This window comes from Gossypium raimondii, chromosome 8, assembly GCF_025698545.1.
Source record: "Gossypium raimondii isolate GPD5lz chromosome 8, ASM2569854v1, whole genome shotgun sequence".
Classification (NCBI taxonomy): domain Eukaryota; kingdom Viridiplantae; phylum Streptophyta; class Magnoliopsida; order Malvales; family Malvaceae; genus Gossypium; species Gossypium raimondii.
The window spans coordinates 5,638,515-5,696,142 of NC_068572.1; the positions used below are offsets into that span (position 1 = coordinate 5,638,515).

The following is a 57,628-nucleotide window of genomic DNA, read 5'->3' on the forward strand; positions in this document are numbered from 1 at the left end:
AGATCCGAATCACTTCTCAAGGCGCTATCCGAAACTACATAAACTATGCCATTGCTCTTCTTCAGGTTTCCCTCCTTTCCCTTTTCGACTTTCTTTTTGGTCTCATTTCTTTGTTCATTGCTCATTTCGTGCTTCTGGGGTTCTCTTTTTTGCTTTTTGACGTTCAACATTGGATTTATTCGTCTGTTTTGTTGTTGGGGTTTTGCTTCTTCTTCTTCTTCTTTCCCTTTAATGTGTTTTTCATTTAGGGATTTCGATTTTTTGTGTGTGCATGTACTGAGTTTGGGCGTTTTAATTTTTCTCTGGTATCCTATGGGTTTGATTTTTAGGAAAAAAAAAGTAATGCAAATTTGGGTCTATTTGATTTCTAGGATTCTTTGTTTGCATGTTCTCTAGTAGTCAGTGGGTTTTATCAGATTGTAAAATAAGGTTATTCGACGTAATTTTTATCCATGTTCTTTTCTATTATCTAACATTTGGGATTTTTCTTAATCTTTTACTGTAATCACTTTGTGTTAATGTCGAGATGATTTATATCTTCTATTAGTTTAAACTATTAATGAGCTGGTATAGTTTATTAGGAAAAACAAGCGAAGGAGATTGTCTTAAAAGCAATGGGACAAGCAATCAGTAAGACGGTAGCCATTGCCGAGATTATAAAGGTTGATGTCCTTTTCTTTATCATCTCTGCATCGTATTTTTCCGACTTTTCCTTATTAGATCTATTTGTGCTGTAAAACAGAAAAGGGTTCCCCAACTGCATCAAGATACCGCCATTAGTTCGCTGAGCATAACTGATGTGTGGGACCCTATTGAAGAAGGGCTTGTTCCGTAAGTCTCCATATTTCTCTATTCCCATTTACGACGTTTTGGTTTTGCTTCTTATTAATCCGAGCATTTAGTTTATTGTCTTGTGCAGTGTGGAGATGACTCGCCACGTCTCGATGATTTCTATCACCTTGTCAACCGGAGAGCTAAATAAAAACTCTGCCGGGTAAGCTAATTTGTTGATTGGGTATCCGGTTATCACATTATCAGGGAAATGAAACTGTGGACATATTTTTTAAAATAATGCTTAGCCGGGATTAGTTATTTGCTAAATGCCGGTACTTAAATGTTTTCTTTTGGAACCTACTTCTTAAATGTTTAGAACCCCATGATGTGTAAAAACTAATATTACTTGAAATCGAGTGTGAACACTGGATATGTATTTGTTCAATTTTCTTAAAAGTTTCTTTCACGTATTTGGAAGATCCATAGAGGGTCATACCGCTGTACTCATTTTGGAGTATGTGGTGGATACGAGTATTAGACTTTGGGTAATTCAATAAAATCGTTATTATATTGTTTGCTTAATTGAGAGAACCCTTTGATGGTATGACTTGATAAATGTGACTTCAGGTATCAACCTCCACATTTTGTTGAAGAATCTAAGCCGCAATATCATTATCATCAGCAGCAATCACAGAAACAAGCCCGGATCCCGTATAATTCTGTTAATGAAGGTAATGTTCAGAAAAAGTTGTTATGGAGCTGTTTTTTTATGAACATTTTTCTTTTAAATCTCAACATGTCTCACATTTCATTTTTAGATTCATATGGTCGAGCAAGGGGTCGTGGTAGAGGGAGAGGGCGGAGTTGGGGTAGGGGTGGATATGGAAATTATCAAGGTATAGTAAATAGATTCTGATTCTTTGAATGTTATTCTGGTAATTATTGATATTTTTGTCGAACTTTTACTTTAATGTGGTAGAAAAGTGCTTTTTATTAAACATACCTTATAATTCACTAATATTTTTTTTATAGATAATGGTGGATACTCCAACTGGGGCAGAGGTGGTGGGCGAGGAAGAGGTTGGGGCTATTGTGGTAAGTATGCTTCATTGATTCTACTCCAACTTTTGATTTTGATTGAAGTACTCGTGTCTAATACATATTCGAACATGTTTGCGGAGATATGACTTTCCAATGACCCTTCAAGTACATGGAAAAACTTCGAAAAATTGAACATATCCGTGTTGGATACCTTTTAATTTGATTCAGCAGGTTTTGCTAATTATTTTTAGTTATCGAATTCCCAAAAAGATTACTCAAATTAGTTGGAAAAGAATTCAAATAACAAACAATCTCAAATTCACTAACATTTAACCAAAGTTATTTCACTCTTTTTATTCCAACAGGTAGTGGCTATGAAAGAGGCAGACGCGGAGGGGGCAGAGGCTATAACCGTGGCCGTGGAAGGATGCATGGTGGCCGCTCAAGGGGTGGTGGTGGTGGCTACTAAAGCATAATCAGCGACCTGAAGCACTTGGTTAGTTTTCTTCTTTTTAGACCATGAGTTAAAATACTTGCCTTGGCCAATGTTTTGGAATAGCATGAGGTGTGGCTTAAACCTCCATCTTTGTTAGGCAGTGGTTTTTTTTGTCTTGGTGTCTGCATTATATGGATGAGAGGCTTTTTCATTTTTGGGTCATTTCGGATTTAGGCAAGGGCAAGTGGGGATGGGTGGGTTATGATTTGCGCTGTAATTAAAAGTTACGGTTTCGGTTGTGAAAACCCTAATCATGTTTATGTATATATTGATTTTTTTCTTTGAAATGGTTTCTTACCTCCCTGATATGCTATGAATGGATTAACTTCAAGTCTTAAACTAAAATGGCAAATATTAAGTATTAGAAATTTTCTTTTTTGGTTGCAGTGTAACTGATAAGTAAACCTGTCCAAGAATCCAGCCTGAGTTGGACAATCAATTTTTATTTTATTTGAAATTCAGGCTAGCTTAAATTATGATACATTTTAATATTATAATGAAAACCCAGAATTAGGTTTGTATGAAGGAAAAAAATGAATCCATTCCCAAGTTGGGTGATAACATTGGATTTTCCCTCCTGATAAAAGAAAGTCCATAAAATTATGAATGGTAAACATGCCGAATCTTCAGTATAGCTATACTGCTCAAAAGCATTAATTGGATTCCTATTTTGCATTGGTTGTTTGGATCCGGTTGAATCGATGAAAGATATTAGATCAGTTGATTTTAGCGAATCGTTGGTTTGACTATTTTGAGCATGGATTCGATTATGAAAATCTTGAATATTATTTTGAATTTTAGCTTAAAGTTAAAAATGGGTGAATGTACCTTAGAGGTCTTTCTATCATAGGGACATGATAAATATAATATAAGATTATTTTTAGCAATAAAAGTTCCAAATATAAAATTATTTGAGAGATTACTTTAAAAGTACATTTCATTAAATTATTTTTATTATAGTGTTTTTAAATATCAGTTTAGTTCATTTATTATTAATTAGAAGATATTGAATTGGAAATTGAAAAAAAATTCATTGGACTCAAAAACATAAACCCTAAATTTAACATGGTATTACTATAATTAATATGTTAATTTTTTATAAATATTATTTGAACACACTCATTTTGATTTTATTATATGGGTTAGTATTTATACATTCTTTTTATTTCACAAATAATTTTAAAAATTGTCACGTTTCTTTTTTTAATATATTATTATACTCCTATAAAACATTTATCAGCCATTCCTTATTAGTATATTATTTATAATAAATATGATGACAGATGGTTTTACCTATTTCTTATTAATGTATTAAATTAGGATAATTGTTTTATGTAATGTTGGTGGAATAAAAAAATCAAAAAAAAAATAGAACGCATGACAATATCTTAAATTTGTTTGTGAATTTTTTATTCCACTAACAATATATAGAATAATACTCAAGTTAAAATATTATATTATAATAAGTTTAAATTTAGGTTATATTCTACTATCAATCCTTGTACTTTATGAAAGTTATGGATGTAATCCTTATGCCATAATCGATCATTTTAGTTTTGTATTGCCAAATGATAAATATTAAATTCTGTTATTTCCAAAATTTAACTCGACAAGCATATTATTATATGTGTAATGCCGTATCAACTTGTTATTTACATATATTACTCACTAAAATCTAGTTAATAGATTAAATATTGTTATTTCCGTAATGATTGAAATATCAAAATTAAAAATATATGGACTTAAAATGATCTAGTTAGAGAATATGCATTAAATCTAAAACTATATGCATAGTATATAACTAATAATTGAATTTAACCAAACAGATTTAGTTATTCTTGTTTGGGTCAAGACTAAAATTTAAAATTTTGAAAAATATAAATTGATCAAATTAAAGTATAGAAACTAAATTCAAAACTTTTGCAAATATTACCTTGGAATCTTATATTGCCAAAGAAAAATATGATATTAAGATTATTGATTTAAAGATAATGTTCAAATCCAAACATAAAAGTCTTAGGTAAAATTTTCGCACCACAACATAAATATGATATTACTTGAATCAAATGCACTCTAGTAATCTAAAATTACAAAATTATTATTTAAATAATAAATTTTCATTTAGTTTTAATGAAAATATTTAATATTTATATACTATATATTTCAAGCTTTTAAAAGAGCCATTGATATTAATAAGAATAAAATTGTGGCCTTAAATTTTCATTTTTTTTAATAATCTTATTATAAGTTTTAATTATATCTGCCCCTTTTTTTGACACAATGCCTAGAACTACTCATAACCCATCCCTAACTCATAAATAGGAGGATAATACCCTTTAGCGCATTCAAACCTACATCTTCCTGCATTGATAATAATGTCCATATCAATCGAACTAAGACTTAAGCTAAAATTTTCACTTAAACAAACAATTAAAATTAACAGACTTACAATAACCTAATATTATTTTTTCTCAAAAAAAAGAGCTCACATTTAGAAGTTTTTAAATGTTAGTGCCTAAAATTTTAATCACAAAATAATTGATTTATAATAATAAATATTTTAATTTTAACTAAAAGAACAATAAATTTTGGGTTACATAAACGGTATTTTAAAGCACAATTAATTTTAGAATCATCTTATTATAAGTTATTTTATTGCCGTAGATATATCTTAATATAAGTTACAAGTTTTTATTGTCACCTTTATTATTATTTTTCTATTTTATTTAGATTTTGTATAGCATAGGTTTAATGTAGCGTGAATTATTATATTTTAATTTTGATTTTTCATGTATTCTATTTTTGGTACAAGTCTCGCACCAGTGGCAGGAGCAAATCACTGCCACACATGCACACACCACTAACATGTAATTTTTGCGACTCAATCCAATGATATTTTGTGAACGTTAAATTTGCTCACGTCTATAATGAGAAAACTAGAAAGATTGGTGAGATGAAGCACATGCTCATATTCATAACATGAGTGAGAGGAAGTTTATTGTTGATTTTTAACTCTCATATTTTCATCTTTTGTTTCTCTTGCTTATTTATTGAGGTCTAAAAAATTTATGCTATCATGGTGGGATTTTATTTTCTTAATTGCTACATGAGCTTTGATTGGGAGGTGTTTCTAATGTTTTTAATATAACCTTTATAATTTTTTATAGAATAATATTACTTTTGAAATTTTAAAATAGGTAGAAAAAGAATTTTTTGGTGAATTATAATAATACAATTAGTGCAACTCGAACCTAGACCATACAGGATAATGAACACCCTTAATCATCGGTACAAATTAGAAAAAATATATAAAAATAAAGATTTTCAATACATATTTAAATTATGATAATTTTTCTCGCTATTTTTTTTATCCCTATATCCAAGTTACTTATATGTATTTTAATGTATTTATTCCTTTGAGATATTTTATTAGAATTCATTTAATCATCATTTGTTATTTTACAATTAAAATTTGAGAAAATATCCGTATCTTGTTAGTGGAGTTTTTGATTTTACAATTTGGGTCAAGAGGTTGACAAGTGTCCTATAGGTATACTTAAATATTAAAAAAATAAATATTAAAAAAAAAGAGAGACACATGACAATTTTTTAAGGCTACTTGTGAAATAAAAAAAACACATTATCGGTGTACCAAATACTATCCCTTAAAAATTATCAAGATTTGTTATAAAATTTCAAATGTCAATTAAAGATTGATTTTACCGAGTTCTTTTTTTTTTTCAAGGTATCTATCGGAGCGAGCCCAGTAATCAATCTTCTGCATTCTATAGACCCATTAAGGGAGTAAATGTTGACCACGAGTTTTAAAGTTGCTCTATATTTCTTGATGTTTCAGAATAATCAAATAAGAAAGATTTTTTTATATTATCTATTTCTTTGCTTAATTACTAATAATTTAATTTTCATATTTTTTAAAAAATTATGATTTATCTAATCATCATAGTTAGTTTTCAATAAAAAATTTATTGGGTTTCATGTTTTATATATCTTTACCTAATTTGAAATATGATCTCTTTTTTCATTTTGAGTTACACTAAATATTAATCATTATCAAATGTTTATCAAAATTTTTATAGAATTTGAATCATGAGAGCTTGATCTATCTAGCTCATGTGTTAATTTCTTCAATTAGTTGATGTTTAGCAAGTTGCCATTAAAGCATAATTGATGAAATTAAGCTTGAAATTGAAGAGATTGTTAGATAGTGAACTTAGATTATCTCAAGAATTAAGTTAGAAATGAAATTAAGCTTGTTAGAAGATTTTATGACATGAGGAACTAAATTGCATAAATTGAAAAGCATCATAAAATTATGCTATAGATGAAAAATAAAGGTCCTTAATGAAAAAAATATAAAATCAAATTTTGATCTGATGTTAGATATCGAAAAATATGAGTATTTAGAATATGGGGACTAAAATAAATAAAATGCAAAATATGTTGATTATGTGTTTTAATGTGAATTAGATGTAAACTGATATTGTATTTATAATTGAATTATCGAACGTAGCTAAAGACAACATTGGGCCATCTCAAGAGAAAGGAAAGACAAGAGTCGCAGACAAGTGACGAAAATACGATTTGTACTTTTATGATTTGAGTTCAATATATATGCATTATTGTTGCAAGCTAGCTACTGCAATAAGCTTATTACTTGTCTCATGACTCAGTTTGTATATGATGATACAAAATGTCGAGAATTGAATTGAGTTAAGCATAACATAAATGAGCATGATATGAACTATGATATGTGATCATGAACATATATGTATTGATTCATTGGTTACCTATTAATTGTCTCGGGCAAAATTTGGTATAGTTGGCATGCTATAGGATTAGTGTACGGGGGTTTTACTTATGTTTATACCGATGAGGCGTGGAACGTAATTTATTCTTCGGATGTTCCAGGCATTGGGTGTCGGATTGGTGTGATTGTTGGATGATCCATGTATCCGTCTTGAGTCTGTGTTCGGTTTATAGGAGTTATAAAACTTGAACTTGCTAAATGACATTTGTTACGAAATGATAATGTAAAATGATATGTTGTGTATATATATGAAATGTGGCAAATGATAGCATGTAAAAGATTATGCGAATCAATTAAAATGAGCCCTGAGGGCCGATATAGATATAAACAAATCCAAACATTCGAGAAAGAATGAGATAATGAAACTAATAAGTGGTATGTTATGAAATGAAAGTGAATGTGACTTGTTGTAGAAAGCATGGTATGATATGTTCATATGAATTTGTCAAAATAAGATAGTGCATAAATTTGATATATGGGACATGAATGGTGAATTGAAATGGTTTGAAATTAGATCATGCATTAATTTTATTCTTAACATGTTAATGTTATTGTTTTATTGTCTTGAAGAATGAAAGTATCATTGAGCTTTTATCGCTCAGTGTATGGTTTGTTTATTTCGTAGATCTCGAGGTTCTGAGTAAATTAGCATCCAAACCGCAACTCTCGACTCAGTAATATTTGTGTAGTTTCTCTATGTTTTCAATATAAGGTGTGTATCTAAAGTTGAGTCAATTTTGTATCGTGAATGGTCATTTTGGTACTTTAGATAATAAATGTTAAATTGAATATAAATAAATGAATTGTTTAAGGTATATTTGTAAGTGGTATAAGGCTTAAATGAATTTAGTTATGCAAATGACTATATTCGTTAGGTTGTTTTGAATTAATGCTCAAGAGATGTTGTAATTCCAATAGGTGATGTTGCGACTACAATCCCTTGTCGTCGCGACGAAAGCTCGCCAGTAGGTGATATCGCCACCACAGTCTCCTCGACGTCATGACGTGAGTTCGATAGTTTTGTAATGTTGCAACATCCCTTGTTCCATGGTCGCGACGACAATCACTATTTCTCAAAGTCACAACATCCCCTGTTAAAGTCACGTTAGTGAGTTTTTGCCTTTGATGTCGCTATGTGATTCCCCCCCAATGTTGCGACATCCACCAAGTAAACTTGAAAATTTTACATTTTAGTCATTTGTTAACCTCGATTTGTCGTAAGAGCTTTCGCAAGCTCATTTTGAACATGGATTTGATTAAATATCATATCGTAATTAAGAATGGATCACAATGGCTTGCATAAGTTATTGATTTGATGTGCAGATGAAATCGTAGTTGCTTTGACAACGAATGTAGCATCTCGCATCTTGCATCTCTAATTCTAATATCTTTTATTATTATTATTATTATTATTATTCACATTCTTCTTTCGTACCTTTTATTTAAATTTCATATTTGAAATATCAATTCATATCATTTTAGTTTTAGGGGTAAAAATATGTATTTAGCCGTACCAAATTCTTATAAAGGAAATTTAAGTAACTTATCAAAAGAAAAAAATCATTTTATATAAAAATATTAGGTTTCTATTCCCACTAAATATTTCATTTTCTTTTCCTTAGAGAAACTATTCAACCTACACTTTAGTAATAAGTACACTCACAATTGACCACACACCTCATTAATAAATCTTAAAATAAATACATAATTAGCTATCAATACATAAATTTATACACAAATATAAATTCTTTTGAAAAAGAGAAGCATTATTTTTATTTGTCAGAGCGTATGTAAGATTTTTTAAAAACATTCTTAAAAGATTTGCACTAGTTTTAAGTTTAATAGGTATATAGATATGCTCAAAACATGTTTGTGAATTTTTATTCTTCATTAACAATCAACACAATAATAATTCTATAAAGAAATGATTAACTATCTTATTAATTATTTACAACGCTTTTTTTTTATAACTATGATTAATTTTGATGATATGTAATAAGTCTACCCAAAATTTTCAATTACTTATATTTTTTTTATTTTATCAACTTTTGATAGTAAATGAATTAAATATTTGCTTTCACCTTTTATTAAATTCGTAAGTAAATCTCAAAATATAATTAGACTACATCAAATACTATATTATATACCATATAATTATTTTAATTTTAATCTAAAACTTATACAACTAAATTCTACTACTGTGATATTTATATTTTAATTTTTATACTTTTTATTTTTAATTCGACACAATGATAACAATTAAATATGTCCGATTAAACTATGTTATTAGTCCCGAATTATGCAGTCTTAATTAATTTCAAAATTTTAACCTTAATGTAAATGAAAATCATTAAATCTATTAATTCATTTTTTGTAAATGCGATTATAATTTAATACATTCTAAAATTTTAAATTCTAAGAGTACAGAGACTAAAATAATCAAATTAAAATACAAATACAAATCCACAACTTAAGTAAAGTACAAGGCCTAAGAGCAAAATTTGACCAAATTATAAATTATTATAACTTTCACGTCCATTTATTAATTATATCAATTTTAATTATAGAAGATTAAAAAGTATGCGGGCAATATTACTAGTTTAATATATCTTAAACAATAAAACGAATTTTGGGCCGGAAGAAGACATAGACAATAAAATATTATATACATAATATGAAATATATTATCAGAAAAGTTTAAAAAAACCCGAAGGCTTGATTATAGGATAACTTGAAAATACTTTAATCAAGATTAATTTTCCAAAGATGCTTAATCATATTTCCACACATCAACAAACTTACTACTATCAAAAGGATCCAGAAACACAAACTTATATTCTAAATACAGTCTTCTGATATGGTTATACATAACCCACATGTGATTTCCAAAAAAAAAAAAAAGAACAAGGAAATCTAACTAGAAAGAGCATTAGACATTACTTGTGATTGCAATAATTCTGATCTGGGAGTTGCCGATGGAATGTAGAGCGCACATACAATTCATGAACATTTGAAGCCGTGACAAACAGACAGTACAATGATGAGGATCAAAGCGACCAAGATTCCGAGAACTATAAGCTTTACCTTCATGTTCTGTAACCACATCTTTCTCCTCATCTGGGTTCCCTGCTGCCGGAAATCTTGTGCCTACAATTCAAAAGAAGCACCAGTAGGAGAATCATGTAAGAAATTTTCGGGTTTTCGAATTGAATTATTCAGCTACCCCTTGAATATTTGAGAACAATAAATGCTTTTAAAATGAAAGAAATTCACAATTGGAATGATCACATATGTTCAAGGATCCCCACATTTAACTTGAAGGTTTTGCTTTCATGTTTTTACCAATTAGTCAGATAACAAACCCCAATAATAGACCCCATATTGTTTCGACTTATCATTTTTCTTGAGTTACGGTACCTGACAGATTTCTGGATTACGAGTCTGGCATATAACCTTCCATTAACCCTTTAAAAATACATGAAAAAACTTCAAAACAATTTGAACAAAAACCAAATCTAACACTTGCACCCAAGTTTGAGTAACAAGTCTATATATAATCTTAAACCCCAGTGAAGATTCAGAAAACAATGGAGTTAACTAATGATGCTAACTATTTTAATAATTTTAAAATATACGCTGATAATATGTAAGAGGTTAGCACTTAGCATGGTTTTAAAGTGAGTCACCTAGCAAACCCAAATAATGGCCCGGTTATGGCCTATCCATAATGCAATTTTAGAGAACATTGCACAATTCTTTAAAGTAGAACAATATGAATATCCATTAGCTGACCTGAGAGCGAAGATTTTCTGTTCTATCCACCAGAAGCTCAATTCTCTCACCACGGTCCAGAACCTGAAAAAAATTGGTTAACTAAAAACACGAAAACGGATCACAAATGCTTTATCATCCATGACCCAAATTTTTGTAAAGCCAGACTCTTCTCACTTAAAACCATTGTTCAAATAACCAAACCAGATGTTCAAACTAGTTGAATTGAGAATCGGTAGGCCGTTTGTCCAGCATATATCATTAAACCAGGAGTTTTTTGAACTGGCTGATAAATGGTTGAACCAATAACAACCAAACCCCAGAAAAACTGTAAGGACTAGTATTAAGCTTTGCTTACTAAAATTCTTTATAAAAACTTTAGTGAATTTAATGATATTAGAACATTTAGCCTTTTGGATTTATAATAAAATTTACATCCTTTGGCCAAACACATATTTTATTAAATAATTACTATATTTAACCCTTTTTTATTAATACTCCTTATTTAGTACAACCCTGAATTTATGTCACTAATTCAATCTCCTGTTGGATTTTTTAAACATTGCTTAAAACCATCACATAGCAGTCCATATTATCATGTACAAAAAGCCAACTATTAAAGATAAACTTGAGTCGATAATTACCTTCTCAATGTTTTCCATCATAACTCCTTTAACTTCTGAAACTTGAGCTTTCACTTTGGCAATCTTACTGATCTCCTCAGGATGATCAATGCAATACTGCATATGCTCCTTTAATTTTGGCCTATATTAATGATGTAATAAAAGCATAGCTATCAATCTACTTGACACCAAAGAAGACATTCCTTAAACTATGTTACTCTAACTCTTTATTTTTATTGGAATATCCTTGTCTCGCACATATATGACATGGAGATGTGACCCTACTAAGATATTCCAAATACATGGAAAAACTTAGAAAAATTGATCATGGCTGTATTGGAAACTCACATCCGAGTCTAAATAACATAGTTCTTTACGGTCAAAGAAAAGAAAATACCCAAACTCCTTGCTCAGGCTGTTTGCAGGGGCAGCTGCAGCTTTTCCTCCACCATATCTCTTGGTGAAATCCTCTTTAATTCTCTCAAGAAATGCCATAGGAACCTGTCTGCCAACGGATTCAATAGCAACCACACAATAAGCTGCAAAGAGGAAGGAATGAAGTTATAACTCAAACAAGTAAATAGGTAACCTTATATTCATGAGGGAGGATGCAACAAAACACAAGTAGGGAAATAACAGGAAAATATATCGTGTAAATAGCAAAAGTACCCTTTGAAACGAATACCTAGGCTTTCTGTCTTTCAACACATAATTAAAACACTAATGGAGCAAACTGCTCATTCTTCTTCTACAACCTATGAAGTAAGAACACTTCTGCTAGGGGAGCATGAAAGTATCAATTATGTGTTTGACACGTTAAAATACATGTTGGATGCATGATGACACATCCAAAAAAGTAATAAAATCGGATTGGTCAAAACATGTTCATGAAACAGATGGACAAACCCGGACATGATGAAGGTTTTCCTTTTAACAATAAGCATTTTGATTCGAATAGGTTTTTTAAGATTCAAAATTTTAAATTAAATATTGAAAAACTACTGGCATGTTCATGTCTAATTAAAAAAATCAGTTTTATATTATTATACAAAATTATTTTTATTGTCTTGTCCTACCTAACCCAGCCCATCCTAATATTTTAAAATTTCACTTATCACCACTTTCGTATTATATTGTACCTACATTCCATGTCCATGTTCATGCTTCTCAGTCTACAACTATAAGGGATGTAATGAAAGGGAATTAATTATTTGCTAATGTAAACCAGTAATCAAACTGCATAGCAAGTTAAAAATCCTCCAATATATATAGTACAAGCAAACAGAGCCTTCAAACTAAAATTTGGAAAGCACACAATCAGCCAATCATACACTTGACGGAAATGAAAATTGCAAAAAATTTGAATCATACTCAGTTATCACAAGAAGCAAGCAAGGTAAAAACTAAAATTATTCATATTTTCTTCCGAATATGAAATTATGATTAAATTATCGCATGCATCTATACATAATTGTTCATATAAAAGTAGAATCAAGGCAGTTCAATTGCTAATAAAAGCTTTTATGTTTCTCATTTCCAATTCTCCAAAAACGCTACAATTTGCTCTTTTATCAAAATGCCATCCACTTCTTTTTGCTTCAATATGTGGCTAAGAAAGCGGTAATCATCACAATATTTCTATGCGAGTTTAATTCATTTGAATCGGCTAAACACTCAATCTTTTAGACAAACTCAGTTTTCAGAAGTTTCAATTACAAGTTAAATCATCTCTTCTCCTGGACTAAAAATAATCCAACTGATCCTATCTCTTTTTCCTCTCTTACGTATTAAATTACGCTAAACACAAATAATTTTGAATAACCTAAAACAAATAACACAAAACAAAGCTAAGAAAAATCGACCAACAACAACGAGAACAAAAACAAGCTTCGCCATCAGATCAAAGCAGCAAAATAAGGCAGACCACGGACAGATCGATAAACAAAATAGTAAAAAAAAGAGAGAGAGAGAGAGAGAGGAGAGATTACTGAAGCCGTTATCGACGAGATAGTTAAAGGTATGGCCATCGCAGTTGTAAGTGAACTTGTTGTTTGAAGAAGGAAGTTTCTGGAGACACTGAGAAGCTATGCCGGTGAAGTTTCCGGTGAACTCCGTATAGTCGGCTAAGACCACGGTGCCTCGTGCCACGAAGGCGTAGATCAACGATTGTTGCCCCATGAAATCACAACCCCTTCTTCACTAACTCCCAAACCCTAGCAGAAAGAGAGAGATATGGAATCGGAGGAAAGGGAGAGAGGAAGTATCGGAGGTTTTTGGAAAAGGAAAAAGAAATGGAAAGGAAGGAGACTTTCCTTTGTCTTTTTCGCTTAGATGAGAAGCTAAGGTAACCGGTCGATCTTTAATTCAGTGTAGATCCGATCCGGTTCGATTTTTAAATTTAAAACTTCCATATCTATCTGTACGATATATGTAACTATCTAAATGGAAAATCTCATAGGAATATAAATGTTGACACGTGGCTTCAACTTCTGAGCCAGTGCTTCTCATATTTGTTCCGCTTTGATAACGTATTTATATGTAAGCCGAATTCGAATTTTGCTTCCAGGACCCATCAGTGTTAAGTTTGCCACAAGTCAGTCCTCCCAAGTTCCACCAACAATGGAAGAGACTCGTGCGGAAGAGTATATCCAATTCCAACATCTCTTAATAACTTGACAATCTTTAAGCAAATGTCGTATATCCTTGCGTGAAATGGCGCATGGAAGGCATTAGTCCTCTACCAAAAGATTTTTATGTCTAAGGAAGGATTTGGTGGGTAAGAGTGAGCGTTTGATCGAATCGAACGAAAAAAAGTTTGAGTTGACGAGTCTCGTTTTATCATCCTAATTCGATTTAAATTTTTTTTGAATTGAGTCGAGTAAAATGAAATTCGAGTCGAGTTAAATTGAATGGAATTGTTCGAGTTAAATTTTAAAAAATTAAACATGTCAAATTAAAATCGTATTGCAATATAATTAATTCTATATTAGAACACATAAATTTGATATTTTTAAGAACTCTTTCAAACCAAAATAAGAGGGAAAAAAGACATGTTAGTATGATAAACTCGAATAATTAATTTATTTATTTAGGTCCTAAAACTATTATTTCATATTTTTAAATTTTTTATATTCTTTATATTTTTAATATTTTTAAAATTTATAATTTTTAAAAAATATAAAATTTAGAATTTTATAAATATTTTGAATTTTAAAAAATAATTTTAGTTTTTTTGTAATTTTTGCTGAGAGCGACTAATTTGCTTATTTTCAAAATTGACATGGTCCATAGGTGTATTTACACTAATATGTTATTTGAGTTATTCAAATTATAACTTAAATTATTCGAATTGTAAAATTTAACTTGATTTGAACTCGAAACTCGAACTACTTATTCGAGTGTGCTCAAAATAGAAGCAAAAAAGACGTAGAAGAAATAGGGTGCAATGAAATCAAAGGAGAAAATTTAAGTAAAAAATTCACAAATACATGTCATCTTGAAAGTATAATACAACTCAACAAACATGTGGTGTGGTGGTTGTTTACCTCATCTCTTCAAATTTAATGTTTTTTAAACTAAACTAAATCGATTGGTTAAATCGAGAATCGAATTGGGGTATCAATCTGGAGAGAAGAGTTGGATAGATTGATCTTTAAATCGATTGAACCTATTTTCCGTCATTAATATATATTTTTTATAATTTATTTAATTGAATAGAACAAATATATTAAATTAACCGATGGTCTAAACAATTTGATTACGGGTCCAATTTTGAAAATTTTGATTTTCTTTAAGGAAAAACTTATTGGGCCTAAACTTTTTTTTTAATCTATGATCTTTTAGACTTCATGCTCCGAACTGAAGGCCCAAAGTCATTATTGTTTTTTCATTTTAGTAATAAAATAGTCAAATTACTGACATGGCGTAAATTTACTGGTAATTCTCCCTCGTTCTAGTATTACACCCATAGATCTGAGCGTACCGAATCACACACCAACAGTTCAACACTGGGTAACTGAAAAGAAAACCCTAGGGACCTCACTGTAATTCGTATATAAACCCTCTTTCTTCTCCGCTTAGCGGTTCCTTCCAGAGAGAAAGAGAGAGAAGGGGAGCTCCAAAAAGGCGAAAGCAATGGTGTCCGGATCTGGAGTGTGCGCTAAGAAGGTGGTGGTGGATGCCCGCCACCACATGTTGGGGCGGTTGGCTTCGATCGTGGCCAAGGAGCTGCTCAACGGCCAGAAAGTGGTGGTTGTGAGATGCGAGGAGATCTGCATGTCGGGAGGACTCGTTCGACAGAAGATGAAGTACATGAGATTCCTCCGCAAACGGATGAACACTAAACCTTCTCATGGTCCCATCCATTTCCGAGCTCCCGCCAAGATCTTTTGGCGCACTGTTCGCGGGTCAGTTGGCTGATTTTGAAACATCTAGAGCTAAATTCAATTGGTTTTTGTAAAGATTTCAATCTTACTCTTTGTTTCTATAAATATTTGAAGCTGAATTCAACTACAATTTTCTAAATAATTCCTGGATAATGACAACATTTGCAGAATGATACCTCATAAGACTTGTTCTATTTTGAACTGGTTTTGAAACATCTAGGGCTAAATTGAACTGGCTTTTGTAAATATTCCTATCTTTTCTTTTTTCTATATAGAATTGAAGTTGAATCTAACTGCAATTCTGTAAAGATTTCATCGATGACAACATTTGCAGAATGATGCCTCATAAGACTAATGTCTTATTTTTAACTGATGTTGAAACAACTAGAGCTAAATTGAAATGGTTTTTGTTTCTGTAAAGAATTGATGCTGAATCCAACTGCAATTTCGTAATGACCTTTGCAGAATGATACCTCATAAGACTAAGCGTGGAGCGGCTGCCCTTGCTCGTTTGAAAGCTTATGAGGGAATTCCTTCCCCATATGATAAGATTAAGAGGATGGTCATCCCTGATGCTCTTAAGTAAGTTTCTCAATTGTCTTTCTTTTTTTTATTTGCAATATATAAGTCTGATTTTTCTTGTAATTCTTTCCTGATATGTTTCAAAAATGAAATTAGGGTTTTGAGGCTTCAGAAGGGACACAAGTACTGCTTGTTGGGCCGCTTGTCATCTGAGGTTGGATGGAACCATTATGACACAATCAGGGTGAGTTTTATATTGTCATTCTGTGCGTTGCAATTGGCTATTCTTCAATCCATCCATACCATTGTTTTTTTTTGAGAGAAGCATTATTTAACTTAATGTATGGCTTAAGTTTGTGTTGGTTAACTTTGTATTTGCTTGGTTTTAATTGCATGTTTAGTTGTTGAGATAACATTCAATCCAGGGATGTGTTTCTTTTTCCTCTTAGAGCTTTTAGGAAAGATTTGCATGTAAAAAATCCATCTTATTTGGATGGTCGTATATATATTTGGATGATTGTTTCCTCATTTCCTTGTTTGATGTCTCCGACATGGACATCGGACCTATGTACTTTAGTAAGAATGTAGAGTTGGAGTAACATTCAATCCAGGGATTTGTTTTCTTTTTCTCTTAGAGCTTTTCGGAGAAGATGCGAATGTCAGAAATTCATCTTATTCAGATGATCATATCCTCATTTCCATGTTTGAATGTCTCCGACATGGACATCGGATGAATGTACTTTAGGAAGAATGTAGAGTTGGAGTAACATAGATCAGTAGTAGAGTAGGATGTGTCCTGTTTAAAGCTTTTACTGTACTGATCTCTAATTAAAATTGTACTTGCATCAAGGAAAAATATCAGGAATTCTACTTCTTTACCTTTTAAGGGATCCCAATGGGATTTTGACTTTATGTCTTGCATTTCTAATTGTAAATATATGTTATTTATGTCAAGTGCCCTTATTTATGTATTATTATGGCTTATCCTTTGAAATTTTTCTTAGAAGCCATTCTTTTGAACTTGAGGATGTGAAATTAATAGATAAATTACAGTACTAAAAATATTGTTTCTAACTAAACTGTGGACATCAGGAGCTGGAGAAGAAGAGGAAGGAAAGGGCTCAGGTTGCATATGAGAGGAAGAAGCAGCTGAACAAGCTTAGGGTAAAAGCCGAGAAGACTGCAGAAGAGAAACTCGGCTCTCAACTCGACATCCTTGCCCCAGTTAAGTACTGAATTTCTAGTGGCTAGCTAGTTTCATACAATTTTGTTAAAGGTTATTGGTTTCACTATTTAGTTCCTTTTGAGATGTGGAGGTTAAAATTTTTGTTGAATCTTGGGTTGTCCCTTTTTTTTAATGAACTTTTTGGTGTAGGATCATTCAAATATAATTCATATATGCCTTTTATAATTGGTGGATGCATTAAGACTATTGGCATTGCTACTGTTATGGAAGCTTCATATGTTTGATAATTGATGAATCAATTATTGGAGCAAGGGGTTGCTTTGAACAAATATTTCATCACAGGTGCAATCTAAAAATTATTGCATCAATAAGCTCAAGCTCGAGTAATAAAAGATATTTGGTTTACATTCTCCAGACTTCAAAATCAATGTCTGCGACATTTATTTTGCTCTAAATATTTTCGGAAATCTGCCATTTCTATCTTGAAAATAAAACACAATAAAATAAAAAACTGGATTGCAATTTGCAGCTTTTTTTTTTTAATTACCTCGTCGACATTATATGAGTATGGAAGAACTTGGTATCAATAAATATAGTCGGTTTTGTTATTTTTTAATAAAAATATAGTTGCATAAACTTTGTTTATGATTTTTAAATAAATTTTAAATTTTATATTAGCTTAATTGATTTTTATAATTTATTATTAATCCTTTTGACCTTGTTAATTTTAAAATATTCTCGTTTACTTTTAATAACAGGGTAAGTCAAATTGAATAAATGCGTAAATTTGTTATTGTACTTTGTATATAAACATCAAATTTTAACGGATGGTTTGTTTTGCTCACTCATCTAACATATAAAGATTAATTTGCCCAATTTTTCATTAAAGAAACTAAATTGTGATCCAAAGTTAGTACAGAGATTTTGTGATACTTGTACTTTTGCTAGAACTTTCAAACATAAATCACAAATAGGCATAAACAGTCCTATTTAAGCCAAAACAAAGTAAACTGAAGGCTGTTAATTAAAGCGAGATCATTTTGAGCTAGGTTTCCTTTAAAAACTAGTTCCTCTAACTACATGGGCTTGTTCAGGATTCTTAAACTTTGACTTTTGTTGATACAATGCTTAATAAGAGAATAGTATAGAGAGAGGAGAATAGTAGTTTAGAGGTTAGTTCACCCAGTCAGGTGATTGCAGTTGTAAACCAATTAAAAATCCGACAAAGGCAAGTGCACCTATCAATTAATAGTATAGCTACTGTGAGTAAAGATATCGTTTCCATGAGGACTAAAAGTACTAGTAATTACTGTCTTTCTATTATTTAACCGATAAATTGGAGTGATTGATTAAAAAAATTAACTAAATTAATTAACTAAAGAACACAACAAAGAACAAATCAGGAAAATAAACGATTAACAACCAAGAAGCAAAAAAATACCCAGGAAAGAATCCACCTAAACTTCATCTGTCATTATCAATCTACTATCTTCAAGACTAAGAGCAACTGACTCTAGGTTGATTAATTAAAATTTCTTTCTAATTAAAACTCCTATAATCATATTAACTCGATCTATGGATTCCCCTATTAGATTTTATTTTAATCCGGTAGATCTATGTCGCACTATTTCTAGGATTGCATGCAACTCCACTCAATTATGCTAGATCTACTCTTAAACAGGGTCCATCAAACATGGATTAATAGTCTAGAAATATTAAACAAAGAATTAAGCATACATAATTGAGAACAAGATCTAAGTATTTATTGCATAAAAATATAAATCAAATAACAGAGTCCATCTTACGATTCATCTCTTTAGGTTGTTGGAAAATTAGTTCATGATAGCAAATAAAAACATCTGAAAGACAATATAACCACAAGAAACAAAGAAATTCATAATAAACTTCAAAGAAATCAAAAGGAGATCTTTAATCTTGATGGAAATCTGTTTTAGAGTCGACTTCAATAGTGTTTTTCGAATTGTTTTCTTGAGTATTCTATGACGATTTACTCCTCTCTTCTTATCTTTATCATATATAGGTCTTAGAATGCCCGAAAACCCCTAAAAATCACGTTGGTGTTTTTCGAATTGTTTTCTTGAGTATTCTATGACGGCTTACTCCTCTCTTCTTATCGTTGTCATATATAGGTCTTAGAATGCCCGAAAACCCCTAAAAATTACATTTTTCTGTTGTTTGGAGCACGGTTCGTGAAATCGACACGGTCTAGCACATGGCTGTGTGGAAGCCCGTGTGGCTTACATAGCAGCGTGGAAGCCTGTGTAGCTCACACGGTCGTGTGTACAGCTCATGTGGCTCTTGAAATTTGCTCTGATTTTTTGATTTTCGCTCGTTTTTCTCTCCTTTTGCTCCCAAATGCTCTCCTAAATATAAAAATATGAATTTAAATGATTAGCAGCATAAAATTCATCATTTTAATTCGAATAATCATCCAAAAACGCATTAAGAGCGAGATTAAAATATATTACTTTTAGCACTTATCATCAGGACAGAGAGTTGGAGGTTATTGAGAATGATAGTAAAAAGAGTTTGGACGTATTTACAGGCAAACTTAGTGTCCTTCCAGGGTCCCCCCTCTTCATCGTTCCTGGAAGTATTTATAGGCAGGGGTCCCATATAGGATGGTGTTAACGTGTTGGACTTGCCATCTAGCCATTATTGTGAAGCTTGTGGGAAGGATGTCTTCAATGGGCCGAAGATGTCTGTGACAAGACAAATCATATTATTCATTCCCACTCTGATGGGATAAAGAAATTGGGCCTACGTGATGTTTGGTGGCCTAACGACTTCATGTTCCCAATGAATATTAAACTATTTGTTGTCCAAATAGTCAAACTCGAAAGGGTGAGCTCATAGGAGATCACCCGGCTTGCTGGTGGCAGGCTTACTGTTCAGGCGTCTTCTAGGCTTGCCACGTGTTTTGTCACAAATTAGGGTATAACAATATTCCCTCTTTTTTGAGTCGAGAGGAGTGGCCTTCCTTGAGACACTCCGATATGATAACCTTCTCTTTTTCCATTTGCTCCAGATGGTGGCTTTATTTCATGGTGAAATGTTATATCTAAATGTTTGAGGTTTTGTCATAAATGTACTTTAAGGATTGCATTTTCGGGGAGTGGTGATAATGATGATCAACAGCCTTTTTAGACAGGCGATGAGTTGCCCTTGGATGCTAGTTATCCTTCAAAAGGATGTGTTTTGGGAGATAGGTTTATATATATCCTGGGTTGTCTTCTTCAAAATTACTTTGCTTCCTTTTTGTTTGAAATTTCTGCAATTGTTGTTGGCAATTTTCTTGCTTTTGTTAATTTTCTACAATGACTTCTACATTTTAGTAGTTTGTTTGCTTCGATTCACCTTGTGGTGCTTCTTTTTATCCTCATTAAAGCTGCTTCTTGCAATTTTGTTAAAAAATGGCTACGGGGAGATGAACGGTCTGACAAAAGTCAAGGTAAGGTTGGTGGTTGTTCTGGACGTGTTCCGCCGAGATAGGAATCGAGGGGGTTAGAAAATGACATCGATAAAATCTGATTGACCTGTTGCCAAGAGGTCCAAGAGGGATAATGACGAGCTTGCTGTTAGCCTTAGTTATCCATGTTCCACGACCCCTCGGGATATGAAGAACCTTCTATTATGTCGCAGTTTAGTCACAAAGCATCATAAATATGAATTTAGTATCTCGGAAAGATCACGTAATGTTAGCGAAGCTGGTGGGACGCCAGGATTTTTCTTTCCATTGTTTCTTCTAGAAGTGGGTTTTACGCTTCCCCTTTTGGATTTCATTTGGGGCATCTTGTATGACTCAATGTGGCAGCAAGGTAACTGACAAGCCTTTCTTGGTGGCTACTTGTTGGATTTTTCATCATGTTTCTCAAGTGGGGGATATATCTTTTCAATCGAATGCTTTAGTATACATACTTTTTGCCACAATTGAATGAAGATAGGCTTCCCGAGTTATTTGAGTTTGCCTCTAAGACAGAGAACCTGTTTTATGGTGAGGCGGGGACCATGCACGTTAATTACAACAAATATATCCCAGTAGAGCTGAAGTTTGGTAGAAGATTTAACATTCCTATTAAGTAGACACGACCTTCTACTGGGAAATGTTATTATCATCCACGTTTATATGACATTCTTGGAGGTTCCTACCAATTCAAATTGATAAACCAAAAGGGGATTATGGTGGTTCATCTCGAAATTACTTTGAGAGGCGTCTTCAAATATTATCTTGAGGAGAGAGGTGTTAGTGAGTACACAACTCAAGACATGACAGATGGCTCGAGAATGGTGAGGCTATACCTTAGTATCATATGCCTTTCCCTTCCACGCCAGATCCGGGATAACCAAATATCTGTGATGGGTGGCCTTGGAACCCATTTGCTATATCACCAAGCTTTGCCACCTACCTGATCGCAATTGGGCAGTACCTTCGAATACTGACCAAATTATTCCTTAGTTGTATGAGGATCGTCACTTGGGTGTTCTAGAACTTCTTAATGTTAACAATGATTAATCTGGTAACAGTTTCTCAGATAATCCTTGCCATTTTTGCATATTTTTTGGGGTTAACCCTTTTTTTTTGGTATTGTGTAGGTAATGTTGCTTTGGCTAGGTTAAAAAGGCCCAACGAAGGTGTTGGGGAGTCTGAGCGGAAGCGACTGAAAAGCGAGTCATCTAGGTAAGAGCCTTTTGCAAGGTCTGGGGGAATAGCTATCGGTGACTTCACAGGTTTTGTCCCTCACCTCCGACGACCAATTGCTTCCAGTGAGGCTTTACCTAAGGCTACTCTTGCCAGGTCCTTGCCAAAAAACTTAGCGCAAACAACAGGAGCTGCCATTAGCACTCTCGCTAGTGTGGGGTACACACCTTCAGAAAGATGTACCTCAAAGCGAGAGAGACCAATGAAAAAAGAGAAAGAGGATTTTTTTCGCATAGATTCATGAGCGAGATAGGAGGATTTGTTAGTTAGAGGCACACCTTAACGTTGTCAATAAAAGGTTGGAGAGGCGGACCCAATCTTTGAAGGAAGAAAAAAACTCGTCGAAGGGAAGAAATGGAAAAGCTGTTAGAGGCCGAGAAGGTCATGGATATCGTGGAAGCAGTCATTCATATTACCAGTATGCAGGAAATTCCATCGTTATTTCGGGAGGCAAGCATACAATAGGGGTGCTCTCACAGGCATCCATTTCTACACCCTGATGATGCTACAACCAAGGCAGGACCATCCGGGGGAGCTACTGCAGATGATGCTGTCAGCAAGGATGTTTCCAGCTATTATGATGATGGTGACGACGGCGTTGATCTTGGTACCTGTCCTCACAAAGAGAAAGGTCCCGCAGATCTAAACACTTCTTTTGACAAGGGAAAAGGTCTCGTTGTAGAATAACTTCGTACAAATTTTTCTTTGTATAGTTTGCTTGTACTTTGTCCTTTTTGTACATCATTCCATTTTAATGAAATGTATATAATTTTCTTCGATCTTCGTGTTTCTGCATTTATATTTTTATTCCATGATGCTGGTCAGTGGTGTTTTCTATTTCCGATGGTCTTTCGCATTGTGAAATAGTGGGTGTATAATTCTTGTACTTGAGCAATTTAAAGTATGTATTTTTAGGGTTTAAAATATAATTTTATCTAACTTGCAAATTTATAAATTTAGACTCACTAAACTAGCATTTCATCATTTTGTGGGCGAAAGCCTGTCGACCTTTATTGGCATCCACCTTGCTCATAATTTAAAAAGAAAAAAAAAACATGGAAATTTGTATGCTAAAACAAAGAAAGCAAGTTCATATATATATATATATATATAATCTTACATTATTCTTAAGAATTTAAGATTTCAAGATAACTTTTTTTTTGCTTTCATGATTTTTGAGTTAATAATTTTATATTTTCGATAATGTTAAGATTTTAGAATATAGAGATTTTAGTATCATCTCTTTCTTTAGTAACTTTACATTCTCATGGTACCATAAGATTTTCTACAATTGTACTCCAATTTTAACGAGTTTAATTCATTTTACGAGGCATTTAGTTTATGGAATCTTATATTTCCGGCAATAATATGAGATTTTAATAATGTGATTATCATATTTGGATTTCAAACATTTACGTAAGGAGATAATCTCACATTCTCAATAGTGTCAATGTTTGAGAATATAGGAGGTAATCTCAATATCACATTTTGTAATCTTATAGTTTGACTTAAATATGGAATTTTAGACAATTTTAGTCTTTGCTTTCATTACTTTAATCAATTTTGTCTTTTTTTATATAAATAAAATATATGTCTAATTAAAAACATTGTTTTTAATGGGAGATTTTCCTTTCAAACATTGTTTTACCAATTACTTGTATTAATTATTATATTTTTAGAAGGCTTAATACATAATTTGGTACCCGCGTTTGACATTTTTTTCTAATGTGGTACTTGTGTTATTATTTGTCTAATCTAGTACATGTTTTTGATAAAATTATATATTTTGATACCCAAATGTAGCTTTTAAGTATTTAATTGGTCTTAGAGTTGATTTCATGAAAGTTCAAAGCTAATTATGAACTTTCATCGAATCCACTCTAAAACCCAAATTAAATCACACCCATCTGTAATTAATAAATTAAATGCAAAATTAAACAAATTCACAATTTATACTAAATTTATTCTATTAACAAATTATGAACATATCAAACCTAATAATTTAGCTTTCACCAAACTAACCCTAAAACTCAAATTAAACACAAAAAGCTAACACCGTTATCTTTGGATACCAAAATATATAACTTTTGTCAAATACATATACCAAATTGGACAAAAAATAATATAGTATCACATTTAAAAATGTCAAACTCGAGTACCAAATAATATATTAAACCTATTTAAAATGATTATTTTGAGTTTCTAACTGTTTTAAGAGTAAAGTAATTGGTGATGCAATCAATTTTCATGAAGTATTATAAGTATGATTTATAAATTTATTTCAACACCACATATTTACTTATTAATATATAAATTGCAATAAAAACAAAATTATCATAATTTTATAAAATTGAAATTAAAATATTAAAAAAAGATAATTTCTATAACTAAAATATTAAAATGCACATTCCATCAACTAAAACCAAATATTACATAGATTAAAATTTTATTTTGGATTTCACATTTTAATTTAAAAGACTCTACCTTTTCAAGCTTGATTGCTAGAATGCAATCTAACTAAAAGGGAAATTTCAACCCTATACATTAGCATGAAGTACATGTGGCAAATATGTCATTGTTTGATTATTTTGTCAATTACGCTAATTTTTAACCGTACAAAGAGATCAAATTTTTCAACAGAAGTAACCGAATTTGATCAATATATATACATTTTCCGCCGCCAGAATATGGAAATTAATGAATATTTAAATTGGAAATAGCAAATGAGGATGGATTATCAATGCTATGCCTTCTGCTTCAATTGCAAACAAAGAATGAAAACCAGACCGAGAGTTGAACTGGTAAGACCCGAGCTAGGATGAGTAACGGCGCCGCAGGTACAGGAATAATGCAGTTGAAGCAGCCATAACATATGGAAACACAGTCCAAATTCCCTGTATGATATTCTACATTAGATATTTCTATTTACAAAAATCAAACATTGGAGAAGCACCAAGAACCTGTTATACCACTACTGTTGCGACCGTTGCCAGGGCAAATACAGGGCGTTTCCTCATCAAAAATCCAATTCCAAGCTTGATTCCAGATAACCAAAGAGAATATAGCATTAGTTCCGAGTGATAACAAGTTAAAACTATGTTACTTAAAATCAGGTGTATCATATTCGAGATATGAATCAGACACGAGTAGTTCAATGAGCAGCCCATCATAATCATAGGTGTATACCATATAGACAACACACTATATTTGATAAAACTCATACTCGACTGTGAGTGGCGTATATAGATTGTGTTTGATATGGATATATTTAAATTTTCCGAGTTTTTTCACGAATTTAGAGGATGGATCATATTCCCATATGTTGGGATCGTGTTAGACGCTATAGGAAAACTAAAAGTGAATATGAAAAATCGGAGCAACATAAAATCGAAATCCAAAGACCATAATACATAGGCAAAATAACACTAATGCCAACAGAAAATGACTGACCTGAATTGGAAGAGTGACCAAACCACCACAACAAACTCCAGCAAAGAAGAATTCAGGAGATATTCCCTTCATTAGATGCAGCATTGTAATCATTAGTTGTAAAAAACAATTTTATAGGCTGGATACGGATGTTATTTGTACTCGAATGTGAGTGTTGGATACAGAGAGTTCTTAGAAGGTCATATACCATATTCATATAACATAAGTATCATACACGAATACTTCAACAACGAAAACAAAGTCTGAGAAATATAGGTTTAGATCATTCTGTCTTCAATTCCAAGTCACGTCAAACAACAATGTAAACTTCATTACTAAAGCACCAATATTCTATGACGTTCCGACTCTTCATATTCTTTTAAGCATTTGTATGATTGTATCCAACCATGAGTATGCAAATATAATCTTCCAAAGACTCTCCAAATAAATGAAATCTTAGAATAAAATTAAATATACTCGTGCCAGGCACGAGTATACTCACACTCAAGTCCGAGTACATAGTCAACAGTATCATGTAGAGAGATATAGAAGTATTTACTAACCAGAGACCCTGCGAGGAAAGCTGTGGGATTTCTTACTCCGAGTGAAAATCGCTCTACTGCAGATCAAAAAACAGGACCGCTAGAAAACGTAAATTTTAATTCCACAAACATGTACATTAAAACCTCAAACATAATTCAAGAAATTTGTCTAATATGATTAAAAATATTCTAAAATGTTAAAAATATATATGTTCGATACGGGTATATCCAGATTTTCTTAAAGCTTCTTTATGTATTTTAAGTATCTTTAAAGAGACTATCTCTATATGACTATATCCATAGCCGGATATACGTCAGACAAGAATATCATATCAAATAGCACTTCCCAATATGCAAAACAAAAAAGAGCAGAGTAAAGAAGCTCTTGTAACTCACTGAAGCCTATGAGATTGCCATATTTTTGAACAGCGTGTCTGATTTGCGAAACCTTCTCTTCGCCGATTCCTAACTGTAGTCATCATCAACATTGAGAAAAGATATACATGATTATTGTGCAAATGCAGGAAAAGTACATGCTCGGAATAGAATGTACTTTTATCCATAAAAGTAAAACGAACTAGGATAATGGATATCTAAAGGTTAATATTTGCTTCTGCTGTAAAGAGCAACTATATTCAAGTCAGCAACAAAAATGAATGGAACATCCGCAAATATATAAATACACACTACCTACGACATCTCTAATAAGTATGTGCATTTGTGAATAGAAATCCTGAACCCTAAAAGAACAAAACAAACCTTTGAACAAACATCATCAGATGCTCCACTTTCTCTAAAAAGCTTTCCAAGGTAAAATGGTATCATATCACTGATGCAAACTCCCCTAAATTTTCAAGTTGCGATTTAGCAACGAAGAAAGAAAATCATTTAGGAATCACAAACAACCAAAAAGGAATAAACAACATAAGCATACAATGCAAAATGAATTGGTTATAGGTGGAAGGGTAACTTTAATATAAGATGTCAAAAGACCCAAATATTTCACAATTTAACAAAATGAAAATCTCTATGCTTTGGGATACTTGAACTTCAATTTCCTTGAGATTTTGACTCAAGGCAAGCCTAGTTTATCATATTAACAGTCAACATTCAAAGAATGTATTCTTATCTAAGTTGATAATCACATTCTATGTTACAAGACTCGAGTACGTGTCTGAAACGGTTTAAGATTTTTTTTCAAGTATTTCCATGTATTTGGAGGATTCCTATTGGTCATATCCCCGTATCCATATGCTGGAAAAAAGTTTCATATTTCAAGAGAAAATGAAAAGCCTGTACAACATAGTTACAAAACACGACTAAAATAAATAATAAGATAAAGCAACCACTAACCAGTATACCCAAAGAACTGTGGATATTATGTATGGGGCATTTCTTGAGAGAGACTCAACAAAGGAATGCCATGTTCCATCCAATGATAGTAACCGTGCCAAAGTTATGCCAACCTAAATTTATTCAAAACAGATATATAGGTTAAAATTCAAAAGGGAGTGCTTAGTTAAAGTAAAAAACCTAATAAAAGGAAACTATGTTATTTAAATTAGGTGTAAGTGTCAAATACATGTAGAATTAGATTTTCTATGTTTGTCTATGTATTTAGAAGATCCATGACGGTCATATTCCCATATCCATGTATTGGATACGAGTGTCACGCACAAATATTTCAAGAAAAATGAAGAATCTGAACAACATAGCAAGCAAAAAAAGAGGTAGCAAAAATTTTGAGTTAGTGAAACATTAAGTACCAATGCAAAGGACAGACCCAAATATTTAAAGCCTCTTCACTAATGAAAAGTCCACAACCAGCAGCCATAAGCAACCAGAAGTATATCCATCTGAAACATGGCAATTAGGTAAAAGGTACTTTAGAGCCATTTTAGTAAATGAAATACATATGTGGGAAGCATAGGCACAGCCTCAGCTCTTCATTTGTATTCATGTCCAACAAATTTTCAGATATAAATATGAGAATATGATGCTTCAAAGACCCTCTAAATATCTGTTATTGACAGGCCTCTCAAAGCTATGCTACCCGGACTCAAAGTTGAGGGTGGGATAAGGGTTTTTCTCTTTGAAGTTTTTTCATATACTTTGAAGGATCATACTATGATACCTGTATACCGGACACTAATACTTCAAGCAAAGTAAAAAGTCGGAGTAACATAGATAAAAACTATAAAAGAGATGGAACTGCAGTTTATTGTAATTCAAGCTCAGAAGGCATACCCTGGTGCATATTCAGGAAGCATAAATTTATAACCAAAAGCTTTGAAAGTGAAACCAACAGTGGTATCCATAGTTGAAGAGGGTGAAACTTCAGCCAGGCGTTGAACTCCAAGCAATGATCCAAAACTAGCTCCTTTTATGCCAAATGACATGACAGTAAGAGCTGCTGCCACGCCTAATGCGATGGCTAATTTTGCCAGAAAAGAACTTCCTCTCCCTGAGACAATATTATATGATACAAAATCATTAACTTGTCAAAAATTATATACAAAAATGTTTTAAACATGATTATTACACTAGAAAATACAAGAATTGTCATGTTTACCTGCAGTATTGCGATTTTGATTTTCAGGTAACTCCTCATCATCAGTTCTATCTCCTTTATCTAGCTTACCCATTGGCTCTACATTACCAATGTTTTCACCATCTTCATGCTGAAAACTTCTAATCCTGTTTTTTAACAATATGAATTGACAAAGTTCCATGGATTATTTAGATAAAGTATAACATTTAACATTCACTAGACACAGTTTCTAGGTAAACAAGTCTAATCCAACCTAATCCAGCAAGTTCGAATAGTATCTCCGATCGAGCCAAGCTTCGAGACTCAATTCCAGGTTGAGCTCAAACCAAATTTGGAATTGAACTTGAGCTCAACTAGGCTTTGGTTACTCTCTAATAACCATACATAACAAAGGCTAAAAAACCGAAACTGATAAAAGCAAACAAAGGAATGGAAGTTACCCAAAAGAAGAGTGCCTTGTAAAGAAGTGGAAAGGTTTCAAGTGTTTGGGTCGAGAAATGTGAGAGAAAACAGTTTGGGTTTGAATATGGGGGCGTGGTGGAGGGTGGAATGAAGAGAGAAGTGGTGAAGGGTGTAAGGAGTAGGCAAAGGAGAAAACCACCATGGTTGACATTGCTGGGAAGCTTGGAAACTGGATTGTTATGTTTTGGGCAGGAAAATGCAAGGTCTCATAAAAGGAAGGGCGGGGGTGCATTTGGCTTAGTTTGATTGGTGCGGGGCGTACTGGAATAAACAATGGGATATATTGTTTTTTTTTTTTTTTTGGTTCTGATTTTTGTTACACAAATTGGGAGTGACGTCGAGATTTCCCTGCACAGGATTTTAAGAGGGGCAGTAATGAATCTCAAGATTAAGCTGTTCCTAATTCTATACTATTTTATAATTTACAATTATCTTTCTAACTTTTTTTTTTCTTAATTTTAAATTTATTTAGTTACGAAATTATTCAACTTTAATATTGTGATTAAATTCTTTCTAATTAAATACAATTACGAAAATTGCTTAATCGGTGTTCATTCAATAACATTGTCATAAGTGTAATAGTTTTATAGGATATTCCTAATCTCTTTCAGATAAATTTGTTGTTTCAATATGATTTTATTTTATCTCATAACAACAATTACATCTAATTCATAAAAAGTTAATTACTATCACATAATAATCAAGTTAATTATCATAAAGATAAACGACTCGTGATCATATTTAGTTTTATTTATCATGTAATGTCAATGAAAGAATATCTTACTCATTAGTTGGGTTATGAATTTCACTACTGTGAATGATGTTACATACTGCAAGAGTCGTATACCACACCAGCTTTCGGTTTCTTATCTATATGAACTCAGGTTTTTGCTTACATCAAAGTATACAAATCACGTATACATAGTCCATCATCCATTTAGGATTAAGATATGTCACACTATGAATGTCACACATAAATAAATTCATAGACGAATTTAAGATCTATTCTACCTAGGTCTTGTCCGATGTACTGTTAATCCAGTCAATTAGATCTATGTCTCTATCTTTTAGGAGTCATTCACTCTAATGTTCAAGACAAAAAATCTCCACAGTTGAAATTGATAGACAACATATTAGTCTTTCAATCGGTTTGCTCATTTTCGATTTGACTAATGATAATATGACATGTTTAGGTTCAACTACTAATATAAGTTGCTTTTTCATATTACGATCTAACCAAGTAATATCACTTAGTATTAGTTAAACATTAGATAATCATTAAGTCAATATCTTATGTAATTACTGTCAATAGCATCCCTACCAAGAATCAATAAGTACATCTTATTTTCAATGTGTAGATCCCTAATTTTTGTACTATTTTTATCCGACGCTAAACAATTTTTTACGGTCCTTGCCAAATCTTTTGCAAATCTTGCCCAAATTTTGATATCTATCGTTAATTGTGTATATTTGCCGTTGAAGGACTTGATTTATGGGAATCAGATCAAATTTGATTGTGAGGAATGTCGGTCGAACCCCCGACAAAAGGTGTGTATTCTTGACTAAATGAATCGGGGCAAATCGTGTGTAGGTCTAAGACCACACAGGCGTGTGGACCACACAACCCCATATGGCCATGTGCATGCAAACCCTAATCTAGTTCGTGAACCATACAGCCATGGATCTTCCACACGGTTGTGTCTCTCCTGTAGGTTAATTTTTGCATTTGCCACATGGCTATGTAAGCCCTCTACACGGCCTACCGACATAACTGTGTAAGCCCTCTACACGGTCTAACCACACGGCCATGTGATCTCTATTTTATAGTTTTGCCAGAATTTTAAGAATTGCTCAATTTAGTCCTTGTATAGTCCCGAACTATTTGTTGGAGTTTTATTTCACTCAATTAAGTCCCTGATATTTTGAATACGTTGAAATTTATGATTTAATGATTGAATTGTTACTGTGATAATATGGGACGTGTGAATGATTACTTATTTATTGTCATAGTACTTCTGATAAATTGATAATGTTATTATTACTTCTACTCCACTAAGTGCATGTTACACATGTTAGGAAATGTGCCAATATTGTAGTAAACATGTAATTATTTTCTATGCATTTGAATGATGAAAAAATAAATTTCACATTTCACTTTTATGTCTTTTGTATTTTCGTCTTTTATATTTTGCATGCATAACGAAATTGTGACAAACAATTATTAACTCATTGATTGTCTAAGTTCAAACTGATTATAAATGGCATTATAAGAATGTTTACATTACGAGAAAGACAACTTACTTCAATAGATAATCTAAACGAGTCCGTAATCTCGTAAATGAATCAAAGTAAGCATTTGATTCAAATATTGAGAAGGATTATTATATTGTCTACAATTCCAATTGAGGAGATGGTTAGTCTTGGCTATTGGAGCAGTTGACTCCACGGGTAGAGACAGATGTATTCATTGGCAGAATGATACATTAGATTAGACCTAAGATGAATTAATTCTGGATCCGCTTGTTAATTAATTCACTTGTGACATTCATGGTGTGGTTTACCTAAAACTTGAGTTAGCCACTGACCACCCGTATATAACTCATGTACTTTGATATAAGTGGAGGCTTATGCTCTAAAGATGATTGAGCTAATAGCCGGTAGGTTGGGTACATGACTTGTGTATGGCATGACTTTACTAGCAACAGTGGAATTTATAACTCAATTAAAAAGTTAACGATATCCTCTCATTGGCATTGGTGGATTGATAAACATGGAATGTGGCCACAGGTTGCACGTTCTCAAACGAGCAATTTATCACAGTGATCATATTAATCATTAAGTAGACCCAATGGTGACAATGAGATAAAATACAATTGTTTTGAGTAAACAGATTTAACTCAAAGGAATCAATGATATCATATGAGGGTAACACACACATGACTAGGTTATCGGACAAAACAGTTGGATAAATTGCTTTTGTAAAGAGTATACAATAAGGAGTTTTTAATCATGATACTTCTTGTGGTTTGACTCAATGATTAAGTAATTGCGAATTATCGAAACGATGCTTCTAGACATAATTGCAATTACTAGAGCCTAATTGTATATGTCCGATTGGTCCCTCTACTATCTCGACAAAAGTTTTATCGGACTGCATTTGAATAGAAGAAAAATCTACGACTTTGGAAATAATTTAATTGAGTCAATTTATTCGATGTGAAATTAAATTGGGCAGTTGTAAGAATTGTTCAACTAGAGAATTTGATTAAAGAATTTTATTGAAAAATTAAGTTAGAAAATCTAAGTGATTTTTGAGAAAATTAATTTTGATCAATTAAAATTAAATTAATCAAATTAATTAAAATTAATATGATAATTTTGGAAACTAATTTTTCAAGCCAAACAATTGGCCTAATGGGTAATTAAACTTGAAAATTGGACCTGAAATCGTAAATTGGGTCCAGAAGCCCAAAAAAAAGCCCAAAATTATATGTTAAGCATGATTATTGCTACCGTAATAATCTATTTTAAGCATGACAATTGCTACTATATCAACTTGTTATAAGCATGATATTTCTACCATATTGATTTGTTATAAGCATGTTATGTTGCATTGCATGGGGTGACAACTTGTTATAAGCATGATATTTCTACCATATTGATTTGTTATAAGCATGTTATGTTGCATTGCATGGAGTGAGACGATATGAACAAAAGAAGTAGTCGACAATTTATCTACCCGACCAGTGGTTCATCCATAACGTATTTTAGTCGGCAGTTTATCTATATGATCGGTGGTTCATCCACAATGTATTGGCAACTTTTATCTACATTGATGGATGGTTCATTCGCCAATATTTTTATCTTTAGTAGTTTATCTGCAACGATCAAATAAGTTCTATTTAATTAGTTGACCTCCTTATGTTGCACAAATCGGATCATTTCAAAAGGGTCAAATGAGTCCCATTTAATTAGTTGACATTCATGAAATGTTTTGTATACATTCGTCACGAGCTTAAATCCGCATCACTTGACACAACTTACTTGTATCAACATAATTAATTAGGTATATCATATTATTTTGGTTGATTCATTGGATTAAAATGTTAGTGAAAATTAAGATTTTCTTAAACACATTTTATAATAATAAAAATAAAAAAAATGTTATTAACTTGGCAGATGGGTTTAGAGGTGTGCATACCGAAAAAAAATTTCAGCCCCTTACTAGGCCCGGGCCCAGCCCAGCCCGAAATATGGGCTTAATATGTTGTCTAAGCCCAGCCCGTGGAAAGAATATGAAGCCCGGGCCCGGCCCGGGCCGGCCCTTTTTTTTTGTGCTTAAAACTAATATTAAAATTAATTGTTATTAAAATTATATCAAATATCAAATTTTTTTTTGTATATAATGAAAAAAAATTAAAATAAGATTACTTATTTAAAGAACAAAATGCATTTTTAAAATTACCAACTAATTGAATTTAAATGTTATTTATAAATGCAATTTTTTGTATAACAAAATTTATAAAATTTTATGTTATCAAATATCAACAAAATGCATTTTTTGTATATAACATTTGGTGCATGGGATGATAGGGATTCGAGAAAGCAGAATAAAGAGAAAGAAACTTAATGTTTAAAACATAGATGAATGTTACCATTTTAGCGAGAAAACATAAGAACATCAAGTAAAAGTTCTCAACTTTATTTCTAGAAATTATAGTCTAAAGATCTAAAACTATAAATTATTATATGATACACATGGCATCAAATAAATCTGCATGTGAATCAGCTTGTTTTAGAGGTATATTTTTTTTCGGTCAACTAAACTACAAAAATAATGCATCAAATGCCAAAACCAGATCCACCACCATCTCCCAGAATGAAATTCATTAATTTTATATGATCTTTTATTCACAGATTCAAAATGCTGATGATATTCAACAAAGAAAAAGGAATCAACAACATTACTAATGACTTGCAGATGTAAATCTTGAAAGAACAAAGAAAAAAAAGAAAGAAAACTTTTGAGCAAACACAGCAAAGAACACAATGTTGCTTAGATTAGATTTAGAAAAATACCCAGAAAGAAGCTTTGAAGCAAAAGGAGAGAGAGAATCGTACGGTGGATGTAGTTTGGTTTGCACTTTGCGACCAAAGAATAGAGAAAAGGGAAATGGGGCTAGGGATTTGTGGAAGAGGAAATGGGGAAATGGCTTGGGACTGGGGGACGGAGTCACATTCACGGAAAAAGAAATGTGCTTAAAAATTAAAAAATAAAAATATATATTATTGGTAGGTAAAGCCCGAGCCAAAAAATTTTTCGAGGCCGCCCGTTTTTTAAACGGGCCTCATTTTTTGCCCAAGCCCATATTTTGGGCCTATATTTTTACCCAAACCTCCCATATTTCGAGCGGGTAGTCGAGCCGGACCGGGCCGCCCAGCCCATGCACACCTCTAGGTGGGTTCGAGGCCGGGATATCTGAAATTAATAGATCATAACTGCAGGTATGCTATGCCAAAAAACAAGGCATTCTCCTTTTGGCCACTTAAACGGGCACTGCCTTTTAGCTGTTAACCCAATTAATTCAGACTACTTCCTCAAACTCAACTGAGTTTAGTACCCCTGGTCTAAGCTTAGTTTCTGTTATGCAGGATCCATTTCATGGCAATCATAGAGCATACTTCTAAACTCACGGGAGATATTCTTTTATCGATATACCATAATCAATAAGGAAGAGAACAGAGAGTTTTAGTAAGACATTTTACAAAAGCACTCTAGTATTTTTATTTTCAAAATTCTATCTCTTACAATTGAAATTTTTTTCCCTTTTTATAGAGAAAGATTAACCTTCATCCTCCTAAAGATAAGAAGGAATCTCATATGAAACTTTATGGTACAATAACTCATATTGACACTAATTAAAGTAAAGGCATCCAAAGCTTATCCAAAGCTTTATAGTACAATGACCCATACTGACACTAATTAAAGTAAAGGCATCCAAAGCTTATCCAAAGCTTTATAGTACAATAACTCATACTGACACTAATTAAAGTAAAGGTAATAATTCACAAAAGGACAAGAAAGCCTTTAATCAGTGTCATAATCTGTGCTGATGTCAGATGTAATGTTTAATTCTTCTATTTTTCTCTTCTTTTCCTTCCTAGCCCTGTAGCGCATTAATTCCAGCTGTTCAAGTTTTTCTTCTAAGTCATCAGGTGGTTTGTCAGATATATCTTCATGCACATCTTTCCAGGCTGGTGTGTTTTGTGTTGCTGGGCTACAATACATTGGATAATCTTGTGACCACTCCCTTAGATTTGGTATATTTGACTGATATTCCTTTAAAGCCTTTTTCAACTGTTCTTGATAAGGTGTCAGTGGATCAATGTTTACATCTTATGGGGCCAATGTTTTCCCTGAAGGCCATATCTCTGAAGGGATAATTTTATTAATATGGCACAAGTACTTTTGCAAATCCTTATAGTCATAAGGATTTAGACTTACTTCTGAGAAATAAGTTTTATGAATCTATGCACTAGGAAATGCTCCTGATTGTGTTGCTGGACCATTTTGCATGAAATATTGGGGCCTGTAAAAGATAATCAAGATCTATTGGGCTCTTGTGTTTTTAAGAAATTCAAACTTGATCATATCAGACCATTGTTCCAAAGGATAAAACCATTTGAAAAAGATAGCTAGATTTTTCATTTCTGGGCTAATTTCATATTGCATGGCCATTGTCAGGAAATATTGGAGATCTTCAATGAAGAATTCTATCCCAATGTGGAACAAATGAGTTAAATACCAAAGCATCCATTTTAATTCATCACGGAACTCAGTGAACTGGAACTTTAATGAATGAATGAAATGATATTCAGGATGAATATCTAATGGTTTGAGAAATAATCCACCAAAATCTCAGAAAACACTAAGTTGATACGACTCCATCATATTTCTAGCTTCCCTATGAATTATTTTTTTCTAGGATTAAGCTCAAAACTTCTGGAGGATGGTCTAGGCATGAATTTGGTTGGCAAGGTATAGAAAAGGGTGAAGGTGGAGTTTGGGATTTCTTTTTTCCTTTAAAGGAAGAGGGCTGTATCATAAAATTTTCTGGGGGTCTGGTGAGAATGTCAGCAAGCATATTAGTTTTCCTTTTTATGTGTTTGACATCAAAGGAATACTTAGAAAACCATTCTGACCATCTTAATAATTGAGGGTGAGGGATATCCTTTTGTTTGAATTTAAGCATTTTAGGGAATGAGGACATGTCCATTTCAATATGGAAATGATGTCCTATAAGATGAAATTCAAATTTGGATATACCTTTTTTCACAGCAACGATTTCTTTGAAGGTGGAATGATAATGGATCTCAGCATTAGTGAATATTCCACTCTTGTATCCACAAATTTGTCTTTTGCGTTCCTTTTCTTCAAAAAGAACTGCTTCCTAATATTTGTCACTGGCATCTGTCTATAAAATTTTTTTTCCATCTAAGGGGATTTGAAGAGGTGGTAATTTTTGCAACTCTTTTTTCAGCTTTTGGATTGCTCGGGTTTGTTTTGTGCTCTATAGAGGAGGATCATTCTTCAGCATTTTTCTTAAAGGATTAGTAGATTTGGAGATTTTTGGAATAAAATCTCTTAGATAATTTACTATTCCTAAGAATTGTTGGACTTGTTTTTTGGATAGATTGTCAGCCGGGAATTTTTGCGATTCGTCTGCAATATGTAGACTGGGCTGATATCTTCCTTCCTTAAGATTCATTCCAAGAAACTCTATTTCTTCTTTTTTAATATGTATCTTTCTTTCTGAGAGCATTATCTCATATTGGAGAATGATTTATCTGAATTGATCTAGCAAGTCCGCATGTTCTACTTGATCTAGGCTGTACAGGAGGATATCATCTATGTAGATCAAGGCTAAATCCATAATAGGTTGGAAAATTTTGATCATAGCCTTCTGGAATAGTGATGGGGTAATTTTTAGGCCAAAAGGCATAACTGTCCATTGAAAATGCTTATTCGGGATACGGAATCCTGTTTTGGGCCTTTCATCTAGATCTATGCCCAATTGCCAAAATCCAGCTTTTAAATCAAACTTTGAGAAGATTCTAGCTTTTGCAAGACTTGCAAACAATGAATTTCTGTTGGGCAGATGAAATTTATCATCTTGGAGAAAATGATTAAGAGGCTGATAATTGATCACAAGCCTCACTTTTCCTCTGGCTTGTTCTGACTTCTTATTAACATAGAAGGCTTCACAAGCCCATTGAGAATTTGAAGTTTCAATCAAACCTTCTTGTTGTAATTGTCGACATTCTTTTTTTGCTAGCTTTTGATGTTCTGGATTCATTCCAGCATGGCTAGCTTTGGCAGGATTGATGTATTCATTGTTCTTGAAAGGGAGTTTAATAAAAAACTCAGAGTTTTTCCATAAAGGATTTTGACATTTCTGAAGAAACTCTGAATGAGAATCTGTACAAGATCTTCCTTTCAATTCTTCAACAATTTCGTTGATTCTTTCTGAATAAATCGTAAACAGCTTAGGGATTTGGAAAAAAAGGCTTGAACATTTGTTTGCACTTCAATTCTTCTGGTAGAATTCTTAATTGTTTGGCTTTCATATAAAGATCAAAGCCAAAAACAAGATCTTTGCCAGGGAGTTTTGACCCTAGAATTGTTGTTGTCACCGAACATCTTGGAAAAAGTTGAACCTTGATTGGGTTGCTTATCAGATGAGTAGCAAAGATACTATTTGCTGCAGAGTTAAAATAACGAGTATGTGGCTTCCACCATTCTGATGGCAAAATCTCTGGATTCATTATCGTTTCTGCTGCTCCAATGTCAATAAATGCAATTACAGTAATAGTTTTACTGTATTTGTCTAAAAAGATTGAGACTGGAAAATGAGGAATTGCTACCTGGATAGTTGAGAAGATATGAGACTGCATCATGTAGATGTCACTTGAGGAGAGTTCAGAATCATTGTAATCAAAACTCTGGATTGCACATAGTGATTGTTCATTTGGTTCATCATCAATGGAGAAGAGGGACTCGAGATCATCATCATTGTTGATCCTTATTCCGGACTTTTGCTGTATCTGATGTATCATCTTTGCTCCTTTTTTGTTGTTAGGACATGATTTTGTAGAATGTCCTTTTTTTGTTGCAGATATAACAGCGAGTCAATTTTGTTCCTTTGGAAAATCTTTTCTTTTTGAGAAATCTCCATCTGTATTTCTTCTTCCTGGGCGTATTTGAGGAGAACTTCTTGATCTTCCTGAAATGCCTTCTTTTGAGTAAAAGTTTACTACGAAAATAAAAGGAAATATACACATTTTTTTTTCAATCCACAAATGTTAGCAACTTTGAATGTTAAACTGTTGTTTCATTTTATGTAGAATCAAAGTTATTTACAGATGAAGCATTTTTCGAAATTAAACTTATAGTAATTTGGATTAAATTTTGACTGCTTTCTATTTGATTTTCAACAAGACCTTTCAAAGCTTAGTATATTATTATTAGTGAAGTTTTTAGATTTTATAAGAGAGATAAGGGTTGACAAGTGTCTTATAGAGATATAGTTAAATATTAAAAAAATAAATATTTTAAAAAAATACATAACAACTTTTTAAGTCTAATTATAAAAAAAAAATATCCAGCCAATGTATCAAATACTAACCTTTTATAATATACTTATATAATATTTTCCAATATGGATAAGACGAAATCTGAGTCAATCATCAAATTTTATTTTATTTTATTTTAGCGGTAATTTTTTGCCCATTAATTTGGCAATTAGATTCATTTGGGCACATGTACTCTTTTATCCACTTTGTCATTTGAACTTAACAATTAGGTCCATTTTCTCCCGTGAACTTGAAAAATATAAGTTTGATGATGTGGCACTCTGAGATTGTATCGTATCATCACTTGAAAATTGAAGAAATTATATAAATTTTCAGGTGATGACATAGTATAATCTCATAGTGTTACGTTTAGTATTTTAATAATTAGATTGATGGTTGAACCGGTTAGACCACTGGTTCTTGATTCAATCAATTCGACTGTTAGATCGAGAATAATTAAATAAATAATAAAAATTCATAAAAAACTAAAATAATTTATCGGTGCAACTTGTTAAATAGCTAATTTTTGTTTCAAATTTCAAATTTTACCAAATTTGAGCAATTTTCGATCCAATTAGTTCAACCATTTTGTTTGGATCGTTATATCGATAAATTCTTAGTCTGATTGATTGATTTGGTTCTGTTCCAATAACAATGGTTACATCATCAAATCTTGATGAAATCTAAGTTTAGAGACAAAAAGGATCTAATTGTCAAGTTTAGATAATAAAGTAGACAAAATATATATAGATACCAAAATAAACATAATTATGAAGTTGTAGGCTATAAATTATAGGTTTAATGATAAATTTGGCCACTAAAGTTTGCATGTTTTGTCAAAATGACCCTAATTGTATTTTTGAACCTTTTTTGGCCATCAACTTTTTTTTTTTTTCAAATTACTTTTCCAACATATTTAATGAAAGTATCGTTAAAAAATTTAACAGGCATGTAAGTTTGAAACCTTTTGAAAAAAATTAGAACATTAAATTTATTCATTAAATATATTAGAAAAAGCAGGTTGAAAAAAAATTAAAGGTTGATGGGTAAAAAAGACTTAAAAATATAATTAGGATCATTTTGACAAAATATACAAACGTTAGTGGCCAAATTTATTATTAAGCCTAAATTATATTACCTGTTATTTTTAATTCTAATGTCGGCATTTATCACGCCTAAAAAATGTAGACATCGTAAATGCCAAACAAAGAAAAAAGGTCGAAATTTCCCTGTACCTCACTCACGATTTTCTAACCCATCATCAACCGTGCAATATCCCAACTAATTAATCTTAACCGTCCATTCCCTTCCCACTGAAAAGGCATGCAAAAATAAAATCCCATTTAACAGATTCAACGACTTTTCCAATTTTCCAAAACCCGGAATCCAAATCTTTATCAAATATAGTTAAACTCCAACTTTCAATTCCCCAGATTCAAGCGAGTATACAATTCTATAAAACTCGCTCAAGAATAGCACCCACGTCATCAACAAGCAGGTTATACTTTTAACAATATTACCTCATTGTCACTACGCGAGGACCCTGCGCGTATGAGTTAAGAAACTGGGGCTCCACTTAGTGGTTTACAATTGTATATATAGCGTAAAATCAACGCTTTCGCTCTCTATTTCAGAGCTCCGTTTGGTCCTATTCGATTCGTATACGAGAAACCGAAGGGGAAGGAGAAAGAGAGCGGCACTGCAAAAAAAAAAAAAAATGTCTGCAACGGGAAACGTCGGCGGCGGAGGACCAGAGGAGGATAAGAAGCCGGCTGATCAAGCTAATCACATTAATCTCAAAGTCAAGGGCCAGGTTTTTACTTTTTGCGTCATTTAGATCATCTCTGTTGTTTTTCTTTTCGATTTTTTTTCTTCTTTTCGTTTATTTGTTTTTCGATCTCGGTTTTGTAGGATGGAAACGAAGTGTTTTTCAGGATTAAGAGAAGCACTCAAATGAGGAAACTGATGAACGCATATTGCGATAGGCAATCGGTGGATCTGAACTCCATTGCTTTCTTGTTTGACGGGCGGAGGCTCCGTGGAGAGCAGACTCCCGATGAGGTAAATTTCCTTACGTGTTCTCGATGTACCGAAATGATATACAAGTTTATGCGTAAGTTTATAAGCTGATAAATTCTGCAAGTGCCTTGATGATCCATCCTATAAACTTATGCATAATCATAATTTTCTAAGATTAGCATATCACACTTTTATGAATTAATGGTTGTTTAACTAATTTCTTTGGTTTTGTTCGGATTTTTTTGTTCTTTATTAGCTGGAGATGGAGGATGGAGATGAAATCGATGCGATGTTGCACCAGACCGGAGGAGCGGAATAAAGTAGTAGGTATTATATATATATGATATTGTTTCTTCTATATACGTAAATGAAAGATTTAGAGAGCATTCGGAACAGTGGGTTTCTTTGATTTATAGCTACAGTAGTGGTGAATTTCCTTGCTATTAAGCATGGATAATTTAATGAGCTGTCCTTTTGTTTTTTTCTTAACTATTAAATGAAAATGATTGTATCCAATATTATGCTTCAAAATTTTTTTTTCTTTGCTTACAATTTCATCGTCGTTTGATAATTCGTTAGAAAAGCTCTTCGATAACGAAACGAAATGAGAAGATATAGCGTGGACGAAGTTATTTTCCTTTGACTAAAGTGTTTTTCGTTGACTGTTTGTTTTTAATCTCCATGCGCACAGTACAGCTCCTCCAAATTCACGATTATAAAATTAGAAGATTTGTTAAAAAAAATAGGTAGATAAATTATTTTAGTTAGGACTCTTGTTTGTAAAATTTCAATATCAAATCAGTCACTAAACGCTTTATTTGATTTAAATAAAGTTCAATAATATAAATAATTACTCAATATTGAAATTTAATATTTTATCTTATTCGTTAAATCACTATTAATTACTCATCAGATTACTTATTCAAAATTTAAATTTTAAAATTATAAAAGTTTAAAATAAAAATATTTAGAAAATTATTTTTATAAAAACATAGAATTAAATTACAAATATTTTTAATAAAATATTTTTAAAAAAAGTAGCGAACAACTCTTAAATCAAATTCGAAGGTTTTTTTAGTTTTATTTTATAAATAATAATTTATTTTATCATACGATTGACCTTGTTCTTTGATCTTGGTCATCACCTTTGGTTACAATTTTTGGCACCAACAACCCTTAATTTGAATTCCTTAATTTCTACATCTTCTGTTACGATATTTTTAAACTAAAAATCGACTTTGGAGCTACCAGCATGGCCTTTGGGTCTGTAATTCCCCATCATCACCTATTTATCCCTAATTATTATGTTCGTCTTCAACCACAACCACAACCTCAAACACAATAAACTCATTCTGGACAACAATCTAAAGGCATCAATTCTTTCCATTTTTAACTTTATCTGTAGTTTTTTATCCAACCTAAACATAAAAGTCATTAATGTTGAAAAAAAAAGGAAAAAGCTTATTTTATTTATAAAATTATTATTTTAATAAATGAATGTTGTAATAGAAAAAATGAGAAAATTAAATATTTTATAATTTTGTATGTATCGAAAATTGAATTTTTATATAATTTTTAAAGTTTTTATTTTTGGATTTTAAGAATCAAGATTGAATTGGCATGATGTGTAAAGTTTAGGGTTAAATTTGTTTAATTTTTAGAATTAGGCTCAATTTGACAGAATTTATAAACATTGGAGGCTAAATTTATTATTATGTCAATGAAAAATGCCGATTAACACTTTGTTAGTGATTTAGTGAACGAGTGACCAAAATATTAAATTTGAATAACATTAATAACTAAAATAAAAAAATTTAAACACAAATGACTAAAACAAAAAAATACTTATAGTTCGAATAATTATTTATATACTTTACTCTTTAAAAAAAACCACATGCCTATTAAGGATTGAGTAATTTGAGTTGGCTTAATACTTTTTTTAGTTTCTATAGCTAATTTGTAACTTTAGTTCATGTACTATTTTTTTATCAGTTTGCCCTCTATACTTTTATTCTATAATTTTCGTTATTTTAACTCAAATTTTGTTTAAAAACTCAAACTAACCAATAACTTTATTTTAAAAAATAACAGAACAAAAAAAATCATAAAAAATCTAAAAAATCCCAAATTATATTTTTCGGACTTGAGATAAAAAAAGTTTACCCAAAGCTCGATCCGTTTAAAAAACAGGTCTTATTTTTTGTCCAAATCAATTTTTTGAGCTTATATTTTTGTGTAAACTCACCTAATTTTTAGGCGAGCCTTCGGATCGGGCAAAGTGATTCGGCCCATGGAGAAGTCTGAAGATTGCAATTTCTTAAAAGGAGAAATAAACCGGGCTTTTTTTACAGGCCGATTTAAACTTAATAAGCCCTGAAGGGTTTTTCAAAAGCCTGGTCTACCACTTCCATAAAAAACGCAGAAAGTAATTGTAGTGTTCCGGTCTGAAAATCCTGTACCAAGCTCTTAGTTTTTGCACGACTCAGTCAGTAATAAGAAGCTTATAATTCATCTATGGCCGCCGACGGTAACAAGAGAAAGAGGCCCAACATATTGGTGACGGGCACGCCTGGAACTGGCAAGACGACGACCTCTTCTGCTTTGGCGGAGGCCACCAATCTCCGCCACATCAATATTGGTGATTTGGTCAAAGAGAAGAATTTGCACGACGGCTGGGACGATGATCTCCAGTGCCACGTTATCAATGAAGACCTCGTAATTCGACCTCTTCATGCTCTAATTTCATATTTCTTGGTTGATTTTTTAAAAATTTATTGAGGTTATTAATTTAGGGTTTATGGATATTAGTGATTTTAATTACTGTAAAAAAAAAGAAATTTAAACAACAAGCAGTTTTTGGGTATAATATTTAATTTAAGCAATAAACAGTGTTTAAACTTGGAAATCTTACGCCTTGTTTGATTGTGATTCTATTCGTAAACTGGTTTGGTATGCATGAATTTGATATTCTGGGTTTTGCGCATGCATTGTAGTAAGAAACGAGAAAGCAAATTTCTCAATTACAAACGGAGTTTTAAATACTTAATTTGCAGGATTTTGATTGTATATCTCATTACCTGGATTTGTGCAAATTTTGGATACTGATAGATATGCTCTGTGTTTTTTCATATATTTGGAGGATCATTTTCTCGTACTCATGTCCAGAATATGAGTTGGACTCTAATACCTTGGGGAAAAGTAAGAGTTTGGATTATATGGGTATAGGCTGTAGGGATATGACACTTCAAATACATGGAAAAATTTTAAAAGAAATGAATACATACCCCTGGTAAATGTACATCTGTATTCAATATTTATATACAATTCTGAGTATCATAGTTCACTTTCTTTTCTTGTTTCAACTTTGGGTATGTTCTATTGTTTTTGGTTACTATTTTCTAGTATTTTGGCTTGTAGTTTGTTGCATTTGATTTAGATGTATCGGATTTTGAAGGTGTGTGATGAGCTTGAGGATGTGATGGAAGAAGGTGGAAACATTGTAGATTATCACGGTTGTGATTTCTTTCCCGAAAGATGGTTTGATGTTGTTGTAGTACTTCAAACTGACAACACCGTGTTGTATGATCGGTTGAGTAAAAGGTATCAAATTTCAGTCCATAATACTGTTTCCTGTTCGTTTCTACTTTGTTCCAACTCATCATTTTTCTTTAAGTATTCATGTCAGATGCGTTTTTGGACACATGTTGGAGACATATCCATATTCAACATTCATACCATGCCAATGTTCTGTCTATACGATCATTTCCTTTTTATTCCCCGAGTCTTCATTTTTCTTGAAATATTTCTAACACTGTTTCGTCATATCTTTGGATGTGGGTATAGGGATATATTCCTCCAAGAACCCTCTAAGTACATGGAAAAACTAAAACACACACACACACACAAACTGAGTATACCGGTGTACATTTACCGGATTCAGACACACACTTATGTGGTTTTGTTTTCTCATCAATTCTTTTTCTCTGTCAGAGGTTATGAAGGTGCCAAGCTTTCAAACAACATAGAGTGTGAAATCTTCCAAGTACTGCTAGAGGAAGCAAAAGAAAGTTACTCGGAAGATATTGTAAAAGCTTTGAAGAGTGATAATATCGACGATATCACAAGAAATGTTTCAAGTTTAACTGATTGGATCAGGAGTTGGCCCCCAACATCTTGAACGCTTGCTATTTTCCGCAATCGACCCTCTGCATATGCTTTGCTTCACCATGCAAAAGAAGCTCTGGTGAGTGCCTTAATCAGGTATGTCTCTATCAGGTATCGGTTTAAATCTCTATTGCTTTTAAAGTTTAGCTTGAACACGAAATCAGTTAACTGTGGTAGTTTCGGTTATTTTCGTGGGTTAATCTCCGGGTCTGGGTTTGAGTTATGTGAGATTGTTATCTTTAATTTAAGTATTTTTGTTAATGGTGTTTGTAACTGATAGTTCAAGGATGTATTGTGATCGGTGAAGAGACAATTGTTATGTAGGTTTTTCTTTTTCCCCTTTTAAAATATCTTTGCTCCTATTGGTTGATAGAGATATACCTGATTAAGGCACTCATCAGAGCTGGCTTGACAACGAATTGGTTGAAAATGGATCCATACAGTAAACAAACATGTAAAGCAAAAGATTCTAAAAGGTCATAAACAAGAGTTTCAAACATCACTTATTATGTAAACATTAAGAAAGATGGAAGTACAACAGATTCATGGATTTTGATGTGGGTGTCTCAAACATCATTGTCTTATGTTCTATATCTAAATCCACGACGCAATATGACCTTCCTATGACTGAATTTTAAGGCAAAATAAGGAGCACATAAAACAAAGAAGAGAAAAACCTGAAAATTGATGGATACAGTAAACTAGATTATTTCTTCATCCTCGGCAATCGCATACCTCATCTGGCAGGTTTCTTTCTCCACTCGGTACGGCCTCTGTTTATTTCCTGCCCGTCACAAGACACTCTCAACAGATGCAAAAACTTGGGGCAGTCCGCATCTTCTCTTGCAGTTCCATTTTGCTCTGAAACGGTTTCGGTACCATCTATTGGTTCCGGACTGGTAAGCGAATCAACCACGTCATCCTGTAGGCATTCCCGCCTATAATCTAACGTGATACTTTGCAATTCATGGGTGTCAATGATCTCTTGAGGCATGCTCTGCCGAAGCAATATGCATAAATGACGTTAGCTTACAAAATCAACTGGAACAGTTAAAACCAATACGGAATGAAATAATTTTCAGGTGCCCTTTCCACCTACCTCCAGAACCCATCCGATGTAGGTGACGTAATTGACATGATGGTTCATGTCCAGATCAGCTCTTCTTGGCTGCATCAAGGGTTTTAATGAGTATACAAACTGTTGAAATAAACAGAGCAATTTGATCTCCAAGCCCTTTTCTTTTGAAAATTAGGTTAGATAAATCAGATAATCTTACCGTAAGCCCAAGCCGCGAATACTGAGCGGGATCTTCTAATTTGATAATTTTCTTCAAACTTTTGTTGTTCTTTTCAGGAAATGCTAACCTGTAACAGCCAACAGAAGATCAATTAAATAAGAAACAACGCATCCCTTAAAACAAATTGCATAAATGACATGATTTTGCTCCGAAAATTATTTGGGTGAGGAAAAGCTCCTGAAGATTATAGGTTTTCAGGGCATAAATGATATGTTTTCAGGGCATTCCATTGAAGTTTATAGCTTTTAATCCTTGCGTGAGGAAAAGCTCCGACCTAGGTTCTCGTGGACAGAAGATTAAATGTTCTTCCCGGACATCATCACTAACTTTCTGCAGCCGCCTCGTGTCCTGGTTCATCATCACCCACTTGCTGCAACCATACCACATGAGATTAGCTTTATGAATAAACCTAATCTTAACAAATAGTCAAAGTTAATCTAAAAAAGATACAGCAGAAATGAAGAAATTCAACAGCATTCATATAGAAACAATAAATCGAGATGGAAATATGTCGGGAAAGTACAACAGGCTGTGCAAATTGTTCACAGTCTAATTTTGATGTAAATTTTCAATCTGAACTAAATTTTAGAAAATTATCAGTGCCCTTGGGTCTTTTCATGTTATGAATCCTATACTATGGATGGTGAAGAAAAGAGAGCGGATAAAGAGACACACCCTGTAGCTCTTCCAATAAGTTCACCAGTTGTGGCATCCTTTAGGATCCAGTCCCTTCTGGTTCCAATTCTTCCCTCACTTTGGCACCATGTTTCGATTTCAACCACGTCACTCCTACACCACAGAATCAAACACCGAACTTTCCAAACATAAACTAGAAATTGAAACCAGATATAAGTGTCGTTAAATGAAGGATAAAAAACCTACCAAGCAGGGTATTTGTATATTTCTATGTGCATACGTGCGGTCACCCATATGAGATGCATTTTTCTCATGGTGGGAGTTGTAGCAAACCCGTCTGTCGAAAATCCAAGGCTTTGAGCATGGTTAGATCCAATCTCCTGCATTGCATGAAATCCCAAAAGATTAAACAAACAAAAGTAAAAAAAAATGAACACTTCATTCCATGATTTCATCTATAGTCGCTAAAACTTAGTATAACAAAATCAAACAAGCAATTTGACCAAGCCATATCAAAGCTGAATGGATCGGTTTTATATAAAAACTAGAATTTGATACACTTGCTAAGCAAGTGAAAAGAAAATATGTAAAAATTTAAATTAATTACCCTGCCAGCCCCCCGGGATTCGCCCCTGCATTTAACTTGTGAGAACTACACAATTGAAGAGAGAAAGCTTCAATACACCCAAAATCAAACAGTATTTAAAAAAAAAAAACCCAGAAATCTATGAAGTTTCATAACAATTTCCAATCAATAAATACACATACAGCTAAAAGATGATCTCAAAATTCCTTTTTTGGGGGAGCTCTAACACTCGGGATTCAACTTTGAAAAACAATTCAAAATGCGTTCAAACAAATAAATTCAACACGAAATCGAAACCCAAATTTCGAAACAAAAGAAGAGAAGACCTGCAAGAGATTAGCTAGCGTTTCAATAGTGGCGGTTTTGTTGATTCCAACTTCATAACACCTCACTATATACTTTTCGTTATAAGACAACCCATCTTCCGCCAAGCTACCCAAGCGGAGCAGGTCGGCCAAACTCCCCGACCCAGATTTAACGACCTCGGCAACTTCTTTTTGCTGGCTTGACAGCACGGCTTGAACCGGCGTCAACTTGAGTCTACTCAGCGGGGAACAAGAGACAGAGACCGGGCTCCGCCGCCGAAATGCGAAAGGACCGGGTGAACCGGGGAATCGGCATTGAACCGATGCCTGAATTAGGTCCGTCACATTGCAAGAGCAAAGCTTCAACATCTTCCTATGAAATCTTCTTCCTCTGCCAGAAGCTTTAGCTCTCTTCAGTAGTTTTTATTATTTTAGTCATTTTAGTGTTATTTATTTATTGTCGATGCGACCGAGGTCGTGCGGTGGGTCGTTGGTGGAAACAATTATTTGTAATTGCCATGTTTTACGATATTGCCATTCCCCTCTGTGGTTGTCTGTTTCATCTACGCACCAAAATCTGACCAAATTATTGACACACTACAATTTATGTATAAATTCTCCTAACACTGATGTAATACCATGTTTATAAATTACATATTTAAATAATTATATTTATCTTATGTATAAATAAATTAAAATTATACATAATTTCAAGTTTTATCCATAATTTTATTTTATTGTTTTGTAATTTTAAGCTCTTAATTCTATAAAAGAAATCATATATTATATAAAAGTAATATATTATTATGTTGTTACGTGTGGATATGTTGTTATTTTCTTCTATGGGTAAAATATAGTCATTTAAATTTCTTCAGCATTTAGGGTTTATTTAGTAGTGCTTAAAATTATGTTTTTGGTTTCAAAAACGCTTTTGGAAGAAAAACTATGCTAAACAAGTTGGTTTTAGCTGAATTTTTTTACTTTTCAAAGACATTTTTGAAATTTGAAAAGTACTTCTGAAAAGGAAAAACTAAAATTTTTAGCTTTTCTTCTCCCAAAAGCACTTTTGGTATTTAATTACTTTTTTACCCCTCTAATAACATAGTATTTTCTCTTTTTTTTTTGCACAATTACGAATGTGTTAAAATCATTAATTAAAATAAAAATATTTTTAAAAAATACAAATGTGTTAATATCTAATTACAAATATTTAATGATTATACTTAAATATTTAAAATATAGTTTATATATTCAACTTAAATTTTATAAATAATTAATATTTATTGCTTAAAATATTTAAAATTTATATTTCATATATTAAAATATTAACAAGTTATAATAACTTTTTATATTCTTACTATAATATAATAATATTAACTAATTTAAATATTATTTAAATGCATATTTGTTACTTGACAATAACATGTGTAAAATGAACATTTTATTTCTCAAAAGCCCTTTTTGACAGCAATGCTAAACATTCAAATTTTAAACCAAAATTTTCAAAAGTTCTTCTCAAAAGCACTTTTCAAAAGCATTGCTAAACTAGCCCTTAGTTTTTTTCGTCTATTGGTTTAGCACATTTCTTGGTTTGCTCTTGGAGTATGTCTCTTTTTGGGTTTTTTTTTTTGCTTGGGTTTTGAGAACGATTTCTCTTGATTTTACATTAGAGATTGTTTTTGCATAAAGATATTGATGGAATGGAGGAGGAGTTAGCGAATCTGAACCTTGAGGATGTAACGACCCGATAATTATGGGTATTGGAAAGTGTACTTTTGGGTCTCTGTTTTCGTAAATTGAGGATGTAACGAAGTTAGTTGTGTGGTTAATTAGGTTTTGATTAGGTGAATTTGTTTAAATTAAGAGTAAATAGGTGTAAAGACTAAATTGCATATAGGGAGAAAGTTGAATTATAGATTAGAGGAAAAGTGAATGGACTAAATAAGCAATTAAGCCATAAATTGACAAGTGGATGGTGTTGGTAAATACATGTGTAATAATAATAAACATGTGTATTTAATAATAAAATATGTATTGCTTATTAATTAAGTAAATATTTATTATTATGTTATTATAATTAAAACAAAACAAATAAAAGAAAAGAAAAAGGAATTGAAAAGAAACAGAGAATAGAACAAAACAGGGAGAAAAAGAAAGAAAGAAAAGAGAAAGAAAGGAGGAGAAAAGTTAGAGTTTCAAGGGTTCAAAGTTCAATTAGTTAGTCTATTTAGTCTATTTTCTTGTAATTTTATATTTTGAAATCTTAATATTAAATACTACTTAACCTATGATGATATTGGATTTTTAGATGTTGTCTATGTTGAATAATTTGAGTATTAGGGATTAAATTGATAGATTTTTAAGTTAGAATTGAGAAAGGGATTAAATTGTGGAATAAATTATAAGTTTTGAGTAATAGGAACTAAATTGTGAAAATTTTGAAATTTAGGGATTTATGTGAAAATGGGGAGTTGAATTTAGTCTAAAGTGGAATTTGCATGAAAATAAAGAACTAAATGTGAAGAATAAAAGTTAGTCTTGGTTTAGGGACTAAATTGAAATTTAGGTAATATTTGAGTAAAAATTGAAATATGAAATATGAAATTGAATTGTGTTGTATTGATGAATTTTAATTATTTTAATTTCGTAGCTAACGTCGTACCGGAATCATCAATTAAAAAGGGAAAAGATAAAGTCGACGTCGAATAGCTCGGAATTTTCAGTTTGTATTTCTATAATCCGAACCAGTTATTAATTGTTGTATTTTTAATTTAATGTATATGGTAAGTGTTCAGGTGAGAATTATTGTGTTTTGCAATTGAAATGGATTGATTTAATATGTGATGAATTTATTGAATTTATATTGATTGAATTGATATATATTCAATATATTGATTATCTGAAATTAAAATGAATATTGGTTATATATTAAAAAGTGAATTGGAACCTTATTAACTGTATCAGGCTGAATCGGATACATATGGCATGCCATAGGATTGGAAGAGTTCAAAGATTAATTCACGAAACAATGTAGACTTCAATCAAAAACAAATTAGAAACCACGATAAATAATGTTGAAAATGTTCAGACCAACAACTAGCCGAAAGTTAGCGCCGCCGCTGATAAAAGCAAAAAATTAATTTGAATTTTAGCAATTGAAAAGGAAAGTTTTTTTTTTCATAGAAGTGTATTTTCAAACCTTTAATAGTTTAAAGAAATTTGTATTAATATATTATTAAATTTGAATACTGAAATCATATTTTAGTGTATTAAATACAAAACTCTTAATTAGGAAAATATTAATTGGTACTAGGCCCTAGAGGTGCTCATGGGTCGGGCGGCCCGGCCCGGCCTGATGGCCCGCCCGAAATATGGGAGGGTTCGGGTAAAAATATAGGCCCGAAATATGGGTTTGGGCAAAAAATGAGGCCCGTTTTAAAAAACGGGCCGGGCCTCAGGTAAACTTTTTTGGCCCGGCCCGGCCCGGCCCAAATTTAATTAATATATTTTTTATTTTTAAAATTTATTATATGTCAACTGTCATTAATACATTTCCCATTTCCTTCCTTCCCATTTCCCGACCCAGATAAATCCTAACCCTTCTCTCCTTTTTTCCCCAAATCGAAATCCACCTCCACGACTCCACGCCACGGTGCTTCTAGCCTTCTTCGTCTTCTCAAAGGTGAGTTTTTGTTAACCTTTGAATTAGTTTTTGCTTTGTGCTTTTGATTTTTATTTTTATTGAATCGGTTCCTCACTCTCTTTCAATGGCATCTGCTAAAATCGGTCATTTGTGATGAACTTCTTAGGCTCACTCTCTTATATGCTTATTCACGTATCTAAGTTCGTTTGTTTGCGGTCCAAATCGAGGATTCAAAGCGATAAATCCTTGTAGGCTTGTCCTTCCTCGTATCTTGTAATATGATGAACATAAAAAAAGAGGGGACTCCCCTCTTGACTTTTGAGTTAAAAGAAGAAAATGACTGATTTTAGCCAGTAAATCCTCGTATTTTGTCCTTCCTTGTTTTCTAACAATATGATTTCAGTGCAATTTTTTTGGGACATGATGCACAGTATGAATTACTTGTTTATTTTGAAATGGTTATCTACTTTAAAACAGAGATTTTCTTATTTTGAAAAATGTCATCTGTAGTAAGTGAAATATGTTCTAATTGAGGGATTATCTGAGAAGTCAACACCCAAAAATGATGATATATTAGACTGTAACTTTGCTAGGAATTGGGCTTACATTATTATTGATATTGTTTGAATTATTAAATTAAGGAGTAATGATATAAAGATTAAGTGACTAAAGTATTCATTGCAGAACATATATTCGAATACTCACAATTTAACTCATTCTTATAAACAATTTTAGCTTCAAAATCAACATAAGAGTCATGAATTCTTGCTTTGTTTTCAGCAATTCGGAGAATCTTCTGCTTAAGATTTTTAGACAAATTGAGTAAATCTTGCATGGTTATCAACTTTGGTTATAATTCAACTTTGATGAATTATAATTTAAAGTATATTGGTTGAATAAATTTAAAGTATGAATGATTAATATCTTGTTTTAATGTTCGAACATATAGGTATATACTTATATAGGCCTTTGCATTTAGTTAAAGTATGAATGGTATATAAGTATATACATAAATGTTATTGAATTTAGTTGAAGTATAAAGTTTATATATATATATATATATATACAAGGTTTGAATTCACACATGTATATACATGTATAAATTATTGGTTTAATCAAAGGTATGTATATATATGTGTACATAAGGTTCGAATAAATGCATAGGTTTATACATGTATAAACCTTTGGATTGGATTTATAATGTATATATTATACTTGTTTAAGTAGTTTCGAATAAGCATGCAAATATATATATGTATATTCTTTTGTATCGAATTAAGATATGTCATTATATAAGTATATGAGGTTCGATTATATATATATATACATGTATAAGATCTAGTTTTGAAGTTTAGTATGAATTGATATATGTATATGTTAGTTTGAATATGTATATATTTACATGTATAATTTCTTGTATTGAAATCAAGTATGAAATTATAATACAGTTTGATTTTGTCAAGTATGAGAAAAAACACCAGTCTCTCTTGACCTTGAGATCACAAACTTGAAATGATTTTTTATTTTTATTCTCTTGATCTTTTCTATTTTTATTTTTAATTTAATAGTCTTATACAGAATTTTTTTATTCTTCTAGTTTCAAGATTGAAAAATGTTGCAATTGTTAAAAGATTTGATGGTTTCCTTTGGCTGTAAAAACACTTGCAGGTCTTCTCCGTTGTAAACTAGATGCTGATGAACGGTGTAAAATATTACATAGCAATTTTTGGGACCTACTTGATGATACATGCAATATTCTTTTCAGCATTCAAATTGAGTTATTATTATCTTTCATCCTATTTAAAGCGTTGCTTTGCTTATTGTTCATATTTTCCTAAACATTATGAATTTTAAATAGAAAAACTCATTCGTTTGTGGATGGCTACTTCAAAGATTTGAGATAGAGGTCAGTTTTTTAACATTCCAGATTTTAAAGCAAAATGGGTCGGGCCGGGCCGGGCCCGGGCTTCATATTTTCTCCACGGGCCGAGCTTGGGCAAAATCTTAGGCTCACATTTCGGGCCGGGCCAGGCCCGGGCTTAGCAATTGGGCTGAAATTTTTTTTCAAGCCCGGCCCAAACCCGGCCCGGCCCGGCCCATGAGCACCTCTACTAGGCCCCTCATGAAGTGCTAGTTGGACTATTTATTTGTGTACTCCACATTTATTTTTCATTTAAATTTAACAATAAATATGTGAAAAATAAAGACATGATAGATGAGAACAATTTTTTATTACGAATTTAATTAATTTTTAAAGGTAAATTACACTCAATGTCATTAAATTATTAGTAAATTTACATTTTGGTCATTAACTTCAGAAGTTACAACCGAGCTATTAAAATAGCTATTGTATGGCATTATTTATTTGTACTACTTGCACAAGTCGGAAGCTATTCTTCCTCCTGCTCTTTTACAAATCAGTTTTTTCGTGAAACAACTTTGAACATCATGAATCTACGAACCAAAATTCAAACAGCTTTTTTCTTTGATCTGCGACATCGATTGTCAGATCGACTTAGATCTAAGGTATGTTCTTCTACTTGTCGATGGGTACTAATCTACCGTACCATCGTTGAATTGTCGTTTGGTGCTCGATAGTCAAACTTTAAAAAAAAATACTTAACTGCCTAATGACTGAAATAAAAACTTTCAAATAGTTCAATTACCATTTGTAACTTTTTAACGTTGAGTGACCAAAAGTTAAACTTACTAATAATTTAGTGACCTTGAATGTAGTTTACCCATTTCTTAATTATTTTACAAGTACCTTTTTGAAAATCTAAAAAAAATTAAGAATGGTAAAAGAAATCTTTTTTGAAAGATTCTAGAAAGTTAAGAACATTTTAAGAAAATTTTAAAACTTTTTATAAAATTATGAAAATTCTAATTTTTTAAATTCTAATAAAATCTAAGAAATTATAAAATTTTATTAAAACTAAAAGCAAAATTTATAAAATAAAAATTCAGTAAAAATCAACACACTCATTTTAACTTGCATTTACATAAGAAATTACTCATTTAATTATGGCATAAAAATATATTTTTAATGGTGGATGTAACTAAAATCCAAAAAATTATAGAAAGTAAATATTGGGATATATTACTATGAGAAATGATTATATAAAACTGTGATTCCACGTCATCTCTATCCCTTTCTAATAGGAGAATGACAAATCAGATTTTTCCTCTTGATTTTCCGCTTTTTACTCCTGAAAAAATTCAAATTCAACTAAAAATATTAAAAATCGTTAGAAAAAATCTAATTTGTCATTCTTCTATTAAAAAAAGATAAAAATAACGTAGAATTACAGTTTTATACAATCCTTCTCATCTTAGTATATTGTTTAAAGAAATAACTCCAGGATTTTAATGCACAAACCAATATTTATGAAACATCTAAAAATTCTAAAAATATTTACTATCATTTATAGATGCATCAATCAATGAAATAAATTCTTTACTTGGACTGCCATTTTTTTATTAAAATTTAATTTGATAAAGTAAACATTTAATTTGAAAAAATTTAGCAATTGAAAAGGAAGGTTTTTTCATAGAATTGTAATTTCAAACCTTTAATAGTTAAAGAAAGCATTTTGTATTAATATATTATTAAATGCGAATATTGAATACATATTTTAGTGTATTAAATACAAAATTCTTAATTAAGAAGACATTAATTGGTATGCCCCTCATGAAGTGCTAGTTGGACTCAAATTAGGGTTTAGTATCAATAAATGCTTATTTCTGAAATTATTTACGGGAATGGGCCGTTTCAAAAATTAATTATGAGTATGGACTGAAAACCCAAAAATGCGCTGACGTGGACGCGTTTTCAAGAGAAAACCCAGAAAAACGCTTCCACATCAGCACTTTTTCCTTGTGCCAAGCAAAAGGGAGCTGACGTGGACACGCTTTAGTAAAAAGCACTCACGAGGGCGTGCTTTTGGTCGTGTAATCCCCAGTGGGCCATTTGCAAATTAGGGCCTAGGTTTAGAGTTTTAGGATTTGATTATGGTTTAGGAAAAATTAAATTAGGGTATTAGGTTTTTAATTGTTTAAGGTTTAGATAGGGTTTAGGAAAAATTAAATTAGGGTTTAGGAAAAATTAAATTAGGGTATTAGGTTTTTATTGTTTAGGATTTTAGGGTTTTAATTTTTTAATTGCTAAGTATTGTTCGGAAAAATAAATTTGTCAAGATGAGTTCGAAAAATAAATTTGACGTAATGTGAAAAATTATTTTGACAAGATAATTTTTTTGAAAAATGCTCTAAGTAGGATGCACAGCCAGTAATATATTTGTACAAAAATATTCAATTTTATTAAATAAAACCATATAAAAACAATGTGTAAAAAATAGTCAAAAGAAGTACAACCATTTATTCCTTTATTCCTCCTTTGATGTTTACAACTTTTCTGATTTCAATTTTTGGTACCACTCATATTTGTAATCATGATTATTAAATATAATTTTCATGTAATTCCCGGTTTTTATTTTTACTTTCTTTTTAGGTTTAAATGCAAAATTAACCCTTAAATTATATCATTTTTTTCAATAAGGTAATCATACATTTTTTCATGTAATTCCTGGCATTTTTAACTAAAATGAAAATTAATTTTTTAAAAAAGGCTAATCATACATTTTAATTAAATTAAAAGATATTTTTTTCACCCAAATTTTCACATATTCTCTCAACTTATTTCCGGTTAGTAAGGTTATCAAACATTAAATCCAATTCCATAAAAGAAACGTCAACACCAATGAAATACGAGTACCGATTAGATACTTTAGAACAAGTTAAGGGTAAACTACATATTAACGTTTCGATATTTGTCTATCAAAATTTTGGTTCTTTACGATTAGTCTCATGAAGTGATTAGCTGCAAAGCAAACAAGCACGTTAGGATTACTAATAATGTCCACGGCATGATAGTCGATACTGTTTGATATCGTTCGTATCGGTTGGAACACTTTGTTCTAATAGTAAACCAAATCAATAAAATTTAGGTTTTATTTCGGTTTAAATTTTGGTCGTACCAGTGCATGCCGGTTGATTTCGCCCGTACTGGCCAATACAAAAAAAAAAACTTAAAATATACTTAAGATTTACATTTAAATTTTTATTATATATTTGTAACAAAAAAAATATAATATACAATCAACCCTCTCTATAACAACCCCAATTGTCTGCCCAGATTTTGCCTATTATAGGGAGGTGGTTGTTATACACCATGACATGTTTTTATAAAGAGAATATCATTGTAAGTTTACCATAGAATTTATATCGTGAATTTTCATTAAAGAAACAAAGTAAGAATTATGTTAAAAAAAAGTAGAAAGTGGGAACGGAATAAACAAAATTAAAAGACAAATAGCATGTGCATTTATTATTGCTTTTATACATATTTTATTTTACATTCTTTCACGTGATTGATTATAAAGTTCATAAATCTAACAAGTTCAATCAATCAATATGAGTTATCAAATTAAATTAATCAATTTATCAGTAGTTGCTAAACTGAAGTAATCAATTTATAAGTTTATGATGCTCCAAATTCATAGTAGAATATTCAGTTAGTGAACTTAATTGTTTATTGAATTGATATCTTTAATTCAACTCATTAAAATTTATTTTCTTTTAATGAAATATGATTAATAGATTTCTTCACGTGAAATTTAATCATTTTATTGAAATAATATTCTAATTAATATCATTTTTCATTTAATAAATAACAATTAATAGGATTGTTTGTATAAAATAGTTATAATTTTACTTAAAATTTTAGATAATATGTTGTTATAGATAACTAATTTAATAAAATTTACTTCACAACTGTGGATGTTGTTGTTATAAGTGAAAATCTATTATTGAGAGTTAAAATAAAACATAAGAATCGATTCTTTTAGAAACTTGGTTGTTATAGCGGGAGGTGTTATATAGAGGATTGATTGTATTTTAAAATTGAATTTATTTTATTATTATTTATTTTAGAATTGTTGAATTATGGATTGTTA

The 57,628-nt window shown here is 31.8% G+C and overlaps 7 protein-coding genes across 8 annotated transcripts in view; 4 read left to right on the top strand and 3 right to left on the bottom strand.

Annotated features, from left to right (window-relative positions):
- The window catches only part of LOC105790495 (uncharacterized), a 2,802-nt gene extending 204 nt beyond the window's left edge, over positions 1–2,598 (top strand). Inside the window, exons 1-8 of one of the 2 annotated variants that reach the window (XM_012618126.2) lie at positions 1–65; positions 582–662; positions 743–831; positions 920–994; positions 1,402–1,505; positions 1,593–1,670; positions 1,807–1,869; positions 2,181–2,598. The exon at positions 1–65 is cut by the window's left edge and continues 204 nt beyond it. In XM_012618126.2, the coding sequence (XP_012473580.1) occupies positions 1–65; positions 582–662; positions 743–831; positions 920–994; positions 1,402–1,505; positions 1,593–1,670; positions 1,807–1,869; positions 2,181–2,284 (659 nt within the window). In that variant the 3' untranslated portion in view covers positions 2,285–2,598. Of the gene's footprint in view, positions 66–573; positions 663–742; positions 832–919; positions 995–1,401; positions 1,506–1,592; positions 1,671–1,806; positions 1,870–2,180 lie in introns of both variants that reach the window. The other variant, XM_052634404.1, reaches the window with a different exon arrangement.
- Positions 2,599–9,838: 7,240 nt separating this feature from the next.
- LOC105790496 (vesicle-associated membrane protein 721) lies at positions 9,839–13,923 on the bottom strand. The gene is made up of 5 exons (XM_012618130.2): positions 13,522–13,923; positions 11,931–12,072; positions 11,555–11,675; positions 10,932–10,994; positions 9,839–10,286 (listed from the first exon to the last, which is right to left on the bottom strand). The coding sequence occupies exons 1-5, from the start codon at positions 13,709–13,711 to the stop codon at positions 10,140–10,142; spliced, it is 663 nt and encodes a 220-aa protein (XP_012473584.1). The 5' UTR covers positions 13,712–13,923; the 3' UTR covers positions 9,839–10,139.
- Positions 13,924–15,565: 1,642 nt separating this feature from the next.
- LOC105790497 (60S ribosomal protein L13a-4) lies at positions 15,566–17,851 on the top strand. Its single transcript, XM_012618131.2, has 4 exons — positions 15,566–15,939; positions 16,384–16,500; positions 16,597–16,684; positions 17,533–17,851. The coding sequence occupies exons 1-4, from the start codon at positions 15,668–15,670 to the stop codon at positions 17,674–17,676; spliced, it is 621 nt and encodes a 206-aa protein (XP_012473585.1). The 5' UTR covers positions 15,566–15,667; the 3' UTR covers positions 17,677–17,851.
- A 7,054-nt stretch (positions 17,852–24,905) lies between these two features.
- Positions 24,906–29,603, bottom strand: LOC105790498 (hypothetical protein). The gene is made up of 11 exons (XM_012618133.2): positions 29,309–29,603; positions 28,890–29,014; positions 28,565–28,781; positions 28,101–28,173; positions 27,671–27,783; positions 27,077–27,161; positions 26,714–26,786; positions 26,339–26,394; positions 25,797–25,862; positions 25,316–25,381; positions 24,906–25,240 (listed from the first exon to the last, which is right to left on the bottom strand). Exons 1-11 carry the CDS (start codon positions 29,560–29,562, stop codon positions 25,160–25,162), a joined length of 1,209 nt encoding a protein of 402 aa, XP_012473587.1. The 5' UTR covers positions 29,563–29,603; the 3' UTR covers positions 24,906–25,159.
- Positions 29,604–40,601: 10,998 nt separating this feature from the next.
- Positions 40,602–41,498, top strand: LOC105790503 (small ubiquitin-related modifier 1). Its single transcript, XM_012618139.2, has 3 exons — positions 40,602–40,776; positions 40,875–41,024; positions 41,239–41,498. Exons 1-3 carry the CDS (start codon positions 40,681–40,683, stop codon positions 41,299–41,301), a joined length of 309 nt encoding a protein of 102 aa, XP_012473593.1. The 5' UTR covers positions 40,602–40,680; the 3' UTR covers positions 41,302–41,498.
- Positions 41,499–43,391: 1,893 nt separating this feature from the next.
- LOC105790502 (adenylate kinase isoenzyme 6 homolog) lies at positions 43,392–45,494 on the top strand. The gene is made up of 3 exons (XM_012618138.2): positions 43,392–43,697; positions 44,437–44,582; positions 44,973–45,494. Exons 1-3 carry the CDS (start codon positions 43,497–43,499, stop codon positions 45,157–45,159), a joined length of 534 nt encoding a protein of 177 aa, XP_012473592.1. The 5' UTR covers positions 43,392–43,496; the 3' UTR covers positions 45,160–45,494.
- Positions 45,495–45,636: 142 nt separating this feature from the next.
- LOC105790501 (oleoyl-acyl carrier protein thioesterase 1, chloroplastic) lies at positions 45,637–48,403 on the bottom strand. The gene is made up of 7 exons (XM_012618137.2): positions 47,993–48,403; positions 47,327–47,460; positions 47,120–47,233; positions 46,719–46,814; positions 46,424–46,511; positions 46,246–46,314; positions 45,637–46,143 (listed from the first exon to the last, which is right to left on the bottom strand). The coding sequence occupies exons 1-7, from the start codon at positions 48,338–48,340 to the stop codon at positions 45,883–45,885; spliced, it is 1,110 nt and encodes a 369-aa protein (XP_012473591.1). The 5' UTR covers positions 48,341–48,403; the 3' UTR covers positions 45,637–45,882.
- Positions 48,404–57,628: the final 9,225 nt, after the last annotated feature.

Coding starts and splice junctions, on each gene's coding strand:
- LOC105790502 (XM_012618138.2), top strand. CDS start 43,497: ATGGCCGCCGACGGTAACAAGAGAAAGAGGCCCAACATATTGGTGACG. Junction 43,698..44,436: donor ACGTTATCAATGAAGACCTC/GTAATTCGACCT, acceptor CGGATTTTGAAG/GTGTGTGATGAGCTTGAGGA. Junction 44,583..44,972: donor TATGATCGGTTGAGTAAAAG/GTATCAAATTTC, acceptor TTTCTCTGTCAG/AGGTTATGAAGGTGCCAAGC.
- LOC105790501 (XM_012618137.2), bottom strand. CDS start 48,340: ATGTTGAAGCTTTGCTCTTGCAATGTGACGGACCTAATTCAGGCATCG. Junction 47,461..47,992: donor CGCTAGCTAATCTCTTGCAG/GTCTTCTCTTCT, acceptor CATGCAATGCAG/GAGATTGGATCTAACCATGC. Junction 46,315..46,423: donor ATTCGCGGCTTGGGCTTACG/GTAAGATTATCT, acceptor CCCTTGATGCAG/CCAAGAAGAGCTGATCTGGA.
- LOC105790503 (XM_012618139.2), top strand. CDS start 40,681: ATGTCTGCAACGGGAAACGTCGGCGGCGGAGGACCAGAGGAGGATAAG. Junction 40,777..40,874: donor ATCTCAAAGTCAAGGGCCAG/GTTTTTACTTTT, acceptor TCGGTTTTGTAG/GATGGAAACGAAGTGTTTTT. Junction 41,025..41,238: donor GAGAGCAGACTCCCGATGAG/GTAAATTTCCTT, acceptor GTTCTTTATTAG/CTGGAGATGGAGGATGGAGA.
- LOC105790496 (XM_012618130.2), bottom strand. CDS start 13,711: ATGGGGCAACAATCGTTGATCTACGCCTTCGTGGCACGAGGCACCGTG. Junction 11,676..11,930: donor AGCCTGAGCAAGGAGTTTGG/GTATTTTCTTTT, acceptor TCATTAATATAG/GCCAAAATTAAAGGAGCATA. Junction 10,995..11,554: donor TGATGGAAAACATTGAGAAG/GTAATTATCGAC, acceptor AATTTTTTTCAG/GTTCTGGACCGTGGTGAGAG.
- LOC105790497 (XM_012618131.2), top strand. CDS start 15,668: ATGGTGTCCGGATCTGGAGTGTGCGCTAAGAAGGTGGTGGTGGATGCC. Junction 15,940..16,383: donor TTTTGGCGCACTGTTCGCGG/GTCAGTTGGCTG, acceptor TGACCTTTGCAG/AATGATACCTCATAAGACTA. Junction 16,685..17,532: donor ACCATTATGACACAATCAGG/GTGAGTTTTATA, acceptor TGTGGACATCAG/GAGCTGGAGAAGAAGAGGAA.
- LOC105790498 (XM_012618133.2), bottom strand. CDS start 29,562: ATGCACCCCCGCCCTTCCTTTTATGAGACCTTGCATTTTCCTGCCCAA. Junction 28,174..28,564: donor CTTCCTGAATATGCACCAGG/GTATGCCTTCTG, acceptor GCCATGTTTCAG/ATGGATATACTTCTGGTTGC. Junction 25,241..25,315: donor CAACGGTCGCAACAGTAGTG/GTATAACAGGTT, acceptor AATATCATACAG/GGAATTTGGACTGTGTTTCC.